This window comes from Triticum aestivum, chromosome 4A, assembly GCF_018294505.1.
Source record: "Triticum aestivum cultivar Chinese Spring chromosome 4A, IWGSC CS RefSeq v2.1, whole genome shotgun sequence".
Taxonomy (NCBI): domain Eukaryota; kingdom Viridiplantae; phylum Streptophyta; class Magnoliopsida; order Poales; family Poaceae; genus Triticum; species Triticum aestivum.
This window is the reverse complement of record NC_057803.1, coordinates 16,685,918-16,758,006: the sequence shown is the minus strand read 5'-3', so window position 1 is coordinate 16,758,006 and position 72,089 is coordinate 16,685,918. Positions and strand designations below refer to the sequence as shown.

Below are 72,089 nucleotides of genomic sequence, written 5' to 3'. Positions count from 1 at the left end.
CAGAGATAACCGCGATGTGTATGAGGTGAGAGAATTTTCCTCACTAGGTAGCAATCTACTTTGATTCTTTACCATCAAGCATCTCTTCATAATCAATTATGCTCAGTTTTTGACAGTCACACGACAACCCCTAGCAAGCCTTTCGTGGAAACATCGAGTATTGTTTAAGATTTGTTGTCCACGGGAAACTAATTAATGTATTTGGTGGATGTACAGGGCTACGTAGTGGTTGCAGTCTTGTATTAACAAGTGAACAATTTAGTGTTCATTGGCAACAAAAAGAAGTGAATAATACCATGCTATATTTAGTGTTGCTTCCTGGTCCTTGGTAGATGATGCATTCTTCTTCTGCATTGAAATTTGGAAATTGAATCTGCATAGTATTTGTCCGTATTTCTCCAAGATCTGAGCATACCATCTTAGGAACTTCTGAAACTTCCTGGTGGGACATAAGTTCAGGAGTGTAATTTATCTCAAGTGCGTACTGAACCTTAATAACAAGGGGATTCTGTTATTTCTTTCTCAATTTACTTGCATCTTCAGAAATCTGGTGTATAGAGCAGCATTGTTCAGTCTGCATGGTTATATTATTCTGAAGTTTCAAGGAACAAAAATGATGTATATTTGAAGACGTACGGGTTGGGAACAGAAGTAATGTGATTTCGTGGAACAACATTAAATAGGCAGGAGGACAATGGATATTTTTGGGTCAGTATTTTCCAATTAGATACATATTTCAACTTGCAATTAGGAGGTTCTGAACCTCTCTTTTCTTGATGGAGAGCATGCAATGAAAAAACCAGCACCACTGGTTTGTCACAGCCAGAGGTAAGTGCATGATTGTTTGGGTGATAGCCTTATAACTGTCACAGTTAATTGATGGTCTATATCCATGGTATGGCTGTGTAACGTTTATGATTTGTCTCATATTAGTCATTCACCATGTTCCTCTTACCATCGCCTTGACTGGAACGAAGGTGCTTACCATGGCTGAACATTTATTTAGCAATCTATTGCCGCTCGATATTGGCATGTTCCTTCCGCCACGGAGCATGATTTGCAAAGAATGGTGGAGTTGCTTGGTTGTTTCTATGAATTGGTGGAGGATGTAGAGGCTCATATTCATTCCGTGTCCAGGTCCATACCTTGCATCAAATTCCAGCCCTTACGGCCACTCGGAGCGCTTTTCACTGTACAAACAGCATGCAGAGAAGCTAATGGAGTCTTGTTCAGGTTATCACTGCTTTTGCTCCAGCAAGGTATCCTTCTCCCTCTTTATTGACCTTTACGTTTGCCTGATTAGTGAAACATGAGTCACGTGATTCCAGTTACGCATGTATAACATAGGCTTTTTTGTTGGCTCGTATTAACATGGGAACTGAGTAAATTTCTCCAAATGTATTGGTTCGTATTAACCTGGGAACTGAGTAAATTTCTCCAAATGTATTCTTTTGGTTGCTTTGGGTAAAATGCTTGGTATTTTGTATTTTGTGTTCATATTAACACTTCTGCAAGTCATCACATGCCTTTAATATTTTAGAAAGTACAACGAGTCTTGCGAAGGGTCCTCGAGGAAGCTCAATATATAGATGACTATTCTCAGTGGAGATGATACCAGAGATGTTATTCTGAAGTAAGCTCCTGCACACCATTCTTTTGTAGTTCCTTCAGAAGAAATGATTCCATTCTTGTACTCGATACTGAAGAGTGGTTGCTGCTCATTCGTCTTAATTTAATATAATACCAGCGTGTGATCCTTGGACAAAAATAAGGAAGGTGAGCTCCTAAAAAAAGAAGGAGAGAATAACCTTTCAAAGATATTACGTGGGCTGAAATAAGGAAGGAGAGTTCCTTTAAAAAATGAGATAATAATATGTTGCGAAGGAATTATAATACGAGGGCATGATGAATATACATAAATAAGGAAGGAGAGTTTGACAAGAAAGAAATGCCTTTAAGATTTGAAAATTAGGGGGTCCTTTAGGGTCAGAATTATCGTACAAAAATTGTATCAAAAGTATTGTATGTGTAACTAACTAGGCGAAGGAATTATAATTCGTTATTTCTAATGTACTGGAGATGGTCTAACAGAACCCTTTTAGCGAGATTTTTTCCATGACAACTTACAAACAATGCCTTTAAGATTTGAAAATTAGGGGGCCTTTTAAGATCAGAATCATACGTACAAAAATCTTATCAAAAGCATTGTACCTGTAGCATGCTTCTTAATGTAGAATTGGGAAAAGATTTCCTCGCTTGCAAGTGTTGCAACGCTCTACAATGCCTTTAAGATTTGAAAATTAGGGGGCCTTTTAAGATCAGAATCGTACGTACAAAAATCTTATCAAAAGCATTGTACCTGTAGCATGCTTCTTAATGTAGAATTGGGAAAAGATTTCCTCGCTTGCAAGCGTTGCAACGCTCTGTAGCGTATCTGGGGACGAAGCCACGTAAATCTCTCCTCACCCTAATTAATTTCTCTCCCCTCATGAATTCAAGGGTGGACCCACACTAACTAATCACCCCTCTAATTCAACTGTGGGGCCCACACTAACTAATTTCACCCACCTGAATTCGCGTGAATTAGGCTCGCCCGTTGCGCGCCTTCCTGCCGTTGCCGGGTGGCATCATTCGGATGTTGTTGGGCCTTTCGATGGATACACCATTATATTTCCCGTTGCAACGCACGGGCATATGTGCTAGTCTATATATATATATATATATATATATATATATATATATATATATATATATATATATATATATATATATATATATATATATAATAAAGCACGGATTGGGTCTTCGGGTTCATCGTCACAATGCGCTTTCTTCTCATCTCATAATACGCTTTTACAATTTGTATGGACAAAATCATAATATAAACAAGGTGGTACTAATCTTACATTGCACGATCGCTTAAAGAAATATCGTACGTTGACAGCCGCTGGCTTCTTCGCTCGATCCGTTTCCGGCACATCCTCGACTGGGCCTGTCTAGCCCCATGGGTGGGCCTACGCCCACGCACAAAAGACAGCCCATCAATCCTAACGCTGGTGCCGTGTGCTGCTCCTATACGGTGCAATCATCGTATTGGATTAGTACCAGATTAGGCTAGCTTATGTGCTGTATATATACTACTATGTGTGTGTTTTTAAAATAAAAATACCCTGGCCTCTTTATCAAGCGATGCACACAATCATATTTATTACATTATTCAACAGAGTCAAGAATGAATTCATTAATTAACACCAAGCCATCATCCTGACGAACTACGTCACTACACCTACTAGCTTGATGATGTGCCCTGATCATGCATGAATGCACATCATCTAATCCGGTAGTCTTATCAAGCCGCCCCACGGCAAGCCGAGATCACCAATCGGTCTAGCAGATCCACACCGTGCATCGGATGCGCACGCTCCAGATCCGCCGCCGCCATTTTCCGTCGTCCCAACTTCTGGAGAGATTCATGCATTGACCTTGCCATGTACAACTACCGTCGACGCCACCATGACGCCAGACATCGCCTCCACCCTGAGCGCATCAATCAACATATGTCCAACGTTGAGACCCCGCTGCGCCACACCGCCGAGATCCACCGTCGTTGATGCGGTAGATGCCACACCGCACCAACTCTGGCACCGGGAACCATCCGTGCTCACCGCGCGCACCCTCCATCTAATGCCCAAGACGGAGCCTCCAAGGAGGTGATGACACTATGGCGCCGCCGCCGCTCATTCATGGGGAACTAGGGAGTAGGGAGGATCGAAGTTGACCTCACCGTTGCCACCAGGAAAGGGAATAACGCCCAGAGTGCCATCGACGACGTGGCCGCCGCTGTCGGCCAGATACACGGATTGGGTCTCCGGGTTCACCGTCATAACCCGCGAATCCTGTTTCGTTTTATCCAGATGCCCGCTCCCTTTGTAGACGCGGCGGATCAGGAGAAGTGAAGGGCGCGCCCTTGCCGGCGGACGGCTACAGCTGCGGCGGAGCAGGAGAAGTGAAGGGAGCGCCCCTGCCGGCGGATGGCTACAGCCGCGGCGGAGTAGAAGGGGCGCCGGGGGGAGCGGTAGGAGATCCCACGCCGGAGTAGAAGGAGCATCAGGGGGCGCGGCAGGAAGCCCCACGACGGAGTAGAAGGAGTGGCAGGGGGCGCGCGGTAGGAGGTACCACGGAGGTGGTGCTTGGGGCTCCGACGAACGAAGGCGAGCAGTGATAGAGGAGAAGATCCGCTGCGATGCTCTGAAGGCCATCAGCCATGGCGGTTGTGGCTGTGCGCGCACGGGCTGCGCGCGGCACGTCGGTGTGAGAAATCGACAAGCCTTTTCCCACATCGTTCAATTGATTATCTAAGATCAGATAGAACGAGCCTTCCACAAAGACAGTGGCGCATCGAGAGGATGGTGGACAGTGGCGCATCGCCGGCGCGGATGAGGAGATTGGAGCAGAGAGGATGGAGATGGAGCCGTGCGGGGCTGGAGAAGGAGATTGGAGAAGAGAGGATGGTGGAAAGTGGCGCATCGCCGGCGCGGATGAGGAGATTTGAGAAGATAGGATAGAGCCGTGCGGGGCTAGAGAAGGAGATTGGAGAAAGAGGATGGAGCCGTGCGTGCGCTGGAACGGTCGGCGAAGAGAACGGAGTAGTGGGTGTACGGCTGGAACAGGCGGGCCAACTCGTGTGGGCGCTGGATGATGGAGTCATGGAGAAGAGAGGATGAGCCGTGATGGATGTGGATAAGGTCATGAGAGGAGAAAGATGGAGGCGGTGAGGCACGTACTCCTCAAAAGGATCTCTCTCGGGGTGGGGTGGGGATTGAATGCCTGTTGCAACTGCTCCTTTCTTTTTTTTTGAGGGATGTTGCAACTGCTCCTACGTGCATGCACTGGCTACATCAACTCGATCCATGAAAATATAGAAAGTATGGACGCGGATGCATCTAAGTGTACTCTTACATGTCAACTTTTTATCACGTTGCAAACAAGTTGCGTTTGACAAAAAATGCCCATGATGCACTATGCTCAGATATAACATTTAGTTTTCTCCCGTTGCAACGCACGGGTATTTGTGCTAGTAATAATAAAGCACGGATTGACTCCGTGGGTTCATCATCACAATACGCTTTCTTTCTGTAAATTTACGTTTTTAATTTAAATTTAAAACATATATACGCGAGGTGGTACTAATTCGGGAAACCACGGTGTGTGCATCAAACGATGCAAACAATGCTCGACCGTGCACTTCGGCCCAGTGAATCAGGCCCACATACCCGTACGCATTTGCCTCCTCAACTCGAACCCTCGCCTTTGCCCTTGCCGAGCCCTCGCCGCCGTCACACCTCAGCCCCCTCGCCGCCACGGCAGCACCTCAGCCCGCTCGCTGCCGCGTTCGCGCGTCAGCCCGCTGGACATCCCCGCCTCCGCGGTCGCACCTCTGCCCGCTCGCTGCCCCCATTGCAACCCAACGCCCCCCTCCAATGGATGCCGCCCGAACTACCTCATCCAATAGGACGCCGGCCGCGGCGTCACGAAGTTGCTGGCGTCGCCCAGTTCGCCGTGGGTGAAGGCGCCTCAGACGCAAGCGAAGCTGGAGCTTCCTCAACGTATGCCTCACCATGGGGCTCGCTGTGCTGTTGGCAGACAGCCGCGGCCCTGCTGGTGTGGTGCGAGACTTCCAGATCACCCGACGGCTGGGGTTGGAGGATGGCATTCCCACAACTCCTCATCGGGGGTGAGCGTGGCATGGAGCAGCAAGCCCATAGCTCCCTCAACCATCATGCTAATCTCTTCTTGTTATTCATCCTGAATCTATGGTGCACATACAGTACATGCTTATGTATTGTCTCAATGATTATCCTATTTTTTTAGGATTCAACTTGCGTTTTGTGCAATTTCATACACTCAATCAATAAATTCTCAGTTTTTTTGGCGGGATTTGTGTTTGTTCGGATGCTTAGGTGCAGCTGCATCAAGGGAATTGGCCGACGGCGTGCAATACATAGACAAAGTAAAAGTCAGTATGGAGCAAATACGAGTTCGGTTGCTCTTCTGTATGACTACTACATTTAAATTTGGATAGCTATTTCTCTAAATGTAGCCAGGGCACTGGATTCATTTGCTTTTCTTTTCTTTTTTCAGGACAATTTCACTTTGATTTTGTTGTTAGTGACTGATTGAGGCGTCACTCCCACCACGGTGGTGACGGCAACCTTGCCCCTCCAGCCGCTGTGGCCGTAGCGTACCGCTCCAACGCCATCTGACACAACCGTCTTGTGGTGGAGGAGGGCCACCTCGAACACATTGGGGAGGGGTGAGCATGGGCTTCGCCACATGTTCTGCCGAGTCATCGATGTCAGTTTCTAGGTTTGTGAGTGCACTGTCTGGTGCTTCTTTTTACGATGTCTGTCAACACAAGCACAGCGTGTTCCAAGTATGAACTAAGAGAGTGTGCTCCCATTGGGTTCTGCATGTGGACACTGTGGCCGGTGAGGCATAACTGGAAGTTTCTCTGATGGTCGACAACAAGGTACCCTACTGCTCTGAATTTTTACATGGTTAATGTGAGTTGAATCATCAAAGGTCTGCGCGTTGGTAATGGTTGAAAAATTCATTGCATTTGAGAAAACTGAATAGTCTATAGTTCTCTAATAATACATATTACAGAATGTACTTTTCTGTCCGATCGTAGGATCACTGCACAACAGGCTTTGGAGCAGGCTCTGATTCACGGAGAACTCCCCAGCAACCTCATCTTTTGTGGATATTAGATGGATATTGAATCCAGTAAGCCTCCAATTGATAAACAAAGTCAATTTTCTGTTGGTAGTTTGCATGACAGGGTTCTAGCTAATTTATGATTGTGCCTACAACAGACTACCTCTGCCTGAAGATTTGAGGTGTGACTCAAATTTCGTGCTGTTAGAAATCAACAATGGAGATTTCAGTTTTTTTTCATGTATATTCGTACGGATTTCAAGTTTAATGAATCATTAAATTTTATTCTATAATCAGATCTTGGCATGTTTTCAGATTTTTCAGAGAAGAAGTCTAGAGGCGTGGATGTATGTTTTTAGGTGGGAATCAAGTCTGCAGAATATACACTAATTTGAGGAATTCAGATGTTACCCATGGTCATACAGGGAAAGTGTGAAGCAATCTGGCCAATTTTCAGCATTTCTCATCCAAGAAGCCGTTACATTTATGATCTTTTCTATAGAAGAAGGAAGGATATATCTAAGGAGCTGTATGAATTTTGCCTGGACCAGGATTATGCAGACCGTAATCTCATTACAAAGTGGAAAAATGTTGCGTCAGTTTTGTATCATTTGAGCTAGGGGCCAAGACGGATGAGGTTGATTTGGCTTGATCATGCCAAAGAAATTTACTTCTTTTTTGGAAAATGAAAGAATGTTTTAGAAGTTCAGGGTTAAGTTACCAAATCTGAGCTTTATAGCAAAGCAGATGATCAAGAAAAGCAGAGTAGGATAATAAAGGTTCACATAGATGTAGTAATATGTTACTATCAGCTAGCTCAAGTATGTATGACTGTAGGAGCTCAGGAATACTCTTACTATGTCTTTGATTTTGTTAAAGACCCAATATATGATGAGGTGCTGCCTCTCCTGATGCCGAGCTATTTAGAATTTGGTATTTCACATTTTTTTTCTGGCCAGTAAATTTCACAAACATAACTGGAGGCCATCTGCTCCTGCGCAATGAAACTGTTTCAAAATTCATATTGTGTTTGACACCCTGAACCACTTTATTAGATAACAGATTATAACTTCCACTTATTTTTTATGCTGGACCATGATGAATCAACAATTTATTAGGTAAAAAAATTAATCCCTGGAGAAAATCAGAGTATTTATCGACTATATATGCTCTATGGATGTCGACAAATTTGATTGTAGGGGCTAGCAATGCTTCATTTCAAGCTACTGTAATAACTCTTGCTGGTTAGTTACCTCTGATCCTAGCAAGTGAAATTAGAACTAATACATGTATATGATTGTTGTTTGAGTCGCACAGATTGGCACATGTATGAATAAGTTTCAGTATTAGATTAGTGTACTGATCATGGCTATGTTGTGGAAGAGTTCTTGCACGCAGTGTTCGAAAGTAGCATACTTCCGTTCTCTGTAAATTGGTACTAGATAAAAAGGATGTTCCATTTTCTGTAAATTGATAGAAAATGGATGCAGGTGTGACCTTGGGGAAGAAAGAGTCGGACGACACATAAAAGACTGTGAGGACCAGGGATTCTTCTTTGCTGGTGGTAAGGTGGAGACCCTGCTTAGGGAACGTGTTGCGTACATCCTCGCTGCTTTTCTTCTTTCAGTTTTAGATACTTTCCAGCAGGTGTGTACCTATCTTGCTATGTACTGAATTCTTTGCAACTATGTACAAAATTCTTTGCAACTACCCAGAGCAGGTTTTTTGAAAAAAAAATGTGGTGTTTTCTCTGCAGCGAAGCACAAACGTCCCGCGGTGCAACACACATACTCTTTTGTTATTGGATATAATAAATGGTGCTTAATGATATTACGTTGTATCGCCTTTTTTTTGCCCGATGCAACGCACGGGCATTTGTGTAATAATAAAGCACGGATTGACTTCGGGGGTTCACCGTCACAATACGCTTCTTCCCGTGAATTTACGCTTTCAATTTTTTTCACCTAAATTATTTTCTACATCCGAGATGGTACTATTCATGTGAAAACCCACCATTGCCATCCTTAATAAGTCTGAAAAACGATTCATCTTGTAATCGCCAAAAAAACACGCATCATCCCCAACCCGCAATCACCGGCCCCAAGATGAACGCGCGCGCCGCCCTTTGCCTTCGCCCCCGCTGCCGCCCGCGTCGCCGCCCTTTGCGTCCGCCCCCACTGCCGTGCCGCCGCCCTTTGCCTCCGCCACCACCGCCGGTCCGCCGCCGCACTTTGCCTCTGCCACCATCGTCGTTCGTGCCACCGCACTTTGCTTCCGCCCCTAATGTTGTCCACGCCGCCGACCTTTGCCTCCGCTACCACCGTCGTTCGTGCCGCCGCACAATGCCTTCGTCGCTGCCCTTTGCCTCCGCCACCACCGCCGTCCCCGCCGCCGCCCCCATAGCCGTCCACGCCGCTCTCTGCTGTCGCCGGGGACGAATCAAACTCAGCCCACCAGTACCTGGCGCCGGGGGCTCATGATCCTGCGCCGTGAGCCTCTCCCCAGGATTCCTCGACCCACCCTGTCTCGATCCCAGAATGTGCTCTGATTCCGAGGAACCCAACGGGAAGGGAAGCCTGTGTGCGCTCGCTGAGACGGACAGATGTAGACTACACAGCTCGCCGGGGAAGAGCCAATGTTGTTGCACATCGTTGCCGGGTACGGCTGCGTGACGGGCGTGCACGTGCTGCTTGAGCTGGGCGCACATGCAGAGGAACCGGATGAGAAGGGAAGCTACTTGAGCTGGTGTAGGAGGTATTGGTGGTGCGCTCAAAGAAAATCGTTCTCCACCTGCTGGGCGCACATGTACTGGAAGCAGGTCGACTGATTCTTTAGAGCTAGGAGGAGGAGAGGTCATGGCAATAGGGTGATCATCAATTGCCATCCACTAAAGACGTCATTGTTGTTACTACCTCCGTCCATAATATAAAAATGTTTTTGGCACTATACTAATGTAAAAAAATGCTCTTATATTATAGGACGAAGGGAGTAGTTTGTACTAGCAAGAGCTGAAGCCCTTCGCCTCCAGGTCGGCCATCCTCAAGACCTTGGATGGCGAGATCAACCACATCGTCACAGGGGAGCCGCAAACATTCACCCGTGGTCGTATATGTTGCATAGGCGCCGCGCTACCACACCTGAAGATTTACGCAAATACATGCAGAAGGCTGATAAGTGACGCGCCACATCGTATAACCGAATTGCAAGAAGACGGAAGCGACAGTAGCAACACATGATATTAATTCATTAGGTATGTCTCTTTTTTTGCAGGGATTAGGTATGTCTTATTTATATCCTTTTTTTAGCATGACTAGAGCTAGCTTGAGAAGAGAAGTTGGTGCACGTTACTTAACTCCATTGTAAGGTAATTGCTTCATTTACTATTTGTTTTAGTTTATAAATATTCTTGGGATGAAATGTGAGGTTATCTTTTACAAATATACATGATTAGTAGATGTTATGGATGAGCCAAGTGTGAAAACTTGGTCACTCCTAAACATTAAAACCATGCATTACCACATGATTGGTTAAAGTAAAGAATTAACACTACAATAGTAGGGTGGATTAAAATTTTACAATTGGATTCTATTTTTGAGAGTAAATAATAATAATATAGGTATTTACATGTAGTCTGATGATGGACGTAACAACTACTGAAGAGGAGATTAAAAGATGGAAGATGAAAGGAAGAGATGATACTGCAGGCAATCTGTTTGGCAAAATTATGCAAATTTTCTTTCTGTAAAGATGTTTTTGATAATTGATTTCAGATTACAGAAGAATGTACCAGCAGTGCAGAACATATTTCCTTCAAATGTTAAAACTAGCAAAGCTGCAGGAGTCATTTGAGTTGGTCATCTTCATAAACCTTGTATTTTATCAACATCGAAAACATGTCAGAAACTTATGGACTCGCAATTCCTGAGTTGTTGTGTCGTATGGCGCGTTGTAAACATATATATTTGTCTGCTCTCTTATGTCATCTTTAGTTGTGCGGACCATATTTATGTGACATTGTTTGTAAAATCTGGATTGGAATAGTATCTTTATATTTATTTCTAGAAACATTAATCATTGTATTCTTTACCTTTTTCTGGAGAATAAATTAGCATATGTCATATTACTAATTTGTAAAGTGAACTATTGTAGGAAATATGGCTGCAGATCTGAAGCAAAACATGCAGTTTTGTTAGTGAGGTAATTGTTCCGTTATTTGGTATACGATTCGGTGATTTCATTAGTACTGCAATGAAACTGCTCATGATTGTTCGCCATACTGCCTCTTACATTGCCTATCTAGGCGAATGTCAAAAATTGCTTGAAAGTTGTACAATGTTGACACTTCTGTTTGCTTTGTCGGTATTCACTCACAAATGAAATGGTGTTGCAGGTGCGGGTAATCATGTAAATACAGAAAACGAGGATAACTAGATGAATGGCTGAATGAGTAAGATGGCAAAATATGAAACAATACCTGCTGCCAAATGAGTCATGTTCCACTGAGGAGGGTTTTTTGCAGCAAAGATCATTTTCATGATTAAGACTGAATGACATCTAAGAAATATGCTAATCTGTGCCTTTGCTCGCTAATCTGTCCAGGTAGTTTCTCTTTTCTGCCTTTTACATGGTCAAATTTGCGTGCCTAAGAATTCTCAAATTGCTACATTGGGCTTTTCATCATAAATTATAAATTTTGATTCTATTCAACCATACCGCGAAAAGAAGATATTCCCCTTTTATTTGGCATGAAAGGAAACTTGTGTGACTCTTTATCAAATTGTGACTGTAACTTTGTGGTTTGAAATTCAAGTTGTGTCTATTAACTTCAGTTAGATGCAAGTCATGTTTTTTTCGATAATAGGGATCACCGAGTATGAGATACATCAACACCATCCATTAGACTACTCAGCAAAGAGGCATCAGTGCATCAGGAGAAGCAGAATCCTACACCCCTAGACATCTAACCATATCTAAATTATGCCAAATAACTACCTACAGGAATGAGATTTTAGTCACGTGGCTCATTGAAAGATGTGCTTCCATTGGGCATGCTATTCTTGAAATTTTGCTACGCACTTTCAAAAATATATGTAGTACACCAAGAGTTTTTTTCTTGCTTTATCACATAAACGGTTTTATGAATGTTTATGTTAAAGTAAGAGTGTATTGCCGTGGAAGAGTAGCATAGGTGCATCATAAGAAATTGTATGACGTAAATTGCCTTCAAATAATGGTTTCTACGTAGCGAAGTATGGGGTGTTGTGCTTGCAAATGCACGTCAATTTTGTTTCCCGTTGCAACGCACGGGCATATGTCCTAGTAATCTCTCCCTAATAATAAAGCACGGATTGGGTCTCCGGGTTCACCATCACGGAACTTTTGCGAAAAAGCCCCTACAATTTTCTGTATTCAACCCGCAGTCTTCGGCATAAGTCAGCCCGAACCGGTATGGGAGAGAAAAGAATAAAAAATATCAGCCCAGCGACCCGCACACCCTGCCTCCTCGATCCCATCTCGAGCTCCAGTCCGCCGCCACCTCCCGCGTCGCCCTGCCTCACCGCGCGCCGCGCGCCGCCCGCCGCCGCCGCCTCCTCCTCCAGCCCGCCGCCACGTCCTGCCCCGCCCCGCCTCAACGTCGGCCACCCGCCCCCGACGCCCCCGCGGGCCGCACGCCCCCGACGCCGCCGTGGGCCACCTGCCCCCAACGCCGCCGCGCGCCGGCCGCCGCACTCGCTAAGGACCTAGAAGCCTGCCGCTCCGCTCAGCGCACCCACTTCGCTCGAGGTTGGGCGAGCGTGGAAGCAGAGTTCGGGACGGCCGGTCGGAATCCATCGACCGGTTCTCTCTTTCTCTCCTCTCCCTTGGATTCCTGGATGTGGTGGATCAATCTTGGCTTCGTGGTGGCGGCGGAAGGAGCGCCGTGAGAGCAGGTGGGCTTGCTCCTGGTAATAATAAAGCACGGATTGAGGCTCTGGGTTCACCGTCGCGTCCGTTTTACACAAAGGTTCCTGTAGTTTTTAGGTATTAAACCCGCAGTACTTTTTACGTGTGTAACAGTGAGCAATTGACGGAAATAAAATACCGATTCGACGGACGAGGCTCCTCTGACGTACTGCAGGGCGCAGTTGGGCCACTGACAGGTGGGCCCGAAAGCAAGTTGGCCCACCTGTCAGTGACCCAACTGCTCCCTGCAGTACGTCAGGGGAGCCGAGTCCCGATTCGACGCCCCTCACCCCCGAGCGACACGCCCTTCTTTTCGCAGCGACTCTTCCAAAAAAATCCCCTTTCATCTCCCCACCGCTGCCCGTCCCCATCTGCCGTCTCCCTCTTGCCCCTCGGCGACACCGGCCGGCGGCGGCGACGGACGGCATGGATCCAGAGTTGTGCCCCTGGTTATCCCCATCTCTCGCACCCGATGAAGGCCTCCCCACAGGCGCTACAACACGAACTCCCCCTCATGGCGGCGACGCCGCGGCAGTGCGGCGGCAGATTGGCGCAGGTACCGGTTCTAGGACGAGATGGGGCCGCCGACCTCGAACTTACAATCCTTGGCGGCGCCAGACCCATCCCCTAAGCGCCAAGCACTGAGAGGACGTGCTCTTATTCGGCGACAATATGGCTACGATAGCGGCGTGCACATCCAGGCATGCCATATCCTTTCTCTGCTTGGACCCCTCTGTTTGATTGACCAAGTAGGAAAACAATTGGCCACCAGAAATCATGCGGACACCAAACCTCCCCTGATTTCTGAAGGAGCAGCTTCAGCGATGTAAACTGGTGCTGATACTATTCCACACCCAAATCCAACAAAGAGCCTTCCATGAATCAAAACATAACCTGCAGCAGCTCACATAACCAGTAAACCAAGTGCGAACATCATGTCAGCAAGAAGAGTAGACTTTCATACGACCGTAGGCATGGCTTCAAGTAATGACATGCTAACAATGGTTTACTGAAGAAGAAACAAACTTAGTATCTATGGACGAACACCATCTGTTAATGACCAGTAGTCGGTTGTTTAGATTGAACGTGCAAGAATAGATTGTCTTTGACAGCAGGAAATTCGTCCCAAATATACAGAAGGGCTCATGATATGACACGTGGCAGTAGTTATGCATAAAAATTGTACTGTTATTTGACTTATTTCAGGAAAGTATCACAAGTTCCTAGGTGTGCAGCAATCGCAGAAGCAGTGGAGAACAAGATCCTTCATAGCTTCTTGGAGAAGGAGGTTTTTCTTTTTATTTCTGAACTCTTCTGCTATTTTCTTCATTCCGAATTTCAACTTCTCAAGGTTTCTTGTCTTTACAGGATTTCGGAGAGCATGTACAACCAGATGGCAAAGTCGATGTTATCATTCACTGACTGCCGCCTTCATAGGAAAATCAACGAGCATGTTGCTGCAGCTTAAAGCCTTAAATACTTCTGCTCCTAGCTAGCTATAAAATTAGAGCAGATACATGTATAGGTATAGTAGCATCTGTTGCTTTAAGTTAAAAGTCTAAAGTTATTTTAATCTTGCTTGCACATTATTAGAAGGTAGTTGGAAAAGGCATATGTCATTATTTTTAGGAGTTGAGAAACTACTTGTCTTCCTATCATGGCTGCAAGCTGAATGTAAGAAACTAGCAATAGATTGAAATTTGCGAGAGCAGATGCATTGTTTGGTGTATGGAGGCCGGGGCTATATTTTCGTTCTTTTCATATATGAATATTTTATTATTTATTTTTTTTTTGGGGGGGGGGGGGGGGGGGGGGAGGGAGAGGGGAGCTATTCATGGAGCGATTGAGCAACATCAGTCAGTTGTACTTACTTTAAGTTCTGACCCTGAGCATAACCTGCTAGAAACGAGCAAAAACTTTTGGTATGCAGGGCACGGTCTCTTCATTATCGGGTTATTTTTCAGTACATGAACTTGCTGCGCTGTCATGCAAAAGGATTTGCATTGATGCTAATCATGGTTTAATGGAACTGCAATCGAGAAGGACCATTGTGTATTGTGATCATAGTGGCTGGCTAGCTGGACAAGGTTGTTTCGTCGTCACTGGTTGACATCACCGATTTCCTTGTCAGGTCAATTGCCATGGTACATTTGGTGAGCATATGAGACCGAAAATACTGGGTTTGTGTTGAACTCTTCTTTTTTGTTGGGACAAGGGCCTTAGTTTGTTTGGAATCGGAGAAAACTATCTGATCAATGGTTGTTCTTGGGCATCACAGTTTAAGATATTACTTTTCTGGATTTTGAAAGGTTGCAGATAACACGATGGTGAGAGCTGATCTTTCCATCAGTTAGAAGTTGCATTGTTTTTTACCTCTTCCCCTGTCAGGTCAATTACCATGGTACATCTGGTGAGAATCTGGGTTCATGCTCGGGAATTAAACTTCTTACTGATTAATTCGCTCATGTTATTCACATGAAATAGCAGCAGTTTATGTATCCAATTTCATTTAAACTTTTAGGTAGGGGAAGGTTCAATACCAAGATTTATGATTTGGGACAAGTGAGTATGTTGTTCTGACTTCATGATGTGAGTGTTTTGCACAAATATTCCGTAAAACTCGAAAGTGATAGATGCACTGTACTCTCGAAATATATGAGCACTTTTGGCCCAAAATCACATAGCTGCACTAAATTATTGGCCATTTGGCCTCATGATTTCAATAGTAATTGTTCTACCATGAAATATTTTTTCCGCCAGCATTCCAACTGTACTCTGCAGTGTAGCTATATACTTCTGAATCATTTTGATATTAAGAGTTTCCTCCGGCCCATGCTGTATATTCAGTGTTGCAGTCGAGTGAGAAAACAATCCATGGTGTATATACCCCCTTTGCATGTTTGGGAGTTAGCAAGATGGCATTACTTAAATGGTTGATGTTGACATGGTGTGTGACCCTCATATATATTGTTGTTCCATGCCATAAACTAACAAAATAGCACTTCTATTTTCCTGCTCCCGGTCGATGCTAAATAAATTATTTTGGAAGTCTCACATATGCTAATTGATTCCAGACCTGCTAAGACTTTCATGTGATTTTGAAATTTAGTTCAAGGGACATACATTGGGATGGTGCATGCACCATCTGTAGATGAGACAGGGCTGGTACTCACTATCATCATAAATCCGCATAATTACAAGCATAGGGGCTTGTGGGGCGGCGTCCTAGAGTATGATGGTGAAGTGCATTGCCTTGGGATGATTACGTTATCATGAATAGGTGGACAAACTGACAACATCGATGACGCTGAGCTGGTGGTGGAAATGAGAAGTGAAACATCGAAAGGATCGCTAGGGGAGTGGAATGATTTATTTCTCCCGTTGCAACGCACGGGCATGTTTCCTAGTCTCTCCCTAATAATAAAGCACGGATTGGGTCTCCGGGTTCACCGTCGCGGCTTTTTTATAAAAAGGTCCCTGTGGTCTTTATGAATTAAACCCGCCATTCCTGTTTTATCTGAAAAAACGTTTCGTCTTTTTTCTAAAAAAAACACTGTTTAGCACGCCTAAGCCTCAGCCCGCCGCCGTCGCCCACGCAACGTTGCTCTCCGCTCGCTTCCTCCCCGCCGGTGACGACATGATGTCTTCCGAGCCCGAGAAAGCGCCGCCCGCCCCCGAAGCGGGCGTCCCCGCAGACACCGTCAGCAATAAGCAACGGAAGAGGGACGCCAGGAAGGCCGAGAAGGCGGCCAAGTACGCGCAGGCGCAGCAGAAGCCCGCCGCCAAGGACCCCTCGCCGGAGCATGAGAAGAAGAAGCAGCAGCCCGACGCCGAGGACGACCCCTCGGCGGCCAACTACGGCGACGTCCTCCCCGGGGAGATCCTCCCTACGGCAGTCCCCGATGAACCGTGGGCGGAGATCGGCCGCCTCGACAAGGCCGCCGCCGGCTGCTCCGTGCTGGTCCGCGCGACGCCCAGGCAGTCTACCGTGGGTCCAAGACCAAGAATGTGGCCTTCCTGGAGCGGCGGCAGGGGATGAGGAGCACCGTGGCCGTGCAAAACGTGCTCGCCGGCAGCGCCCAGATGGAGCCCTTCGCCTTGTCCCTCCCCAAGGAGTCGATCGTCGTCGTGGAGGGCGCCGTCGCCCTCCTCGGCAAGCCCCTCAGATACACCACAGTGCGAGAGGTTTCTTTCTGCCGTAGCTGATCTTTGTCTGTCTGTTATTTTCTGATCCCCGTTTGATGGCTGGCAGGTGGAGAACTGGAGATTCAGGTGAGGAAGCTCTACTGCATCACCAGGGCCGACCCGAGGCTACCGATCAGCGCGCAGGATGCCGGCTGGAGTGCGGAGGAGTTTGCAAAAGCTGAAGCAGTATGTCAACCGCCTGTACAATCTGCATTTGCTTGCCTCCTCTTTGAATGCATGAAGGAGGAGGACACAGTTTTGTTGTTGCTCCAATTCTCCGATGATGATGATATCTGGGTTCAGCTGATGGGATCTTGTTGTTTTGCAGAAGGGAGTGCCACTTCCCTGCGTTGGTCAGGACACGCTTAGACTATCGAGTTATTGAGCCGGGAACACCGGCAGGTCAAGCCGTTTTCCGTATACAACATCAAGTTGAAAACGTTGGTATTTGTTCTTGCTTTTAGGACTGCTGCTATCAGTGATATATTCATGAATTGAGTTTGCAGAACTAAACATACCATGTTATGTAGTAATATGTTGTGTAGCTTAGATAAAATATTCTACTTGGACACTGAATTAAATGTATCTGATCTGGTGACCCCTTTGAGTCGTTGGGCCAAAGCGTGGCATTGGCTGGGCTGCTGCGTGGGGATTTCAGTGATACTTTTGGGTGGTCGTTTAGGTGGAGTGTGCATGAGCAGGCACCATAGCAGCACTTAGTGCTGGACTGTCATTGCATTTGGTCGTAATGATGTGGATAGGCTCTTGCCTCTTCTTCTATAATATATGAATAATATGATACACATCCTTGTGCGTGTTCTAGAGAAAAAACTTTAGCCTCAGCCTGTAATTGTTTCGCACCCGCAAAAAAAGCCTTTATTCAGCACCGTGCTGGTCTTTTAAGTTGTTTCTAGACACTGATCGATCCAGTGATCTTAATGTTATGCCTGCAATCTGATTACACTAATGATTGGATTGAGTTTTAACTTTATCATTCGGTGTTGAATATGTATTTGTCAAGCCAATGCATATGCTTTTACAAAAGCTGTTTTATGAAGGCTGCACGGATTTATTTTTTATGCATTTCTGCAGCATTTGATGCTTTTTTTTGTGCTGGTTAGTAAATATTTACCATTGTTGGATACTACAGAAATTCAAAGAATATTTGTCCTCAAAAGATATTGGGATCCACACTCCAAAGCTGATTTCAGGGTCAAGTGAAGGTGGAGCAGCAGTATTCAAACTTGAATATAAGAATGGCAAGTGTGTTTGTTTAGCACAATCCCCTCAGCTGCACAAGCAGCTGGCTATCTGTGGTGGGTTCCGTCGTGTCTTAGAGGTTGGGGATGTGTTTAGAGCTGAAGATTCCAACACACATAGGCATCTGTGTGAGTTTGTTGGTTTGGACGCTGAAATGAAGATTATGAGGCACTACTTTGAGGTGAGCAGGTTTGGTAGAGTGCTCTTCATTTACAAACACTTTTTTTTGCGGAAATCTTCATTTACAAACACGACAATGGCTGAACTTGTTTCTTCAAACAGATTTGCGATATTGTGGATGGATTATTTGTAGAATTGTTCAGACACTTGAATGAAAATTGGAAGACGGAACTCGAGGCAATTAATAGGCAGTATCCATTTGAACCAGTGAAGGTAAAATATTTGTTGCTTCTTATTGCTTGGTGGTTCCAGTAATGTTACAATATCTGGGTTTTGTAGCTGAAATGGCGACTCACATTGTGTTTATTCCTGCAGTACCTAGAGGGTATCTTGAGGCTCAGTTACGAGGAAGGAATACAACTGTTGAAGGTACAAACATGTAGCTATTTCATTACCACCCTGATGTTTTTCTCTCATCATTTGAATTTTATACTGTTCTCGTGCAGTATAAAACTGCTATTTTAACTCTACTGTACACAGCCTGATGTATGACATCATAATAAGAAAAGAAAAAGAATTAAGCATTGGTGATTTATTTGCTTGGCAGGAAGTTGGAACAGAAATTGAGCCTATGGCTGACCTTAACAGTAATTGTACCTAATTTTGTGCGTACGTTGTCATGTTTGGGGGACATAGTGCAATCCATCGGACCCGTTGCAACGCACGGGCTCTTTTGCTAGTCTCTCCCTAATAATAAAGCATGGATTGGGTCTCCGGGTTCACCGTCGCGACGTTTTTGCAAGTCCCTGTCGTTTTTGATAATTGAACACGCGATCCTTTTTTATGTAGGATCTGAAACGTTCTGTTTTTGCAAAAAAAAAAAAAAAAACACCCTGCACCTATCTTATCCAGAAGCGCGAGGCTGGGCTCGTCGGCGACCGTCACGCCTCCCCTCCGGCCGGCTCTCTCAGCCTCTCCTCCGCCTCCGGCCCTCTCGGCCTCTCCTCCGCCTCCGGCCTCCTCGGCCCCCCTGTACCTCTCGGCCTCTCCTCCGCCTCCAAGCTCCTCGGCCCCCCTATTGGCGCCCAGCGCCCTCCACGCTGCTGTCGGCGCCTCCACTCTCCGTTCCTCTTCGTTGCGCGCACGGAGGGGAAGAAGCAGAGGTGGGTCGACGTTCTGCTGGGCCACCTCAAGTTCCCGCTCTTCGAGGCGCTGCTCGAGCAGAGCAGCAGCACGCGCCTCGGATGGCAGGGGCGGCCGCCATGGGGGAAGGACATGCTGCGGGCGCTGGCGGCTACCGCGCCCCGGAGGTGGTGGACACGCGGCGGCACTCCCTGGGCGCGCTCCTGCTCCATCCCCCGTCCGGTGCCGTCGCCGGTGATGCACATGCCGCAGTGCGCGCCGGTGAATGTGCCAGGGGCGCGGATGCGGCGACCGACGGTCGAGGCGTTCGCGAGTGAAGCGGATGAGGACGACTACGACGTGGAGATGATGTCGCCGCAGGAGATGGTGGCGCGCTCGCCGGCGTGGGAGCCGCCCATGACGACCTTCTGGGTGCTGGAGCCTGGAGGGCGCTGGACACACGCTCAAGGGGAGGGACCTCCGCCAGGTACGCAATGCCGTGTGGTGGAAGACCGGCCTGCTCGATTGATCCATTGCGTTTGCATTTGGTAGCTGCCTACAGCTATTGAATTTGTGTGTTTGAATTATTTTGTACATTACGCATGATCAGGTGGCTACACCTATGAAATTTGTGTTGTATTACTCACCATTACGGCATTACTCTTATTTATGAACTATCTATTTGAGCTCCCAGGAGACATTGAACTATTTGGTATGGATTAAGATAATTGTGCTTTTATGGATGTTTCTGTGTTAATTTACCCCAAGAGATATGACTTATCGATCCTTAGTATGCTTACATTCCGAAAGTATGTAGTTTAAACATCGAACGATGTAAACTTGGCATGTTTTGAGATATTGTGGTGTAGATTACTTTGCACTGCACCTATGGAGTTGGATTCTTTACTGGAGCTTGTTAACTACTGCAGCTTCGTTTGGTTAAGACTGATAGTTTTGCAGTTCCTCTTGGCGATGTGATTCTGCAAAGTATCCATTGTTTATCGTATTTGAGACACGCATAGGATGTGGAAATGGATCATTGGTGCACTATTATTCAGGTGTTATAAATTTTACTGCACTTGATGGTGATGTTCAGTATTCAGGGTCCGAGTTAAATATGCTCTGCGTGCTGCTTAGCTGAAGGTGTGTGCTCGAATTTTCATTGTGATGTTTACCTGGATAATTAAATTATTTTAGGAAGTTCATAGTTTAATCATAAAATTTAGAGTACCAAGGTACTAGACTATGTCAGAGATGCATAATCAGGCAGTGACTAATTTTGGTCTAAACCCAAGTTTAAATACTGTTCAGAATATAGTCGAACCCTATCTTTTATGTATGCCAGAGCGTCAGATCAATGGAGCTGTGATTCAGGATTTCCAAAAGAAATTGAGGGCTTAGCTGTTGAAATAATTCAAACAAACAGAAAATTATGCTTAATGGGGCTCCATGATCCCCCACTTCTTTCTATTATTAAGGAACATTTGTTACCTTTCCCAGCTGTATGAACTAGAGATTGGTCGCGAGCATATCTGAAATCTTGTCTTGATGGAAAACTGGCAATGATGTGTTGAGGATCTTCTTCATACTACTACTATACCGGAGTTGTCTGTCTATTCCATATCATATGGCCCAACCAATAGAGCATCTGAGCAACGGGAATCCACCCTGCTGTGGCGCGAGGTGATGTTCTTCTTAGTGGCGGCTTGATTCTTCCCAGGAATTTTTTTTCTAGCCTTGGCGCAGTGGTAAAGCTGCTGCCTTGTGACCATGAGGTCATGGGTTCAAGTCCTGGAAACAGCCTCTTACAGAAATGTAGGGAAAGGCTGCGTACTATAGACCCAAAGTGGTCGGACCCTTCCCTGGACCCTGCGCAAGCGGGAGCTACATGCACCAGGTTGCCCTTTTTTTTTTACCGTACCTCTTCATAACAAAATCTGACTGCCTAAGAATTCCCCAATTTGCTACAGTTTTTTGGTGGAAGATTGGAGTGAGCTTTTCTTCAGAAATTATACTTTGATCCTATCCAATCTTACTGTGATAGTAAGATATTCCCCTTTTATTTATAACATGATTACTCCTGCAGGCTGATGCTCGGTTCAGTTTGTTGTTTTGTTTCTGGGCAACATTTTCCGAATGGTGACACAGCGAGCTCCATTGATGTTGTTTCATTTGATTTTCTTAAGATATTAGTATTACACACAAGTCTGATGGATTCAAGAGAATGAAGAGTAAAGAATACTATACTATAAATACGTCAACTACAGAAGTACAGATAACCCTCCCAACTACAATATTGCACCTGACAGCCTCCTACTCGACGAGGCCAAGCTATCTGCAGGGGGCCATGCCCCTGGACGTTCCTAAGAGGTATGGACCTAAGGATGGCCTTGCTGCACTATATTGTAGTAATATAATCCATAATGCATGCAGTTTGTTTTCTCCCTTTCTCCCATGGACTCTGAATGGATGCCTAGCTACTTTGTTGGTGACAAAATATGATATCCACCGTCCTATGTATTGTCTGCTCATAAAGCAACCTTTCTTATATTCTTATTTCACATTGATAACATATTCCATTATGATTACTTCCGCTATTTGTCTGAGGTATAAGTTATTTGCAAAGGAGTCTGATTTATTCTCCAAAATTTTGTTGATCCACCCCAAGCTTCACCTACGTCATCTATCAACAGGCCTCCCCACACTACAATGTAGCACACTGCAGCAGTATCCTCCTCGATGCCGCCAAGCGATCTGCAGGGGAAACACCATGCCGATGGACGTTCCTAAGGGTGAGGTAAGGATCTAAGAATGACCTTACTTGCGTTGTATTGTAGCAATGCAATGCATAATGCGTGCAATTTTTTTCTTCCTTTCTCCTATCCACTCTGAATGCCTACTGCCCTACTCTCTTTCTGCCAAAGTATGATATCTTCTGTTCTTTGTATGGCCTGCTAATAAAGCATGCCTTATATTTGTGTTTAGTTCAGCTAGATGTAACTCATTGACATATGAGATTCCATTGGGCTTGATAATCTTGAATTTTGCTTGACAATTTAAAAATGTAGTATTACACTAAGAGTTTTTATGTGTTACAGAAAGTGTCCTATAAATGTAGTAGATGAACTGTATGAAGCAAATCGCCTTGGAATGATGATTGTCGAATGCTACCATTATGCTTGATAGTCATCTACCTAGACGGCCTTCAAGCATCAATAACTTAATCCTTTTAGGATTTGTACTTCTCTCTTCAGTACAAACATAACATTGTTTGGTGCTTCCCAATATTTGGACGTGAAAGCAGAGAAGCTTTACATTTGAAGAAATATTAGATTATCAATAAGAAAATATGGTCCAAGCCGGACTACTACTTCTAAATGTTTTGTCTTTCACCGAAGGGGATATCATACTTCTCCTAATCACGGTTGCCGTGTAACCCAATGATGGTAGGATGGTAAATAACTACATAATTTTTTGGTATGGCAAAAAAAATACATCTTACCCATTTGATGATTTGCATCTGCAGCTAAACAATAATGGAAGAAAAAAGAGTACATGCTTTACATAATGTACCTACAGCAACAATGGGTTGGCCCACCAAACATCATCAGAGGACTGAGAAGGAAAACGATGATTTCTTAATCAGGTTCTATTGGCCGTTGTAGCATTAGCATGATGAAGATTCTGGAACAGTGCACGACATGCCCAAACCCAAGTCTTCCCTTAGCCGGTGAAGCACCTGAGTCGCCGTCGAGCAATATCCTCTGAATACTATTTTCAGGTATGCAATCATATGAGCTGCACCAGGGAGCTTCATGCACGGCGGTACTACTTCCCACAAAACCTATTATAAATAGTGTGCTAGCTACCAGGACTGTGCAGATACATGGAAGAGCTTTGTGCAAAAAATTAGGAGAAAGATAAACATAAGAGACATTTCAGCAAGTTTACTCATGGAGGCAAAAAATAATTCTACTTATCATTGTAATACGAGTTGTAATAAACGAGAAAAGACGTGTGGTATTATTTATTTTCTCCCGTTGCAACGCACGGGCATTTGGCATGGATTGACTCCATGGGTTCACCGTCACAATACGCTTCTTCCCGTGATTCTACGCTTTCAGTTTGAATTTAAAACATATTTGAGGTGGTACTAATACTATACCAAAGACGTTCGGCTGAAGAAGTTATATTTTATTTTTGTTCGTCCGGCCCCGTGTACGATCTGTATTTTGGGAAACCAACGACAGTAACATGTAGGCACGCACAAACACCTGGCAAAAGCGTATTAAAGATAAACTCCAGGCAATACCTTTTATTTACAGAAACGGAAACACCTACAGACAATGCACTATTCGGATCCTGCCTTTTCAATTCACTCGATTCTTGTGATTTCGCATCTTAGGGCCGCTGCAACCAGGCGAGCGCGCCGGCAATCGTCTGCGAGACTGGTGTAACTCCTGGCGTGTGCAGCCACATCGATGCTGCACCTCGATCCATGGGACAAGTTCGTCGGATCAGAGAGGCGAGGTAGCTCTTCCGCGCTGACCAATTAGCCGCAGCGATCCCTCGTTCCTTCCTAATTCCCACAATCCCACATGCCCACGCACCCTGATGGCCTGATTTTTCCTACCTGTGATCTAATTCATTATCTATTGCCCATGTATGGTCGTTATGATATGAAGTTTCAGGAGAAGCCTAGCATCTTGCTTTCAGGACTCCTGAACATATGTTGACGAAGTTTCAGGAACGGCACATATGGAGAGCAGCAGCAAAAGTGCAAAACCAAACAAAGGATGCGGTAGGATGCAGTAGTATTTTTTTTTTTTCTTCTGAATTTGATTCAAGAAGGTCATAACTGGAAGATCCACCTTGAATTTGATAATGAAGTTTCAGGAACGGCACATGTAGGGTAGCAGCAACACCAAAGATGCGGCAGTATTATTTTTCTGAATTTGATTCAAGAAGGTCACAACTGGAAGTTGGGTAGATGGACATCTGACTGACTTCTGAAGGACTTATAAGGTATGGTTGAATCTTTTCCCACAAATTTGCGAATCACTCGCCGAAGAAAAAAATATTGATTGATAAACAATCAAATCTTGACAGTTCCCTACGTGTGCGTGTGTGTTGATCATCAAGGATCTGTACTTGATGTATCAAACTTGACGGGCCCATCATGGTGGAGACGGCACTATACGACACAATTCAGGACCGAGGGACCGACCAGCGGGGGAGCATGAGCTGCGTGTGCGTGTGTGTTGCACCTTCGTGCGTGCCCTACGTGTGTGCCCATCGTGCTTGCGTGCGTCCGAACTCCGTCTACTGCACTGTATGTGCATCAACTGATTGCAAATTCAGACATCATCTGTGGGGGACGACCATGACGAGATCAACTTCGAGTTCCTGGGGAACAAAGCGGGGCACACCAACGTCTGCGTGTTCACCGACGTGTTTGTCGGCACCGAGAAGCCTTTGGAATGAACACACATGAACCGAGAGATTGCTCGAGGAAGAAAGAAGGCAGTTGTTTTGCGCTACAAGACTTCACAGCTTTTCTGTTGTATTTCTCTACTATTTATCAGTTGTTATTTATTTAGACTTACAGAACAGGAAACTGGGCTTCGTGGCCCTTGACTCTGCGTTGTCGTGATGCACAACATTCATGCCATACCACGAGAAGACCGATGAGGCGTGAGACTCGCTCCAGGCAGCTAGACCCGCGAGCTAAACTTGCTAACAGAATGAGCGTTCGAGCGTAAACCGACGGAAAACCAATGTGCTAACTGAACTAATTGTAAACGTGATGGGGGCTTGGGATTTATTCAACAGTGTTTGCCCACGTCGTGACCAAAGAGATGCAGTTCGTGCTCTGCATGTGAGCGTGCACGGATGCACCGCTTCATCACGTTAGCAAGGCCGGGGCGTGATGACAGGGACAATTTTGATGGCGGCAGACCACGGCCGTGGTCGACATACTCGGCAGGATTCATATAATCGGCCCCGCTTCGGTGAGCGGTGCTGCTCCCTGCACTCAGGCAGCTCCACGTGGACGACACCTTGTGGCGTTGGTCTTCACCGTGGCCTATAGTACAACCTCCTCTCTGGCATGGTCTCGAATAGGCGCGCTCAGCCGGTTCCCTGCAAGCGCTTTCGGCCATGGCCTCAAGTTGTGGAGCTAGATCGTGAATGTGTCGGTCCTTCTCGCCGTTCGCCCATGATGATGCCCAATAGAAGTCAGGGAAGGAAAAGGTTTCTTTACATCCTTGTATATCATTTTGATGTGAGATGGGTTGTAAATACAGTCCTCTAAATAATTTTAACAGAGTTGTTATTTACACATCTGTTGGCAAGGGTGAGATGCAGGATGAGCGGTCTCAATGTGGGATTCCGTTTTAAAATTGAGGACGTGGACCGGTGGAGAGGGTACTTGAGCCATGTTTATTAGGGTATATGGGTGATCTATTTTTTGAGCCGTGTCATTGTTCGATGCAGTGTGCAAGCACACCAGTGTTGTCTGATTTCGTCAAGGAGTGAAGATGTACAACCCACTGCTGATGTGATTATGAAATCATGAATGAGATGCCAATGTCTATGCCCATCGGAATGTATGCTTGTCATGTTGTAGTGTTGTCCTATTTTTTCTCCCGTTGCAACGCACGGGCTCTTTTGCTAGTCTTTCCCTATTTAATAATAAAGTACGGATTGGGTCTCCGGGTTCACCGTCGCGGCGTTTTACACAAAGGCCCATCTGATTTTATGAATTGAACCCGCCGTCCCTTGTTAAGTAAATTTGAAAAAAAAACGCTTCGTTTTTTCATAAAACACCCTGTCGTTTGGACTATTCAACCCGCGGTCCGAGCTGATTTGTAAAGAAAAAAAGAACACGACACGGGCTCGCCTCCTCTGCCTCTCGCGAAGTCCCACTAAGTCATCGCCGCCGCCGCCACCACCCACGCCGGCCGCTTCCGGCGACCTCCGGCGCCGCGCAGCGCGCCCCCGAGCTCCCCACGGTCCGCGCATCCCTCCCCTCCGGCCAGATTCTCTGCTCCCGTCCTCTGCCGCTTGCTCGCAACGGGAGCCCCCGATTCGACCTCCCCTGCTGCGCCACCGCTCCCCAATGGCCGCGCCGCCCAAGATTCTCGCCGGGGCCCGGGGCCTCTCGCAGCCGCACCCTTCCCCTTCACGCGCCCCCATGCCATCGTTTCTATGGGTGCTCAAATCCATGGCTCTGGCGGCAAGCCGTAGGCCGGATGAGCCGGCGGCATACAGAGAAGGGGAAGGAGGTGGAGGTGGAGGTGGAGGTAGCGGCGGCGGCAGCGGCGGTGGAGGTGGATGGGGACAAATTCGACTACAACATAGAGGATTGCCGCCGCAGGTTCCAGGCCGTCTACCCTGGTGAATCGTTCAAGCACGACGCCTAGGGTTCCCCATCGCTATCCTTTGGTTCGCCTCTGGTGTCTACCACGACGTTCCAATCGCCAGAGTCGGAGCCCCGCCATCGTCCAATCCTCGACTTGGGGCCGTCTCTCATCAATTCCAGCCATTAGAGCACTGCACCAACAAAGGGAACCCAAGAGCAGCTCCTCGCGAAAATCCTCCATCGCATCGAATTTTTGAGTTCTTCCAGAACTTCGGTGAGATTGCTTCTGCACTGTTCGTCACAGGACGGTGAGTTCCTTCTCGCTGAAACATCTCGGTATATTATGTTTGGCATCAATTTTTTAGCCCCCTACCAATTGTTGTCAAAAGTAGGCCTGGCATTGTCAAAATAGCTTTTGAGGGATTTTTTTTAGAAACAAACTTCTGCGAGGCACAACCATAATCTGTGTGTTAGAAATAAGCTTTGTTCATGTATATTATTATGCCCAATTTAAAACTGAGTATGATCAGAATGGTTTCATTATGGTTATTGTGACTTGTGACTGAAGGACTATGCCATTGTTGCCCCGTAAAGATTTGTGCAGGTCCATACTTCCTTTTTCCAATGTGGTCGAGGTCTCTAGCAAGGATACCCTCCCTGGGGTGTTCCGCAACTTCGTGGACTGCGTCTGCTCACCCAACGCCAGTGGAGATCCGCTGCTGCAACACCTCAAGGAAGCGTCCTGCAACACAGCGCAACGGCCGCAGGATTGTCCTTCAGGAACTCGGCACCTGGACCTAGGCAGGGCAACGTCGTCTGTGCTATCCTTGTCTTCCTGGTGAGCCATACTTTCCTTTTCCGATCCGTCCGTTTGGAAACGGAAAAGCTTTATTACTTTGTTCGTTCACCTATCTGGAGGTCCTAGAAATTGGGGCATGTTGGATGAAGTATTAGCGGCTGGATTAACTGTGCTCAATACCACCAATGTTTTTCTTGAAAATGTGTTTTACATGCTTCTGTACAGTTAAATGATGTGCTTGCTTGTTACATAGTTTTTTTTAGCTACCTTTCTGGGTGTGATTTCCCTCAAATTCAGGGGCGATCGGCAATATCAATGGATGATACTTTGAAGGCTGTTGCATCTAGGTAATTTGGACCTAGAAGGACCAATTAGTATGCAGATGATGCCTTGTTAATGTACAAGCAGAAAAATACTCGAACACTCATGCTATGCTGTTCATTAATCTGTTTTTGCAAGTAAACTGGAGCTGGTTCTTTATAGTTGCAGATTTTTTAGCTTGCAAGATCACTAGAAGTTGAAACAAATTATATGTATGTGATGGATCAGCGAAAGTATATCAATCAAAGTAATGTTCAACTCCATGGACCAGAGAAAGTATATCAACTGGCAAAACAAATTAATCAAAGATAGGCGACCCTTGTATTTGTACAAATCTTTTGTGAGGCACTACTATAATCTGTGTGTTAGAAAAAAGCTTTGTTCATGGATATTATTATGTTCAATTTGAAACTGAGTATGATCATAAAGGTTTCATTATGGTTGTTGTGAGTTGACTTAAGGACGATGTCATTGATGTCGTAAAGATTTGTGCAGGTCCATGCTTCCTTTTTTTGAAGTCTGCGCGGTCGAGGTCTATGGCAAGGACGCCCTCCCTGGGGTATTCCGCAACTTCATGGACTGCATCTGCTCACCCGACGTCAGTGGAGATCCACTGCTGCGACGCGTCAAGGAAGCGTCCTGCACAGCGTAGCGGCCGCGGGGTCATCCTTCAGGAACTTGGCGTGCGACCTGCTCACCTAGACTTGGCGGGGCAGCGGCGTCTGTGCTATTCTCGTCATCCTGGTGAGCCATACTTTTCCCATCCATCTGTTTGGAAACGGAAAAGTTGTATTACTTCGTTCGTTCATCTATCTGGAGATCCTAGAAATTGAGGCATATTGGATACAGTATTAGCGGCTGGATTAATTGTGCTCAGCACCACCAATGTTTTTCTTGAAAATATGTTTACATGCTTATGTACAGTTAAATGATGTGCTTGCTTGTTACATAGTTGTTTTTAACTACCTTTCTGGGTGTTATCTAAGCATAAGTTTTCTCTCAAATTCAGGGGCGATCGGCAATATCAACGGATGATTCTTTGAAGGTTGTTGCATCCAGGTAATTTTGACCTAGCAGGACCAATTAGTATGCAGATGATGCTTGTTATTGCTATGTGCAGTACTATTGCCAAATAATTTAGCTATGTGCAATACTATTGCCAATCATCTGTTTAGATGCTTTTCACATCAAAGGGGTGATTTTATACTAATTTAGTAATTTTCATATGTGGTTGCGATGATGGATAACATAAAAAGACATGTAGTTCAAATCGCCATCAAGCACATCAGTCCTTTGAATGTTAAGCACATCAAATGTGTTAAGTTCCTGCATCAGCTCCAAGCAAGCCACTTCATGACAGGAGTCAGGAGGCTACAAGTCCTTAATAATAGAAAAAAAATACTAGAAACCTTATGTGTTCTATTTTTTTAGATCAGAATCCTAGACGATGGCAGTTTATAAAATATTTCCAGAACCTCTGTTCTTTATATATATATTTCTCAAACTAATTCTGCCATTGATTAGCAGTGACATTTCCAAGCCTTGTCTTCCATTCTCAGGTCGATGATACCTGAAATTCTTCGGAGTTCTTTTGAATCGAAAGATCAGGAAATAAGCTTGTGGTGACTTTCTGAGGTTTTCGCATTGGACCGTTTGGAACTTCGGATTGGCAGAGAGCTAGAGACCCCGGTGCTCTGAAGGATGTTGAATTTGAGAACAGAATTTATTGTTGTTAAATAATATTTGCTTCTTTCATATGGAAAAGTTAGCGTTGTTGGGAGCTCGATGTTGCAGTGGGCCTTGACAGTGGCTAGCTGGGAGTTGGCGAGGTAGATGTCGTCGTCGACAAGGGCCGTGACCTCATCTCCTTTGGCCCCAAGTCCGACTACCACCACAACCAGACATGCTCCTCCATAGGTAAGGAACTTTTTATACAGATTGCTTCAACACATTTGTGATGACACTGCAGAGCTTAATAAGTTAGTATATGCAAGTTCTGTACTTTGTGGTTGTATCAGCGTAATGAATTTGATGTTCCAGACTGTTGCATGTACCACTCAAACTCACTACATTGATCCTTTTTTGTTTTTCCCCATGGCTCTCGCTTTGTCCTTGCACATATAGTTCAAAGAGTAAAACAGGAACACTACGCCATCACTGAATACACAAGTATGATATCCATATCATTTCCGGTAAAAAGGGGTTGAGATATTTAGCTCCCTTACAATCAGTATGATTTTATATCTATATGTTAACAAATAATTTCAGGCTGAAAAATATCACTAGAACCAGCATGAAAATTTGACCTCTTGGAACATGAAAACAGTGGCTTACTTCAGCAGGCAAGCTTAAGAGATGGTTCACAATTAACATCTGAGTTCACAATTATGGCTCCTGATTTCCATCTCAGAGGTTGATAAATACATATGTTGTTATGTTGATTACATCTGCGTGTGCACTCAGTGGTCATGGTGAATTAAAAAATAACAGAAACAGAGGGCCCACTTTTAAAGTGCTCGCAATTATTTTTTAGTTTGATATGTCTCCACAATATGGTTGTGTGCATTTCTCGAACTATGATCTTAACTTATCTGAAAAATATTATTCGACATTTTAGGCCTTGGATTACTGTCAGCTACAAGATAAAGTTCGGAGAAAGGAGCTAAAACTTGACTCACCAGGTCTGCTCTATATTGTACCATACAGTTCATATTTTGGTAGTCTTGCTTCTTCGGAAATTTCTGAAATTCAAAGTTACCCTCAAAGTGGTAGAGAATGGACAGAACTAGAGCATGGGCTGTCAGCTTCTGTGTTGGTAGGGCAATTCTTAGGCCCACCAAGATACTGGTCCTGGACAAAGCCACTGCTTCGGTGGACAGTGCAACCGATAACCTGATCCAGAACACACTAGAACATCATTTCTCAGGGTCAATTGTCATCACGACTGTGCATCGAACATTAAAACAAAACATTGATCCCCATGTGGGTAGTGGGTACACAAACATTGTCCTTTTGATTTATTTTTCCAGTAGATGATTGTGGACCATGTTTTTTTTTACTCCATGCCCTTTTGCTGTACTACATAAGACAATAGAAAGCTGGTTCATACAAGAATGTATGAACATCTGGGTGCCTTCATCAACAAAGGAAAAAATAAACCAAAAAGTAGAGGTTGTGAAACTTCACTTATATAGAGAAGATAGTTTGAGAGTAGTACTCAATGAATTTCTACTTAAGATGAAGTTATAATTTAGGAAATCTACTTCCTAATACACCTAACCATTTCTAAGTTGTACAAATTCCAAAAAAATGTTAACTCCAGCTTCACTCTGGTTGCCCTTTTGCTAAGGCCACATAAGTTATATTGCTATACTGAAGTGTTGATATTAGTATATGTAGCAATAGCCTCTGCCAACATTCTGAAAATTGTAGCATCCTTTATACTAACATTAAATGTTTTGGATGGTTCTGTTTCTTGAGCGGCTGCTCCCGTCCACGGGCTCCTTGATCTCAGGATCTGCTCCTTCCCCACGTCTGCCCACGAGGACAAGGAAGCACAGCGGTGGCCACTATCACCGCCAGAAGGACCGTCCATTAAGGCAGGATGGTGTACAAGTTCCTCTTTTTTTCTAAGCTCAGGTTCCTCTTTCTTGCATGAGTTATTCTTAAGTAGGATTTACATTAGTTGGCACAATCTGATTAACTTGAATTTTTTTATGGTGGCCACTATAATTTTTGTGAGTTTTTGTTGTTCGCCAGTTGCAACGCACGGGCACTTTTACTAGTAATAATAATAATACGCAGCCTAGACTCGGCCGTCGTTAAAATTGCTGTCCCGCACGAGAAGCAGGGTTCCACCGCCGCCGCCGCGCCCCCACCCCTGCTCCTCGTTCGCCGAATCCAGACAAGAGATCTGCAGGATCCGCCGCATCTCTAAGCGCTGGGAGCTGCCGACGCCATGGCCGAGCGAACGGGAGAGCCGCCGTGCTGGACGAGAACAACCACCACGGATTCCTCGCCCAAGTCATGATCCAGTTGCATCTGCAATCTCACATCTCACATCTTGATGCCGTATTGGTTGCCGTCATCCTTCATAGTGCGCTATTTGCATAGCAGTATAATCGGGCTCGAAAGTCAACTCGTGGAGCAACGAGAAAGACTCACGAAGCGCGTACGTGGGCGACGCAGGCAGCGGTGGATGTCAACGAGTTTGTGCAAGAGAGACAATTGCAGATTGATTCGATCCTGGAGGCGACGGCTAGGGCACGCATGAGGCAGAGTTGGCGTTGCAGCAGGCAGCGGTGAGGCGTGACAGCAGTGGACGGTCAAGGTCCAGCCGCTGGCGAAGGCAGCAGAGCAGCAGCTTGGCGGCCGAAGGCGACTTCCTTGCGGACGACAGATCAATTGAATTATTGCGCTAGCTAGCAAGCTAAGCAGCTCGATGACTTCCTTGCGGACGTCGGATCGATTGAGGCTTGCGTGATGAGTGACGAGGCAGCTGGATTGGTTTCGAACTTTCAACTGATTGATTGAAGCACAACGTGGGTTAGCTACCTAAGCGGCTGGATGGGCTTCCTCGCAGATGGATCGACGGAGGCACTGCGTGATGACCCAAGGCACCGATGCATGCCGGCGCTGGCTCTGTTGTACTGTACAAGGCAGTCGCCACCACATCTGTCGTCTGTGGATCCGAGCAGCCGCTTGTCTCCTGCGGCGGCACGTGAGGACGCTGGAGCTGCCTCATCCGGTGCGGACCTGCTGCACCATTGTTAAAGCACTAAAACAACAAGTTTCCAGCGGGCGCCTGAACTGTCTTCTATGTTGATCATGTGATTTTACCTATCCTTCCTATCAAGAATTGCACGCACGTTACTGATCATAGTATAGATTTTTGGAAGCACTGTATTTCCTGCCTGCACATTATTTGAACAAAATTACATTGCATATATTCAAAGAAAGTACATGCATGCTACAATTGTTAGAGTAGAATAATTTCCAAACTTCAAATTATTATCAGATTATAATAATTTTGATTCCTTTGGTATCATTTATAAAGTGATTATATTTTCACGTCTGATCTGTGCTATTTTTTCTGGTGTTTACTGCATCCCGTGTACTGAGAACAGAGCTTCAAAAATCTCATGTGAGTGTTTTTTCTCGTAGGGAAGAGGACGATCTGCATATATTATTTTATACAATTTTTATGAGCATGATTCCAGCTTAATTTCTTTCATTGGCCATAGTCAATCCCGCTTCATTCACTAGAATGTAACATTCAATCATTTAATTTCAAAAATATAACTTATTTTTAATATTTGAAGACCAGATCATTGTGTGTGCCAGGCTTTTATCTCGTTGGTGATAAATGAAAAGAGAGTTGCATGTGCTCATATTGTTGCAACCATGGGTTATGCTATGCTTATTGTATAATACCGATAGACGATGGAGTTTGCATGCGCTCATATTATTGCACTCAAGGCTTGATGGAAGAAACAGAAGGACTTGATTTACGGGGCTTGTAAATTGGTTGCATTAACTTAAAAATGCCTAATGTATGTAAAGAGTACTATATCCTCCGGTCGCGGGTGAGAGTATTGATCAAAGTGCCCTATCCACATGGAAGGTTCCTATCCATTTTCTCAAAGAGTTTATTCATCCCATCATGCTTGCGTTGTGTCGTGGAATGAAAGGGGGTCTTGAGCAATTGGGTTAGGGAAGTGTGGTTTTTTTTTCACCCGATGCAACGCACGGGCGTTTGTGCTAGTATAAACATAAAATTTTTATGTATTGTTCTTGGCTCTTGAACATCCTAATACCTAATAGTATATGTATAAATATCTCCTAGAGCTAGCCCATTAATTATTATTAGGTAAATATACAAGCATAGCTTGGATTCTCCATTTAATTTGAACTCCAAAGCACGTCATATATGAATTTCTAGGCTACAAATCATGATCCATTTTACAAAATGAAGAAAATAAGCAAATCAGGATATTCAACATGAAGTTATCTACGTCTTTCATGCATGTTGTAATAAGAAACTGGTCATATCTGAATATAGACTAGTTCTTGCGAATAGAAATTTGTTAAAAGTCGCAAAAACAATATCTGCTCAACTTCGAAAATACTTGTACAGCAGCACCATTCTGGTGATACCTCAGCAACCATTAATCCAAACTGAGCAAATTGGGTTCGATTGGAATGCAATCCACAACAATTACAAAATTAATTTTTGTGTCATCTTTAAATGAAGCACAGATAGTGCAGTTTTCAACACACTAATCCTATCCAATGATTGGATTGTGAAAAACAATTCTGGGCATCGACTTCAATTAACAAACAATAAATTTAGGAACTAGGGACTACCAGAGAGGCTACCTTAGAGCTGTAGAACACGGATTTAAAAATCAACTGATAGATTCTGATCCAGTCTAAGCAGGCCTTGTCCGCTCTCGTCTCTTGGCTACTGCTGCGCATGAAGGTCGCGAGAGGCGAGACTAGACGGCGATCAGGTGATGGCAAGGGCGTTCGGCCTGAAGCGGAATTCGTTCCTCGATCGCCAACGCCGTGCGTGATACATTGCCCCTCTTCGAGCTGATCTGATCTGATCTGATCTAATCGATCAGCCATAGTGCATGCGTTTTTGTTTCCGAGAAATAATGCGTACATGCATGACTACCTAGCCCAGCAATCCACTTGGGCCATATGAAGCTGAACATGCAAAAGGCCTGAAGCCATGCTACGACCCAGTCCTAGTCGCTTCTTTTTTTGGGGAGAATCCCTGGGCTACTTGCATACTTGAGAGGGGGCCCCTCGATGTTGGGGGCCCGGGGCGGCCGCCCCCCCTGCCCCCCCTCAGGGCCGGCCCTGGCAGCTCTGACTGTTCCGAGGGAGGAAACGGGGACGAAGCATCAAGCATGGGCGCACCGCGAGTCAAAAGTACGTTCAAGTGATCCGCACCGCACGTAATACACGGTAAGGCGGGAGGCCGGGGCATGACGGACCTGACCGCCGCACCGCACCGCACCGCGCGCCATTTCTTTCGTTTCCTCGAGTGGATGACCGCACCAAACATGACACGCACGCACGAAAGCAATGTGCAAAACAATATTTTTACTCTGTCAGGTCAGGGTTCCATCCCCTTTCCAGTAGAATTATTGTACACCGTGAACCTGTGATAGCCGCCACTTTGCTGCTGCTGCCTCTCGCTTTCTCCTTCCTCCGGATACGTACGCAACGTAGGCGTAGGGTCTGCCAGCTTGTCCATTCCAGTGATCGATCGTCGATGCCACTTGCTGCTGCCATATATTGGTCTTGGTCACTCGCAACCCTCGGTCATCAGCGGCTCGGTACACGGCTGTGGATGGAGCGTACGTACGTGTAACTTATTTGACTTGAGGAGCGCCGAGAATTTTCTGCCCGGAAATGTGTGGAAACCGTCGTAAGGAGTTCCTTTCACAAAACTAGTAAGCGGCACGTGCAACGCACGTCTTAACAAATATAAATATTAATACCCACTGTGTTATTGGAGATTGTACATTTTCACTATAATTTTAAATATTTTGTTAATCTCAATAACAATCGGGCACACAATATTGCAGTACTATCTAAAATACATCACGCACACTTAAATATTAGAAATATCATAAAAATCATTTGTTTGAAACAAATGCTCCAATAAATATTTTCGCCCATTGTTTAGATCATACATAGTGTTGTGGAAATCTTACCGGTGCAAGGTTCCAATCATGAAAGAGCCATACCTTTACAATGATATCAAAAGAATGAACTTACAGCCCCATATACCATTACAATAACAAAAATTCAGCAGAAATCACCATTCAACTAATAAACAGCAATGCGCCCCACCTAACAAATGCTATTAGAAATCAGGGTAAGCAGCTACTATTTTAGCAAATTAATTAGAATCCATAGTTTCATACAGGTTACAGAGATAAACACGCATCCTAGAAAGACAGTCTCAACAGCATCGACATATTCTCACAACATGAATTCGTCACCACTCCTGACTCCTGAGCACAACAGGACCACACAAACCAGAAGCTTGCGAAGAGAATTGACAAATCAGTTTTTTAATCTCTAGGAACATACAGAACTTTCCCCACCAAGCAGCGGTGCACATAAAATTCGATACATAGTTCCAATGTGGACAAGCTTCGTAACATCTGGCACAACCCCTTGGCCTTGCTTTCATGATCGATTGATGAAAAGACCGTTGCACAAAATCACGTTCATGTTCAGTTCCTGATAATTCACTAATTTTTACTTCTTGGAGGCGATCGAGCACAAGTTTCTCAGTTTTACAGTGTGTTGGCTGATCACAAATGCAACTCGATGGGTATGGAGTCTGTGCCTGAAGTGAGCAGCATATCAACTTTGTAAGATTAACCGATACATTTCATGGCGAAAAAGAGATGAAATGATAAATTATCAGACTGCCTGAGTACTTCGACATGCATCAGCACAATTTACAAAAGAACACCGGGAAATAGTTTGAAGCTAGGATACTACATAAAATATGTTTGTTCTGTAAAAGAGATGCTGGTACGACAAACACTATTATAGAAGTCACATACATTCTTAAGCATGGTATAATGTTCAGCTCTACCTTTGGACTTCACTGTCAATGAAACCTCTTAATAAAGATATCGTAACTAATAAAATTTTCTCCAAGTACTTACTCTAATTGTGTCATCAAGATTGAGCCTGCCAGGCAATAAAGCGCCATATATCCTCACATACATTAGAAAATAGTACGTCACTTTGCTAAACTTGAAGGTGAAAGTATTAGCACTTACATGAGCCATATAATTTCCACGGTTAAAGTTTGAAGACAAGGTATTAGTATTAAACCAACACCTAGAGTAGAGCAACTGACAATCAAGTCTAGGTATGCCTGAAAGTGCAAGTGCGTATTGTTTTTATGTGACTAACCTGATAACTCAAGCATTATAAATAAGTGCTTTACAAAGATATAAACAAATTAAGGATAGTTTTAAATGTCAGCATTCTTACATATATCCAGTTTTAAAGGCTTTTTCCTTCCAACATAATGAAAGGTAATATGATTTCGAGTTGAACATGTATTTACCATTCTGAACAAACATTGGCAAGATGTTACCCCAAGGTGCCCAAATAATAAGTAAAGCATGACTAACAAACATGGTACGACGGCACTAACAAGTTGGGAAGTGCACACAAATTAAAATGATGTGCATGTGTGCAGTAAGGGAAAAAGAATTTAGCAGGTCACAATTTCTGAAAAATAAACAGCCCGGAAAAACCATTGAAAAATCATTCTTTTGCAGAGAAGAAAATACATGTTCATCCTAGTAATAATAAAGCACGGATTGTGTCTCCGGGTTCACCGTCGCGGCGTTCTTGCGAAAAAGTCCTTATATTTTTTGTTTATTGAACCCGCGGTTCATGTTTAAGCGAGTTCAAAAGAAATAACGATTCGCTCGTCAAAGCATACGCCATCGGAGTTGAGAGAATTTACAGAGCTTCTGCCACCGCCTGGTGAGAAAAACGATTCATGCCTGGTTGTCGAACGAGCCGCCAGCGTGATTTTTCCCTGACCCCTGCCAACCCTAGCTGCCGCACAAACGCCAATCGCCGCCGGCTGTCGATCGCTTCCCCGCGTCCCCTCGTGTGTCCTTCGCCTCCCTCTGCTCGAGGCCTCCCCATCTCGCGCTGCCAAGAGCGACTCCTGGTCTCAGCAGCCGCCCTCACCTCCCTCTCTCCCCAACCAGCCCCGCTCTCCTCTCGCATCACACAGGCGGCGGCTCAACATATGCTGCCGGGTGTGGCGTATGTGGCATCTGTGTTGTGCTTCCGCCGGCTGGTTGTGTGTGATGTGTGCGGCTGGATGTGCATCCGTGTTTATGTGTGTGGCCTTCTACAGGCAGAGGAAGTCGATGGTTGCAGGCAGAGGAAGCTGCTGGTTGCTGGCAGAGGAGGATTATGATAGTTCCCTTGCTCTTTGCCAGAAAAATTGATAGTTCTCTTGATTTGTTCTGGTCTGGATTAGTACAAAAGTGCACTGATATTTGTTTTGTGGTGCGGGAGTTTCAAGACAACAGGTTTAGCAGGGATCAATTGCAACCTTCGTTTATCTTCTGTTATGTGAACCAATTTGTGATGGCTTCTAAAAGCACATGGCTGGTACAGAGCAATTTCTACACCAGAGGTATGTAATGACTCGACCCCTCACAGTAGTTGTTTTTTTATGTTACTGTAGTTGTTACACCACTGGATGATCGATGAATTTAATCGATTTTCCTTTGTTTGCATTGTTTGTGTTCCTTTATTTTTTCTGAAAAATTGGTGCTACTTCCAATTACAGTTTGGATGATATGCACTGGAGTCTTTACACCAACTACGTTGTCTGTTTTATTATGTATTTTGCATTATGTTTCAGCCAATCAGCCATAAAAGCCCCTGTTTCAGTATATTTTTTCTGAAAAATTGTTGTCTAGCCAAGGATTGAAGCAAGAAATTTAATGTTGCTGACTACATATACCTAAACATGGTGGCTTGAACTTGGTTACAGTAATTCTTGGACATGATGCTGGAGTAACTCTTGAAGTTTATATTCTGCTCTTTCTTTAGTTATCAATTAGCATAATTGCATACACATGAATAGATATACTAATGCACCTAGCAAAATAGAATTAGGAGGTGTATTTAGTGGAGTGGATTAATTGGTTTTGACGTCAATGTAATATACTGTATCCGTCGACTTCGCAGCCGTCGTCTCCGTCGACTTCGCCGCAAGACAATCTGCCATCGCCTCCGCCGACTTTGACGTAAGATCATCAGCCGTCGCCTGGACGTACTTTGGCGCAGGTACTTTTGAAGCATCTGATGGGTCTCATCTGTATGTCAGTTCATCAGTTTACTGTAGGAAATATAGCTCTTGCCCACAGTAGACATTTTTTACATATATCTATATAATTCTGTCTTGATGTGTGATCATGTAGATGTTGTAGGTATGCTAGGTGAGTACTAAGTGCTTGCAAGAGTAGATGAATTAGTACAGATCTTTGATACATGTAGTTTTTTTGAGGCACAACTTTTACATGTCACTCACGTCCTAATTGAGAAGTAGTCTGTACTATTAATTTATTTGTAATGTGCTTCATGAAGTTTTTAGTAAGGGGAGGTGATATGCGCCAGGTATGTGGTCGAGGAAGTGAACACCAGTTTCAGCTATGTAGTGTTGTGTGATGAATGAGAATGTTTCATAGTTTATTATTAAGATAAATCTTGCTTACGTTTTTACTTCACATATATTGTTGCTTAACTCTTTTCCAAACTACATACTGTATGTGGATTTTTTTCCGGGGATAATGTATGTCGACTTCTGCGGACAAACTACATATATTCTGTATGAGCTCAAATAGGATGTCTACAGGAACCTGAAGGAAAGCGGCAACAAAAGCAAGATCCAAAGGCGCAGTCGTGCAAGGTCGAACCATCCATAAAGATCCTCTTCCTGCAGCTATGAAAACTGTGGCAAGACCTTTGTTAATGTGGCTGCCTTGAGGAAGCATGCTCATGTACATGGCGAGAGAGGCAATATGTTTTTTCAGGAGCCTGGCTATTTGAAGGTACCTCTAGCAAATATTCATACCTCACACCTTTACCAATGCATACACTAACCGGTGGTGAACTTTCGTGTTTATTAGCATTGACAAACTTTTCAGTAATTTCATGGTTTATTTTGACGGACCTTTCTCTATTGTGCATAGTTGATATTGATATATCCATCCATCCAATCCACGATGAGTGTTAATTGATTAATCCTGCACAACCAATAATTCAGTTAATTTGATCCTACTAGATATATACTCCATCCAATTCACTGTGAGAATTTTAAGAACCCATAGGCATCAAAGTCTTGGTCTTTTTTCCTGTCCATGTGTAGGCACAAACAGTGCTCCAGCTCGGTCGGATTAGATATAAGTTTGGTCTCTGCCCGAGCTCCAATTGCTGCTTGGATTTCCTTTTTTTTTTCCTCTCATGCAACCGCAGATACCATCTGACGCCTTTTCTTTTCGTGATTGAATGGTGCTAATAGATTTCATCATATGACTATTGTTTCTCGGTTAGGGGCCTGTTATATTTTTTTCAGCTTGATGATGCCGTGGTCGCCCCACCGATCAAATCCCCGCACACACGCAACAACTCAACTCTACGGTTTGTACACCACCACCGCTTGAGCAGCCTGGCGAACGATTTAGGTAATGTATCTGTATAATATAATCCTCCATTACCATGCACAAAGACTTCGATTTAATTTTAGATCAGTTTAGTTCAGTGTGGTGATGCTCAGCATAATAAGGTGTTGTGTTGTTATATTGAAATAAATGATTCAACAGAGGTGAATGATCTCTCTGACTGATGTTGCCAGTTGCATCACATACTTGCTAGCTTCCCAAATGCAGTAAGCAATGAGTACTTTCCAAATGTAGCAGTGAAGACACTCATTTTCAGAGCAGCTATACTCACATGTGCCCCAAACCATTTAATTGCTTTAATTCCTGAACAAATGTAGGTTGGTTCTCTTGCTTTTTACCATGGTAACTTTGTAAACATCAGAAGGCCTAAATTTGGCAGCACACTCACTCGCTCAACAATGAGCACTGGAGTCTAAAGCTTTGCTATTGGCTGAAGAACATCAAGGTCTTCATTACATGATTATTAGTTTCTTAAATATTTGTATAACATCAGAGTACTTTTTAGTTACAGATTTGGCAATACCCAGGACATTATTCTCCAGTCCAACTATTGGCTTTCAAGGTGGCAGTGTGAGACATTGTCGCTATCACAGGATCATGTGGCAACGTATTTGGTTTTTTGTTGAAATATGATGGAGATGGCTCTTTTGTAGTTAGATGTGACTGCCACTCTCATACCAAATACTTTGATGATGATACCTACTGGCGGGGAGGGGGGGGGGGGGTTGAAAATGCAGTTGTTGCAAACATGAGTGAAGATGACTGTACGTGGCATATGTATGATATAGTCAAAGAAAGTGATTGGCATGGCAAGTTTACGTGAGAAACAGTTAAAGAAATTGCATGGAAGATGTTTCAAGATTAAAGTAAATGTGTGAGAGAAGATTGATGAGCACCAATATTATATAGTGTATCATACTTTTATATATTTGGCATAAAGAAAATACTTTGTTCCTTTCTGATCTTATTTTGTTGACATACTATTTTCAACCTTTTGGGCCTAGCTTAAAAAACATAACATGTAGTGATGTCTTAAGCACGTGTTGTGTTGTTTTTACTACTAAGAGATCATTTCCTCCGTAATGGGCTCATACTCAAATAATTTGTATGTTTTTGAATTATTATGCCACATGATATTTTATTTTATTTCCCGTTGCAACGCACGGTCATTTTTGCTAGTATATATATATATAGGGTGATTACCCCTTCTGGAAACGGAAATCCATAGAGAAAGCGGCAAAGCCAACTGGAGACAAAGTGGTCAAGCTAACCCGCCCGAAGACCAAAGCCGTAAAACGGACGTCAAAGCGGAAAACGGCTGACCGGATTAATATGGAGCTTGATGATGATACTGATGACCCAGAAGTTGAGGTAGAACTTGACTCACTTGGCTCTCTTTTTATGCATCTTGTTAACAATGATCTTCCTCAGGAGGAGGCAAAAGCTAGTCAGGCTGATGACGTAGAGGTAATTACCCTTTCCTCCGGTTCAGACTCTATGCCAACATAAAAAACTCGCGAAGCAATCTAGAAAGTAAGCTTTTCTCATCCTCTTGCTCACTTGGATCCAACATTTATTTTGAAGACTCAACAGCATGAAGCTCGCCGACAACCCGGCACAGTGGCCAACAGGGTTGGCCACCTCTGCCGGTTTACCTGATACTCCGGTTCGGAAGCGCCGGTCTGAGGTCTCTCCTACTTCTGACCATTCTTACCCCAAGGCAGGTTATTTCAGACAACCTCTTAATCCGTCCGATTCAAATTATCAGGTGACACCTCCTTCCTCTTCTGGTGAATCGACAATAACTCAACTCCCCCCTTTGAAAACTGTGGCCGGGTGAGTTATGAAAAACCTTTCCTTTCAATGCGCCCTACATCTTTTGAATAGGATGTTAATCTTTTTTTATTCTGTTTGCAGGGCCAAAGCCAGACCCAGCAAGAAAGCTCGGGTCACCAATCCGCCAGAAGACCCTGTCGTCGAAGAAGAAGAACCAAGAGGTGAACCGGAGCAGACTGGTGAACCGGAAGGTCTTCATACTAAAACAACCTTTGATGATCCGCCCCTTGACGGCAAACACACCGATAAACCAACATATGCTGAACCTGCCGCCCCTGATACTGAACCGGCAGAACCACACCGGGCTAGTCCAATGAAAGACACTGAAATTCCATCATCATCCACCAAAAATCCTGAAGGTCAAGGTGATGACGTTATTATTACTGGAATGGGCCACAACTCTCCTGGTCATCCCGTCATTTTGGCTCAGCATAGTGCCAAAGAAGAGCAAATTGCTAGGGATAAAGGTAAATGGAGCAGCGACTTATCGAACTATGCTCATCTTAACGCTGATGAGCTTCATTCCAACTTCTTGAACGTCTGCACTCAAACCGGGATTATGAAGCCGGTTTGGTGAGTTTGATGAAAGAACAATATGAGGTAAATTCTTCTCCCTGGTACATTGATTTATAGCTGAAATATTATTCCAAGTAGCCCCCAAGAGCCGTTTTATGATTGTTAATCATAAACCGGGTCTTTGTAACACTTCAAGCATCCCATTATTGATCCTTGCAAAAGCATGTCCTCAATCATAGATAAGACGCATGTTTGAAAAAATTAGATAACTTTGTGCAGCATAGCCCCCAAAGGCCGGTTTAACTTGGCAAGTTAATCCGGTTTTTAATCCACACTGCCGGTTTAGAGCAAACGTACATTAGCCCCCAAGTGTCAAGGATATGCTTGCATTGTTCTGGAGACTTGTATAGAGTGTAGTATTTGAGAGAAAATAGGCATTAGCCCCCAAGTATGAAGTGGATAACTTGTTATATGCTTTATACTTAATGCATAAATATGTTGTTTTGTTGAATATACCTTCAATGTTGCAGGCTGAACTGAGAAGCAAAGATGCCCAAAACTCTGATTTGCAAGAAAATGTGAAGTCTCAACAAGCCGAAGCTGCAAAAGCCAAAGAGGAGCTGACCCAGGCCCTGGCCGGAATGGAAAAGCTGAAAGAATCCTTCAACCAAGATTGTGCTGAATGGGAAACCGAAAAAGCCGGTTTAACCAAAAGTGCTGTAGACGCCGAGGAAGCCCTGAAACCGGTGGTTGAAGAACTAGCCGGTTTGAAGCGCCAAATCAATGCTATGACCTCTGCTATCTTTGGTAAGTGTCTGCTTATGTATGTTGCGCCAGTCAATTATCTTAAAACTGACCAAAATGTTGATAAAATCTTTGGCAGGAACTCGGATCACTCATCTTGGTGCAGATATGCGGATGAAGCTCAAAGTGGCATATACATTGGTTGAGCAGCTATACTCTGGGTCTCAGCGAGCCATTCGTACGGCGGCTTATAACAAACCGGCGCCAACTTTGATTAAGGAGACCCTTGAGAAGCCGGACACGTTACCAGCGCGTATTGTCGAGTTGAAGAGAGCCGCTGCGAGAGCAGGAGCGTTAACCACCCTTATTCGAACCAAGGCCTGGATTCCGTACCTTGAAGCGGAGGATATCATTAAAGGATATCCAGGCGTTAAAGAAGACGGTACAAACTTTGACAATGATGATCTTCGGCGGTTGACCAAACAGATGCGGCCAGTGGCCAACAAATTGGCTAAGGACACCGATTTGTCCCATTTTCAACTGTTTTATGATGCAGAAGGGAAAAGACAGCCGACCGATATCCATGAAGTCGAAGAACTTGTGCCTCCGATTCGTAAGCACACTTACGCCCCTGATATTAACCCTTCTGATCTTATCCATGAGGAAGCAGTGTTCCAAGCTTTAATCGGAATCGATTGGTCAATGGCTGATTTCCAGCGGCTGGGGAGGGATGAAGAAGTGCCTACACCAACTGATCCGCAACCGTCAAACCGTCGTGATGAAGAGTCCCGATCCGGTCGCCGGTTTATATGGCTACTGTGAAAAACAATAGCACTGTTTGAGCCGCTTTGAAGCTTCATGTAATAGGATAGCTGAAACTTTGTTTATCTGCCATGCCATCGAGCAAACTTTGTTTATCTGCCATGCCATCGAGCATGTTTCATAACGCTTTGTGACAATCTGTGCCACCCTTCAGGATATATTTTATGCATAGCCTATGATGACTTGCCTTCCTGGGTCCAAAAAACTTAAAAGTGTCTAGCGGTTTACCGCTAGACATTTCATAATATCTAAGAAGTATATAGTACTTTAGCTGAATAACCAAGTGTTTGTACAAAAAATAATGTACAGAACATACCTCATTGATTGACCAAACATGTATACAGCAAAGGTGTTTAACACCAACCCGATACGTTTGATAATATTATCTTCATAATGCTGGTCTATATATCAAACCGGACCGGTATAACTACCGGATTTTCTTTATAATACTGGTGATTTAGTCAAACCAGACCGGGTCAATGACCATTGGTTTATAATTGATCATGTGCCAACAACTGATAGTTGGAAAGCAAGCCGGGTCAAGGACGCCGGTTTATAAAAAAATACTTATGATTTTCAACAAACAAAATTCAAATAGGAAAATATGCAAGGCTTTTTACGAGCTGTCAGGCTCCAAATCAAGGCTTTTCATGGGATGCCAGGCCTCTGAGTTAAACCATTTATCACAGCCTTTTAAGATGGACCTCCAATTAACCAATCATCGTTTTAACTGTGACAAGTTCAGGGTCTGTAAAAGATTGACTTGTCAAACGTTCGATGGGTCATACTAGGATTACCTGGATAGGAGTGACCTACTTGATGAAGGCAGGCTAACCCGGGGTTTTAGGTGAATACACCAGGCTTCCAAGCCGTGGCTTGATAGCCAATTACAAGGGTCCTTTCAAACTCTTTGTTGCTTTGCAAAAAAGAGCCCTCAAGTAACTTTGTGAGCGATGCTCAGTGTGTGCCTATGTTTGAGTCTGTACTATGTACAACACTCTCTTTGGCTCCACAAATTTTCCTTGTATGGCTTGAAATGCCTATCAAGAGGTGTAGCTGAGGTTCAAACATGACCAAGCCCCCTAGTGATTTTCTTTATCTCTATGCAGCTGCTAAATCCGGTTTAACAAAGACTCCGCTTTGTTAGTTATCGTGTAAAAGCACACACATGATATAAGAAAGAATAGATACCCCACTTATAACGGAGGCTCCGGTTTATTATATGATATATACACTGTCATAAATATGTACAGATGAAGAGCCTATGGCTTCAAGTATAATAAGGCCGAAGGAGAGCTATGTTCCATGGCCACTTTGTCTCCTCCTCCGTTTGACGTGAATCTTCATGCTCTCGAACATCAATGAGGTAGTAAGATCCGTTGTGCAGGTTTTTGCTGACCACAAAAGGTCCTTCCCAAGGGGGGAAACTTGTGCATATCAGTCTGATCCTGGATGAGCCGGAGCACCAAATCACCTTCTTGAAAGGTTCTAGTTTTAACTCGGCGGCTGTGATAACGTCGAAGATCTTGTTGTTAAATCGCCAAACATGCTGCTGCAAGATCACGCTCTTCATCCAACAGGTCCAAAGAATCTTGATGTGCCTTCTTATTATCAGCCTCAACATAAGCTGCAACACGGGGCGAATCGTGACGGGTGTCACTAGGTAGAACTGCCTCCGCTCCATACACCATGAAGAAAGGTGTGTAACCCGTAGACCTATTGGGTGTGGTGTTGATGCTCCATAACACAGAAGGTAACTCCCAACCCAACAACCCGGTGTCCGCTTTAAGGGAACCATAAGCCCTGGTTTGATACCCCTTAGAATCTCTTGATTTGCCCTTTCCGCTTGACCATTAGATTGGGGGTGAGCCACTAATGCTAGATCAAGCCGGATGTGCTCACGTTGACAGAATTTTTCCATCTCCCCTTTTGACAGATTAGTGCCATTATCTGTTATAATACTGTGTGGAAAACCAAACCGAATATCACCTTTTTGATGAATTGAACCGCCGTGGCTGCATCACACTTGCTGACTGGATCTGCCTCCACCCATTTAGTGAATTTATCAACTGCTACTAACAGGTGGGTCTTCTTGTCCTTAGAGCGCTTGAAGGGTCCAACCATATCAAGCCCCCAAGTTGCAAACGGCCACATAATTGGAATCATCCGCAACTCTTGAGCCGGAACGTGCGCACGGCGGGCAAATTTTTGACATCCATCACATCTCTTGACTAAATCCTCCGCATCAGCATGCACCGTCAACCAGTAAAAACCATGGCGGAAAGCCTTGGCAACCAACGACTTTGAACCGGCGTGGTGACCACAATCCCCTTCATGGATTTCTCGCAAAATTTTACGACCTTCTTGAGGAGAAACACATCGCTGAATTGCTCCTGAAACACTGTAACGATGTAACTCCCCGTTGAGTATGGTCATGGACTTGGAACGCCGGATTATCTGTCGAGCCAACGTTTCCTCATCTGGTAACTCGCCCCGGTTCATGTAATCTAGATATGGGATCGTCCAATCCGGTATGGCATGCAGAGCTGCCACCAACTGAGCCTCCGGATCAGGAATAGCCAAATCTTCTTCAGTTGGTATTTTGACTGACGGATTGTGCAACACATCAAGAAAGACATTGGGTGGAACCGGTTTACGTTGAGAACCAAGACGACTTAAAGCGTCCGCCGCTTCATTCTTCCGCCGTTTTATATGGTCCACCTGATAACCTTTAAAGTGACCAGCCACTGCGTCTACCTCTTGCCGATATGCAGCCATGAGTGGGTCTTTAGAATCCCAAGTGCCAGACACCTGCTGGGCCACTAGATCTGAATCGCCGAAGCACTTAACCCGGCTTAAATTCATCTCTTTAGCCATCCGAAGCCCGTAGAGTAAAGCCTCATATTCAGCTGCATTGTTAGTACAAGGGAACATTAAATGGAGGACATAACAAAATTTGTCACCTCGTGGGGAAGTTAATACGACTCCAGCCCCCGATCCCTCCAACTGTCTAGACCCATCAAAATGAATAGTCCAATATGTATTGTCCAGTTTCTCTTCAGGTTCCTGTAACTCCGTCCAATCGTTGATGAAATCCACGAGTGCCTGGGACTTGATCGCCATGCGGGGTATATATTTGAGCCCATGAGGTCCAAGCTCAATAGCCCACTTGGCAACCCGGCCAGTTGCCTCTTTTGTTTTGAATGATGTCGCCCAGAGGAGCTGAACTGACCATTGTGATGGGATGGCCCTGAAAATAGTGTTTAAGCTTTCGGCTTGCCATAAACACCCCATACACCAGTTTCTGCCAATGTGGATACCTCTGTTTTGACTCAATGAGCACCTCACTGATATAATAAACCGGTTGTTGAACCGGATACTCCTTGCCAGGCTACTTGCGCTCTACCACAATGGCTACGCTAACAGCCCAGACATTAGCAACCACATATAATAATAACTAGATCATGATTGGCGCGCGTTGCTGCGCCCGTATATTTTTACTATAAAATAATAGGCACATCCGCAAATATATGAAGGCATACAACATGAAGGTTGTGTTTGTATAAAGAGGCATATAGTGGTGAATTTTGTCTTATAGGCTGAATGTGAGAGTATTATGGTTAATTTGCTCACAATTTCGAGAGAATTTGTGAACAATATGGTTGCTTGAGAAATACTCCAACCGTCGGGTGCTATATACATCTATTTGAGTGACAAGTAATTTCGGACGGATGGAATATATGAAACCAAACCGTACATTATGTAGAGAATGTAACATTATTTTGGGTCGAATAGAGTGGGAAACAAACATCCACAACTGCCATAGTCACGCAACAATCATAATGACTCGTCCCATGCACAAATATACAGTATAGTAGATTTTATAAATAGTAAAGCCAGATAGAAGCAATTCAGTTATATTGTCTTTCCGTGTATAGATGCCAAGCAATCAGATTCACAATCGGTTCAAAGGTAGATCAATCAAAGAAATGTGAAAGCGAATGTACCAGAACAGTTGCACTACGATGATTCCTATGTTGGGCTTGGAGTTACAAATTGCAAGAGTGGATCCATGGCTAGAGAGCAGGGCATGCAAATTGTTAGGCTAGAATTTTCCCCAACGAACACACCTGAAGCCAAAAACCATTGTCCAAGAATTTCCACAATGAATTGATCACAATCCGACACTTTAATTCATATAGGACCTGCAAATACAAGAGACGAAGAAAACATCATTAGTTAGGAGTCAGAACAAAATAGAATCATGTTGGATAAAGGGCCGTATAGGGAAGAAAAATGAGCAAATTAGCCCAGAAGCATAGTCGGGGAGGCTAGCATAACCACGGAACAAATGTGTCATTCAACAATATCTCGGCGTTAAGTGTAATGTGCTAAATTACATAACCAATAAACAAATATTTATATGCCAAAATAATTGCTTCAATACATAGATACCCGGTCCTGATGCCAGATTATGCACTTTATCCTAATGGTTTATGGGCAGAAGAAATTAAATAAGGTTGAAGATTATCGTCATTTGGCTATGGCACTTTATTTCCAAATGATCTCGAATAGCAGATTGCATGATCAACATATATCGTTTTTCATAATTCATAGGCATATATATATTATGTCCATTCCCACTCAACTTAGACTAATGAATTTTTTATTTTTTTTGCTCGAACGATTTTAATGTGTTGATAGTAATAGTGTAGGGAAGAACAAAGCCAAGAAGAGTTATCTAGTCTTACAAAGTATCCGAGCCTTACCAAAGAAACCAATCTTCACCTAATTAGGTTAAAGAGTGTATCTGTATTGTCACCCTCCTGCAGTAATTATTTTCAGTAGTTCATCAAACAAAAATAGGACAACTAATCTAGAGGCATGAATATCTAATAGTGAAAAAATAATTATGATTTCTAAGAACTTTACAAAGTAAGCATTTCCCCACTGCAAAAGAGGGGTAGCATTGAAGCGATCTATTTTCAAAGGAAAATAATAGATTATATACTAATATGCTGAGAACACTACGAATCTATACATGTGGCTTGGGTTTTTAGATAAAAAATGCTTCCCATCATATTTTTAGATAATTTATGTTGATTATTCAATAGATTATATACTAATTAAAAAATTGTTGTCAAAGTGAAGCATAACAGACCTTGGGGGCATTTCTCTTCATCTTCCCTATCACAAATGTCCCTAAATAATGTTAGGAATACATCATTGCTACTGTGGTGGCATAAAGTCAGAATAGCCAAGTACCAACTGAAGACTCCCACTGTTGGTCAATGTGTTTGCAAAAATACTTTGCACACTGCATTGACTCTCTGCAAAAAGATAGATTAACTCATCTCGGTTATTCTCAGGCGAAAAGATAGGCACATGTAGTCTACAAACAAAATAACTGATTGCTGGATAGCAAGGATATTCCTAAATTCATGTGTAATCCCTTATAAAATAAGTTATGTGCCAGCATGCTGCAACCATCTTGTTCAATCAAGCATGCGAACATACGTAGTGGAGGAGTGGAGATACAGAGGGCATGAGCCACATCGTCTTTGTAATCTGATTGTTTTAGGGCTCCTCCTCAAGTGTTAATCAGAGCTTCAAATTAACTACTCACAGATTAAACAGATCTCAAGTTCAAATCATCCGAAAGAGCATGAGGGAACGAGGTGTGGGGAAGTTGTAGCGGAATACCTCTTGGTACCTACTGGAACAAAATCACTAAGAGCTGTCGAGCGGGATCCGTAGCCCTGGACCATTACTGGATCGGGAGCGGGGGCACAAGCGAGAAGATGGGGTGGGTCAGAAGGAGGTGGGAGGGAGGGTTACCTTGCAGGTGCCGTGTTGTGGTCAGGCGGTGGCGACGATTCCTGGCTACTACGTCGTTGCAGCCGCCACATTGCTTCCAAATCAATGGACAACCGGGAGAGGAACGAATGTACTCGTAGCAGCCAAGGATCTTCATCTTCAGAGGGCTGGGAGGGAGCTCGACCGCCACGGATACCTACCAAAGGAGGCGAGGCGGCGTGGGGAGGGCGTCGATTGAAGGGAGGAAAGGAGTGGCCTTTTCTTGAGACAGGAGGAAACGGGTAGCCGTTCGATGGTTGTTTAGCCTCGTGTTGTTAAAATGGGCTTCATGCGAGACTGAGGGCCCAATTAACCACAGGCCCCCAATTTTGCCGTGGGAGCAGCTGCCCATTCCAGTTGCGAGAAGTGCTGTGCTGGAGTCTGATCAGACGGTTGAAGACGTCCAAAACCGTAGATCTGATGGTCGTGGCGCTGATGGCCTAAGAAGGCTGGATTAGTGCGCGGTTTTAATGTTTCTAAATGGCTCTTTATCGATCGGCGCTGCAAGCACGGGCGGTTCAACTAGCTGCCTCTTCAGATCCTCGAACGCTTTATCCGCTGCCTCACTCCAGACAAAGTCATCTATTTTCTTGAGCATCTGATATAAAGGGATAGCCTTTTCTCCAAGGCGGCTGATAAACCGGCTCAAGGCTGTAATCCGGCCGGCCAGACGTTGAACATCGTTAATACACGCCGGTTTAGCCAAGGATGTAGTTGCTGCAATCTTTTCCAGATTAGCCTCAATGCCTCTGTTTGAAACCAGAAAACCTAAGAGCTTGCCTGCCGGGACACCAAAAACGCACTTCTCCGGATTGAGCATCATCTTGTAAACCCGGAGATTGTCAAAGGTTTCCCGTAGATCATCTATCAATGTCTCCTCCTTTCTGGATTTGACCACAATATCATCCACATACGCATGAACATTGCGCCCAATTTGTTTATGTAGGCAATTCTGAACACATCGCTGGTAAGTCGCCTTGGCACTCTTGAGTCCAAAGTGTTGGAAATATGCCCTAGAGGCAATAATAAAATGGTTATTATTATATTTCTTTTTTCATGATAATTGTCTATTGTTCATGCTATAATTGTGTTATCCAGAAATCGTAATACATGTGTGAATACATAGACCACAACACGTCCCTAGTGAGCCTCTAGTTGACTATCTCGTTGATCAAAAGATAGTCATGGTTTCCTGACTATGGACATTGGATGTCATTGATAACGGGATCACATCATTAGGAGAATGATGTGATGGACAAGACCCAATGCTAAGCATAGCTCAAAGATCGTGTAGTTCGTTTGCTGTAGCTTTTCTGAATGTCAAGTATCATTTCCTTAGACCATGAGATTGTGCAACTCCCGGGTACCGTAGGAGTGCCTTGGGTGTGCCAAACGTCACAACGTAACCGGGTGACTATAAAGGTACATTAAAGGTATCTCCGAAAGTATCTGTTGGCTTGGCACGAATTGAGACTGGGATTTATCACTCCGTATGATGGAGAGGTATCTCTGGGCCCACTCGGTAATGCATCATCATAATGAGCTCAATGTGACCAAGTGGTTGATCATGGGATCATGCATTACGGCACGAGTAAAGTGACTTGCCGGTAACGAGATTGAACGAGGTATTGGGATACCGACGATCGAGTCTCGGGCAAGTAACGTACCGATTGACAAAGGGAATTGTATACAAATTGATTGAATCCTTGACATCGTGGTTCATCCGATGAGATCATCGTGGAACATGTGGGAGCCAACATGGGTATCCAGATCCCGCTGTTGGTTATTGACCGGAGAGGCGTCTCGGTCATGTCTGCATATCTCCCGAACCCGTAGGGTCTACACACTTAAGGTTTAGTGACGCTAGGGTTGTAGAGATATTAGTATGCAGTAACCCAAAAATTGTTCGGAGTCCCGGATGAGATCCCGGACGTCACGAGGAGTTCCGGAATGGTCTAGAGGTAAAGATTTATATATATAGGAAGTCCAATTTTGGCCATCGGGAAGGTTTTGGGGGTCATCGATATTGTACCGGGACCACCGGAAGGGTCCCGGGGGTCCACCGGGTGGGGCCACCTATCTCGGAGGGCCCCATGGGCTGAGTTGGGAGGGGAACCAGCCCATAGTGGGCTGGTGCGCCCCCCCTTGGGCCTGCCCTGCGCCTAGGGTTGGGAAACCCTAGGGGTGGAGGCGCCCCCACTTGGCTTGGGGGGGAAGCCACCCTTGGCCACCGCCCCCTTGGAGATCCATCTCCCTAGGGCCGGACCCCCAAGGCCCCTATATAAAGAGGGGGGAGGGAGGGCAGCCGCACCCCTTGCTCTTGGAGCCTCCCTCTCCCTCCGTAACACCTCTCCTCCCGCTTGCACTTGGCGAAGCCCTGTCGGGATCCTGCTGCATCCACCACCACGCCGTCGTGCTGCTGGATCTTCATCAACCTCTCTTTCCCCCTTGCTGGATCAAGAAGGAGGAGACGTCTTCCTAACCATACGTGTGTTGAACGCGGAGGTGCCGTCCGTTCGGCACTAGGTCATCGGTGATTTGAATCACGTCGAGTACGACTCCATCAACCCCGTTGTCTTGAATGCTTCCGCGCGCGATCTACAAGGGTATGTAGATGCACTCCTCTCTCCCTCGTTGCTAGATGACTCCATAGATTGATCTTGGTGATGCGTAGAAAATTTTAAAATTCTGCTACGTTCCCCAACAGTGGCATCATGAGCTAGGTCTATGCGTAGTTACTATGCACGAGTAGAACACAAAGCAGTTGTGGGCGTCGATATTGTCAATTTGCTTGCCGTTACTAGTCTTATCTTGATACGGTGGCATCGTGGGATGAAGCGGCCCGGACCGACCTTACACGTACGCTTACGTGAGACTGGTTCCACCGACTGACATGCACTAGTTGCATAAGGTGGCTGGCGGGTGTCTGTCTCTCCCACTTTAGTCGGATCAGATTCGATGAACAGGGTCCTTATGAAGGGTAAATAGAAATTGGCAATTCACATTGTGGTTTTGGCGTAGGTAAGAAACGTTCTTGCTAGAAACCTATAGCAGCCACGTAAAAACTTGCAACAACAATTAGAGGACGTCTAACTTGTTTTTGCAGCAAGTGTTTTGTGATGTGATATGGCCAAAGGATGTGATGAATGATATATGTGATGTATGAGATGATCATGTTCTTGTAATAGGAATCACGACTTGCATGTCGATGAGTATGACAACCGGCAGGAGCCATAGGAGTTGTCTTTATTTATTTATGACCTGCGTGTCAACATAAACGTCATGTAATTACTTTACTTTATTGCTAAAGCATTAGCCATAGTAGTAGAAGTAATAGATGATGAGACAACTTCAAGAAGACACGATGATGGAGATCATGATGATGGAGATCATGGTGTCATGCCGGTGACAACGATGATCATGGAGCCCCGAAGATGGAGATCAAAAGGAGCAAATGTTATTGGCCATATCATGTCACTATTTGATTGCATGTGATGTTTATCATGTTTTACATCTTATTTGCTTAGAACGATGGTAGCTTAAATAAGATGATCCCTCGCAATAATTTCAAGAAAGTATTCCCCCTAACTGTGCACCATTGCAAAGGTTCGTTGTTTCGAAGCACCACGTGTTGATCAGGTGTGATAGATTCTAATGTTCGAATACAACGGGTGTAAGCCAGATTTACACACGCAATACACTTAGGTTGACTTGACGAGCCTAGCATGTACAGACATGGCCTCGGAACACGGAAGACTGAAAGGTCGAGCATGAGTCGTATAGAAGATATGATCAACATGAAGATGTTCACCGATGTTGACTAGTCCGTCTCACGTGATGATCGGACACGGCCTAGTTAACTCGGATCATGTTTCACTTAGATGACTGGAGGGATGTCTATCTGAGTGGGAGTTCATTGAGTAATTTGATTAGATGAACTTAATTATCATGAACTTAGTCTAAAATCTTTACAATATGTCTTGTAGATCAAATGGCCCACATTGTCCTCAACTTTAACGCGTTCCTAGAGAAAACCAAGCTGAAAGACGATGGCAGCAACTATACGGACTGGGTCCGGAACCTGAGGATCATCCTCATAGCTGCCAAGAAAGATTATGTCCTAGAAGCACCGCTAGGTGACGCACCTGTCCCACAGAACCTAGATTTTATGAATGCTTGGCAGTCACGTGCTGATGATTACTCCCTCGTTCAGTGCGGAATGCTTTACATCTTATAACCTGGGGCTCCAAAAGCATTTTGAGATACACGGAGCATACGAGATGTTCGAAGAGCTGAAAATGGTTTTTCAAGCTCATGCCCGGGTCGAGAGATATGAAGTCTCCGACAAGTTCTTCAGCTGTAAGATGGAGGAAAATAGTTCTGTTAGTGAGCACATACTCAGAATGTCTGGGTTGCATAACCGCTTGACTCAGCTGGGAGTTAATCTCCCGGATGATGCAGTCATTGACAGAATCCTTCAGTCGCTTCCACCGAGCTACAAGAGCTTTGTGATGAACTTCAATATGCAGGGGTTGGAAAAGACCATTCCTGAGGTGTATTCAATGCTGAAATCAGCAAAGGTGGAAATCAAAAAGGAACATCAAGTGTTGATGGTGAATAAAACCACTAAGTTCAAGAAAGGCAAGGGTAAGAAGAACTTCAAGAAGGACGGCAAGGGAGTTGCCGCGCCCGATAAGCAAGCTGCCGGGAAGAAGCCAAAGAATGGACCCAAGCCCGAGACTGAGTGTTTTTATTGCAAGGGAAGTGGTCACTGGAAGCGGAACTGCCCCAAATACTTAGCGGACAAGAAGGCCGGCAACACTAAAGGTATATGTGATATACATGTAATTGATGTGTACCTTACCAGTACTCATAGTAGCTCCTGGGTATTTGATACCGGTGCGGTTGCTCACATTTGTAACTCAAAGCAGGAGCTGCGGAATAAGCGGAGACTGGCGAAGGACGAGGTGACGATGCGCGTCGGGAATGGTTCCAAGGTCGATGTGATTGCCGTCGGCACGCTGCCTCTACATTTACCTACGGGATTAGTTCTAAACCTCAATAATTGTTATTTAGTGCCAGCTTTGAGCATGAACATTGTATCAGGATCTCGTTTAATTCGAGATGGCCACTCATTTAAATCCGAGAATAATGGTTGTTCTATTTATATGAGAGATATGTTTTAGGGTCATGCTCTGATGGTGAATGGTTTATTCTTAATGAATCTCGAGTGTAATGCTACACATATTCATAGTGTGAATACCAAAAGATGTAAGGTTGATAATGATAGTCCCACATACTTGTGGCACTACCGCCTTGGTCACATAGGTGTCAAACGCATGAAGAAGTTCCATGTAGATGGACTTTTAGAGTCTCCTGATTACGAATCATTTGACACGTGCGAACCATGCCTCATGGGTAAAATGACCAAGACTCCGTTCTCAGGAACAATGGAGTGAGCAACCAACTTATTGGAAATCATACATACTGATGTGTGCGGTCCAATGAGTGTTGAGGCTCGCGGTGGCTATCGTTATGTTCTCACCCTCAATGATGACTTGAGTAGATATGGGTATGTCTACTTAATGAAACACAAGTCCGAGGCCTTTGAAAAGTTCAAGGAATTTCAGAGTGAGGTTGAGAATCAACGTGACAAGAAAATCAAGTTCTTGCAATCAAATCGTGGGGGAGAATACTTGAGTCACGAATTTGGCACACACTTAAGAAAATGTGGAATAGTTTCACAACTCACGCCGCCTGGAACACCTCAGCATAATGGTGTGTCCGAATGTTGTAATCGCACTCTATGGGATATGGTGCGATCTATGATGTCTCTTACCGATTTACCGCTGTCATTTTGGGGCTATGCTTTAGAGACTGCCGCATTCACTTTAAATAGGGCTCCGTCGAAATCCGTTGAGACGACACCGTATGAATTATGGTTTGGGAAGAAACCTAAGCTGTCGTTTCTAAAAGTTTGGGGATGCGATGCTTATGTCAAGAAACTTCAACCTGAAAAGCTCGAACCCAAGTCGGAAAAATGCGTCTTCATAGGATACCCTAAAGAAACGGTTGGGTATACCTTCTACCTCAGATCCGTAGGCAAGATCTTTGTTGCCAAGAATGGATCCTTTCTAGAGAAAGAGTTTCTCTCGAAAGAAATAAGTGGGAGGAAAGTAGAACTTGATGAAGTATTACCTCTTGAACCGGTAAGTGGCGCAGCTCAAGAAAATGTTCCTGAGGTGCCTGCACCGACTAGAGAGGAAGTTAATGATGATGATCATGAAACTTCAGATCAAGTTGCTACTGAACTTCGTAGGTCCACGAGGACACGTTCTGCACTAGAGTGGTACGACAACCCTGTCTTGGAAATCATGTTGTTAGACAACGGTGAACCTTCGAAATATGAAGAAGCGATGGCGGGCCCAGATTCCGACAAATGGCTGGAAGCCATGAAATCCGAGATAGGATCCATGTATGAAAATGAAGTATGGACTTTGACTGACTTGCCCGATGATCGGCGAGCCATAGAAAATAAATGGATCTTTAAGAAGACAGACGCGGATGGCAATGTGACCATCTATAAAGCTCGGCTTGTCGCTAAGGGTTATCGACAAGTTCAAGGGGTTGACTACGATGAGACTTTCTCACCCGTAGCGAAGCTGAAGTCCGTCCGAATCATGTTAGCAATTGCCGCATTCTATGATTATGAGATATGGCAAATGGACGTCAAAACGGCATTCCTTAATGGTTTCCTTAAGGAAGAATTGTATATGATGCAGCCGGAAGGTTTTGTCGATCCTAAGAATGCTGACAAGGTGTGCAAGCTCCAACGCTCGATTTATGGGCTGGTGCAAGCATCTCGGAGTTGGAACATTCGTTTTAATGAGATGATCAAAGCGTTTGGGTTTACGCAGACTTATGGAGAAGCCTACATTTACAAGAAAGTGAGTGGGAGCTCTGTAGCATTTCCCATATTGTATGTGGATGACATAATGTTGATGGGAAATGATATAGAATTCTTGGAAAGTATAAAGGCCTACTTGAACAAGTGTTTTTCAATGAAGGACCTTGGAGAAGCTGCTTATATATTAGGCATCAAGATCTATAGAGATAAATTGAGACGCCTCATTGGTCTTTCACAGAGTGCGTACCTTGACAAGATATTGAAGAAGTTCAGAATGCATCAGTCAAAGAAGGGGTTCTTGCCTGTATTGCAAGGTACGAGACTGAGCACGGCTCAATGCCCGACCACGGCAGAAGATAGAGAAAAGATGAGTGTCGTCCCCTATGCCTCGGCCACAGGGTCTATCATGTATGCTATGCTGTGTACCAGACCTGATGTAAACCTTGTCGTAAGTTTGGTAGGAAGGTACCAAAGTAATCCCGGCATGGAACACTGGACAGCGGTCAAGAATATCCTGAAGTACCTGAAAAGGACTAAGGATATGTTTCTCGTGTATGGAGGTGACGAAGAGCTCGTTGTAAAGGGTTAAGTCGATGCTAGCTTCGACACAGATCTGGATGACTCTAAGTCACAAACCGGATACGTGTATATTTTGAATGGTGGGGCAGTAAGCTGGTGCAGTTGCAAGCAAAGCGTTGTGGCGGGATCTACATGTGAAGCGGAGTACATGGCAGCCTCGGGGGCAGCACAAGAAGCAGTCTGGGTGAAGGAGTTCATTACCGACCTAGGAGTCATACCCAATGCGTTGGGCCCGATGACTCTCTTCTATGACAACACTGGAGCTATTGCCCTTGCCAAGGAGCCCAGGTTTCACAGGAAGACCAGGCATATCAAGCGTCGCTTCAACTCCATTCGTGAAAGTGTTCAAAATGGAGACATAGAGATTTGTAAAGTACATACGGACCTGAATGTGGCAGATCCGTTGACTAAACCTCTCCCTAGAGCAAAACATGATCAACACCAGAACTGCATGGGTGTTGTAGGATCGAAAGTATGTCTAGAGGGGGGGGGGTGATTAGACTACTTGACCAAATAAAAACTTAACCTTTTCCCAATTTTAGTTCTTGGTAGATTTTAGCTATTTTAGGACAAGTCAAGCAATCATCACACAATTCAAGCAAGCATGCAAAGAGTATATTGGCAGCGGAAAGTAAAGCATGCAACTTGCAAGAATGTAAAGGGAAGGGTTTGGAGAATTCAAACGCAATTGGAGACACGGATGTTTTTCCCGTGGTTCGGATAGGTGGTGCTATCCTACATCCACGTTGATGGAGACTTCAACCCACGAAGGGTAACGGTTGCGCGAGTCCACACAGGGCTCCACCCAAGGGCAACGGTTGCGCGAGTCCACACAGGGCTCCACCCATGAAGGGTCCACAAAGAAGCAACCACCCACAAAGGGTCCACGAAGAAGCAACCTTGTCTATCCCACCATGGCCATCGCCCACGAAGGACTTGCCTCACTAGCGGTAGATCTTCACGAAGTAGGCGATCTCCTTGCCCTTACAAACTCCTTGGTTAAACTCCACAATCTTGTCGGAGGCTCCCAAGTGACACCTAGCCAATCTAGGAGACACCACTCTCCAAGAAGTAACAAATGGTGTGTAGGTAATGAACTCCTTGCTCTTGTGCTTCAAATGATAGTCTCCCCAACACTCAACTCTCTCTCATAGGATTTGGATTTGGTGGAAAGAAGATTTGAGTGGAAAGCAACTTGGGAAGGCTAGAGATCAAGATTCATATGGTAGGAATGGAATATCTTGGTCTCAACACATGAGTAGGTGGTTTTCTCTCAGAACATATGAGTTGGAATGGTGTGTGTGTTCTGATGGCTCTCTCACTGAATGAGAAGGAGGTGGAGGGGTATATATAGCCTCCACACAAAATCCAACCGTTACATAGTTTTCCAATCTTGGTGGGACCGAATCAATAAACTCGGTCGGACCGAAAATGTAAACCTAGTGACCGTTAGTGATTTCGGTGGGACCGACATGCAACTCGGTAGGACCGATTCAGTTAGGGTTTGGGCATAACGTAATCTCGGTGAGACCGAATTTGGTAACTAGCTAACCAGAGAGTTGGTCAGGCAAACTCGGTGGGACCGATTTGCTCTTTCGGTGAGACCGAGTGGAACTCGGTGAGACCGAAAAGTTACAAAGGGGAAACACTGAGTTTACATTGCAATCTCGGTGGGACCGATTCGCTCTTTCGGTGGGACCGAAAAGTTACAAAAGGGAAACAGAGAGTTTGCAACCCCATCTCGGTGAGACCGAGATCCCTATCGGTAGGACCGAATTGCTAGGGTTTGGCAGTGGCTAATGACAAGTGAAACTCGGTGGCGCCGGATAGGAAGAATCGGTAGGACCGAGTTTGGCTTAGGGTTTAGGTCATATGTGGAAGTGGGAAAGTAGCTGAGGATCCAAAACCACCTAGGGATAGTTGCACTTTCAGGTGTTCGATTCATCACAATGTAACTAGAATATTGACTCTAGTGCAAGTGGGAGACTGTTGGAAATATGCCCTAGATGCAATAATAAAATGGTTATTATCATATTTCTTTGTTCATGATAATTGTCTATTGTTCATGCTATAATTGTGTTATCCGGAAATCGTAATACATGTGTGAATACATAGACCACACCGTCCCTAGTGAGCCTCTAGTTGACTAGCTCGTTGATCAAAAGATAGTCATGGTTTCCTGACTATGGACATTGGATGTCATTGATAACAGGATCACATCATTAGGAGAATGATGTGATGGACAAGACCCAATCCTAAGCATAGCTCAAAGATCGTGTAGTTCGTTTGCTGTAGCTTTTCCGAATGTCAAGTATCATTTCCTTAGACCATGAGATTGTGCAACTCCCGGATATCGTAGGAGTGCCTTGGGTGTGCCAAACGTCACAGTGTAACTAGGTGACTATAAAGGTACATTACAGGTATCTCCAAAAGTATCTGTTGGGTTTGCATGAATTGAGACTGGGATTTGTCACTCCGTATGACGGAGAGGTATCTCTGGGCCCACTCGGTAATGCATCATCATAATGAGCTCAATGTGACCAAGTGGTTGATCACGGGATCATGCATTACAGCACGAGTAAAGTGACTTGTCGGTAACGAGATTGAACGAGGTATTGGGATACCGACGATCGAGTCTCGGGCAAGTAACGTACCGATTGACAAAGGGAATTGTATATGGATTGGTTGAATTCCCGACACGTGGTTCATCCGATGAGATCATCGTGGAGCATGTGGGAGCCAACATGGGTATCCAGACCCCGCTGTTGGTTATTGACCGGAGAGGCATCTCGGTCATGTCTGCATGTCTCCCGAACCCGTAGGGTCTACACAGTTAAGGTTCGGTGATGCTAGGGTTGTAGAGATATTAGTATGCAGTAACCCTAAAATTGTTCGGAGTCCCGGATGAGATCCCGGACGTCACGAGGAGTTCCGGAATGGTCCGGAGGTAAAGATTTATATATAGGAAGTCCAGTTTCGGCCATCGGGAAGGTTTCGGGGGTCATCGGTATTGTACCGGGACCACCGGAAGGGTCCTGGGGGTCCACCGGGTGGGGCCACCTATCCCGGAGGGCCCCATGGGCTGAGTTGGGAGGGGAACCAGCCCATAGTGGGCTGGTGCGCCCCCCTTGGGCCTGCCCTACGCCTAGGGTTGGGAAACCCTAGGGGTGGGGGCGCCCCCCACTTGGATTGGGGGGGAAGCCACCCTTGGCCGCCGCCCCCTTGGAGATCCATCTCCCTAGGGCCGGCGCCCCCCAAGGCCCCTATATAAAGAGGAGGGAGGGAGGGCAGCCGCACCCCTTGCTCTTGGATCCTCCCTCTCCCTCCATAACACCTCTCCTCCCGCTTGCGCTTGGCGAAGCCCTGCCGGGATCCTGCTGCATCCACCACCACGCCGTCGTGCTGCTGGATCTTCATCAACCTCTCCTTCCCCCTTGCTGGATCAAGAAGGAGGAGACGTCTTCCTAACCGTACGTGTGTTGAATGCGGAGGTGCCGTCTGTTCGGCACTAGGTCATCGGTGATTTGAATCACGTCGAGTACGACTCCATCAACCCCGTTCTCTTGAACGCTTCCGCGCGCGATCTACATGGGTATGTAGATGCACTCCTCTCTCCCTCGTTGCTAGATGACTCCATAGATTGATCTTGGTGATGCGTAGGAAATTTTAAAATTCTGCTACGTTCCCCAACACAAAGGGCATAGAAACATAGCAGAAGGCTCCAAAGAGAGTTATGAAGGCTGTTTTCTCCTGGTCCTTAACCGCCATTTTGATCTGATGATAACCAGAGTAAGCATCCATTAAACAAAAACGGTCACAACCTGCCGTAGCATCAATTATTTGATCAATGTGAGGGAGAGCAAAGGGGTCTGTAGGGCAAGCTTTGTTTAAATCCGTGTAGTCCACACACATGCGCCAAGTGCCGTTTTTCTTCAGAACTAGCACCGGATTGGCTAACCACTCTGGATGAAAAACTTCGACAATAAACCCAGCAGCCAACAGACGGGCTACATCTTCACCTATAGCCTTGCGTCTCTCTTCGTTGAAACGGCGGAGGAACTGCCGGACCGGTTTGAACTTAGGATCAATGTTGAGTGTGTGCTCAGGGAGTTCCCTCGGTACACCTGGCATGTCAGAAGGTTTCCATGCCAAGATGTCCCGATTCTCACGGATGAACTCGATGAGCGCGCTTTCCTGTTTGGGGTCCAGGTTAGCGCTGATGCTGAACTGTTTGGATGAATCGCCAGAAACAAAGTCAACCATTTTAACGTTTGTAGCCGATTTGAACTTCAACGCTGGATCATGTTCTGTGGTTGGCTTTTTTAAAGAGGTCATGTCTGCCAGATCAACTTGCTCCTTATAGAATTTTAATTCCTCCGTGGCACAAACCGACTCCGCATAAGCCGCATCGCCTTCTTCGCACTCCAAAGCAATCTTTCTACTTCCATGTACTGTGATAGTCCCTTTATGACCTGGCATTTTAAGTTGTAGATAAACATAACATGGCCTTGCCATAAACTTAGCATAAACCGGCCGCCCAAACAAGGCGTGGTACGGACTTTTGATCTTTACCACCTCAAATGTCAAAGTTTCTAACCTTGAATCGTAGTCATCTCCAAAAGCTACCTCCAAAGCTATCTTACCAACAGGATATGCAGACTTACCAAGCACCACACCATGAAAGACCGTATTTGATGGTTTAAGATCCTTATATGTCAACCCCATACGGCGGAACGTATCATAATACAAAATATTGATACTACTTCCCCCATCCATGAGCACTTTAGTGAACTTGTATCCCCCGACTTGAGGGGCTACCACCAAGGCCAAATGACCTGGATTATCAACCCGGGGCGGGTAATCATCTCTACTCCACAAAATAGGTTGCTCAGACCAGCGTAAATACTGAGGTACTGCCGGCTCAACAGAGTTGACTGCCCTTTTGTGAAGCTTCTGATCACGTTTGGACAAACTAGTAGTGAAGACATGATATTGCCCGCTGTTCAGCTGTTTGGGATTGCTCTGATAACCCGACTGCTGCTGCTGCTGACTCCCCTGATGGTTGTAGCCTCCCTGGTTGCCTTGGTGTCCTTCATTGACGTGTCTGGTTTGGTTGCCTGGAAACCCTGAACCGGAACCACCACCTCCGTAACCCGGCCCGTGGAAACCTCCTCCTGAACCGCCGGGTGGGCCGTTGTCATATTGGAACATATTGGAATTCTTGAAATCCCGCATGATATAATAATCTTTCCAGAGATGTGATGCCGGTTTCTCCTTTGATCCATGCTTTGGACAGGGCTGATTTAACAAACAGTCCAAATTGTTGCCTGGACCTCCACCCCTCTGGGGCTGCTTGCCTTTACAGCGCTGGCCATTCTCCCGCGCGTTGGTATTTGCAACAAAGTCCAAGCTACTGTCGACCTTGCGCTTACCAGCATTTCCATGGCCTGCCGGATTATGTTGTTGGCCTTTGGCATTGCCGTTCTTCTTACCTTTCTCCGGTTTGTCCTCCTCTGAATCCGGATCCTTGGTATTATCTGAATCAGCATATTTAACCAAAGCGGCCATGAGTGTTGACATGTCATTGCATTGACGTTTGAGCCTTCCCAACTTCTGTTTTAATGGTTTGAAACGGCAATTGCCCTCTAACGTTAACACCGCGGTGTCTGCATTGATACGATCTAATGAATGCAAAATCACCGAGACCCGTTTGACCCAATGGGTCATGGACTCCCCTTCCTCTTGGACACAAGCGGCCAGATCTACAATTGATATTGGCTGCTTACACGTATCCTTAAAGTTCTGGATAAACCGGTGCTTCAGTTTGGCCCATGATCCAACAGAGTTGGTCGGCAAGCTCTTCAACCAAGTGCGAGCTGTTCCTTCCAACATCATGGTGAAATATTTAGCACACACCGCCTCATCCACATCTAACATCTCCATTGCCATCTCATAGCTCTCCACCCACGCCTCTGGTTGCAAATCGGCGGTGTAATTTGGCACCTTACGAGGTCCCTTGAAATCCTTGGGCAGTCTCACATTACGCAAAGCGGGAGTCAAACACGGTACCCCTAAGGAACTGAACATCACCCCTAGCTCCACGGAGGCCATGGGGTGAACCAGAGTATGCTGCTGTGCCCCGTGTCGAGTTGTCAACTCAGCCTCTCGACGTGCGTGGCCATGGTCCACAACATCTTGCGCATTAGCACCTCCCCCGGCCGGGTTGTTCCCTCATGGCGAATTTCGGCGACGTGCACTACTGGACACGGCCGGTTCGTCCTCCATGTGTATGATATAACTCCGGCTTGGACGGGGAGTGGAATGAATCCTCTCACGGCTGTGTGAATATGCTTGCTGTTGATTTAGTGTTGTTTGAAGGAGATCCCTGGCCCGACGCGCTTCTACTGCAACTGGTGACTCGCTATCGGTTGGGAGAGCCGCCAGGCATGAAGCGGCGGCCACAATGTTGTCCAACGGGTTGGAATAATGCCCGGGCGGCGTTCATGGCACAACGTTTTTCTGGCGAGGCAGGTCCATCGTGCGTGGCTGAACCGGCGCTCCTGCTCCTGGCGCCCCCGCCCGGTTTAGCATGGGTTGGTTATCAGCTCCTGCACCTAGCGTGTTGAAAAGATTCTGCGGCTCATAAACCGACGGGAGACGTGATCGATACCTTCTTCTCATGACTTCCTCTAAAGCATTCTGATCCTGTCTAATCCGGTAGGCCTGTGCTTCCAACTCGGCCCGCTCCGAAGCCATCCTGGCGTTCTCTGCTGCCAGGTCTGCTTTAGCCTGGGCTATCTGATCTTTCACTTTTACAATCTCCACATTGTGCTGATCCCTGGCTGCTGCGTCCACCTCCGCGGACATCAATGTTGCCAGAGCATCGAACAAATCAGACAAGACTTGGGATGGAGGTGGCGCCGAGCTTCCTGCCCCTGCTGGTGTGGCCGTCGTTGAACCGGAGAGCATTGCTGCGGTGGTAGATGAATGAGGCGCCGATTGTGTGCCGGCCATGAAGATGGCAACCCGGTTTGGCAGACCGGGGGAATCCAGAATACTATTGCCCTCGGATCCTCCCTCAATCCGGCCGTCCTGCAACTGGTAAAGCGATTCAGTCTCTTCAGAAGACTCGTCATCAGAACAGACTACGGTTTCTCCATCGGACACCGGTCCATCCTCATACCCCGATCCATGGATGACACCTATGAAAACATGCCTTGCCTCGGGCTGAACCGGCGAAGAACTTGCACACCGAGCTGTTTCGATGATGTCGGTGCAGATGTCCGGCTCGGGGGCCGGTTCGCCGATCTTGCCGATGAAGACGTGAATCCCACCAAAGGGGACCCGGTACCCGTATTCGATTGAATCGGCCTCGGGACCCCATCCTGCATTGTCGATGTAGAGTTTGCCGCGACGACTCTTCGTCATCCGGCCCACAGCGTATCCCTTAAGTCCATCGAAGCTGCCCTTGAAGAACTCAAAACCATTATGCGATAGCCCCACGGTGGGCGCCAACTGTCATGGGTTTGTCACGGCAGATGTCCTCATGAAAGGACTTAGTCGTGGAGCCATTGCAACGGGTTAGCTTAAAGGGGTTAAACCGGACAAGGGGACACGGGAGTTTATACTAGTCCGGCCCCTTCGATGAAGGTAAAAGCCTATGTCTAGTTGTGATTGGTATTGCTAGGGTTTCGAAGGCCAGGGAGAGAATCCGCTTTGTCTGGCTCTCGAGTTGTTGTTGTCTGTCCCTAAACCGCTGCCGGGTCGTCCCTTTATATACATAGGTTGACGCCCGCCGGTTTACAGAGTCCCGAGCCGGATCATAAACGTATCCAGTTCGGTCTCTATCCTTCCTATCTTACAATACAAGTTACATGACTAAGCCGGTTTACATTTACAGGCTTTAACCCGCCTTTGGGCCCTCTGTAAAGTGCCATCATCTTTACATCTTCATGGGCTTCTAATCTTCAAAGAGTCAACCCGGCTACATAAGGCCGGTTTACCTCCAGTAATAATATCCCCAACAACTCCCGACAACGAGCTATTTCTGGCGCCGTTGCCGGGGAGTCTACGCAAAAAATCAACATACCAAGTACCCATCACAACCCTTATCTCCCGCATTACATTATTTGCCATTTGCTTTCGTTTTCCTCTCCCCCACCTCACCCTTGCCATTTTATTCGCCCTCTCTCTCTCTCTCTCTCTCTCTCTCTATCCTCCCTCTCTTTCTCTATTTGCCTCTTTTTGGCCGCTTGCTCTTTGTTTGCTTGTGTGTTGGATTGCTTGATTGGCACGATGGCTTAAGATAACACTAAATTGTGTGACTTTACCAATACCAACAACAATGATTTTATTAGCACTCCGATTGCTCCTCTTACCGATGCTGAATCTTGTGAAATTAATGCCGCTTTGCTAAATCTTGTCATGAAAGATCTGTCTTCTGGCCTTCCTAGTGAAGATGCCGCTACCCATCTAAATAGCTTCGTTGATTTGTGTGATATGCAAAAGAAGGAATATGTGGACAACGATATTGTTAAGTTGAAGCTATTTCCTTTTTCGCTTAGAGATCGTGCTAAAGCTTGGTTTTCGTCTTTGCCTAAAAATAGTATTGATTCTTGGAACAAGTGCAAAGATGCTTTTATCTCTAAGTATTTTCCTCCCGCTAAGATCATCTCCCTTAGAAACGATATTATGAATTTTAAGCAACTTGATCATGAACATATTGCACAATCTTGGGAGAGGATGAAACTAATGATACGTAATTGCCCTACTCATGCTTTGAATTTGTGGATGATTATACAGATTTTTTATGCCGGATTGAATTTTGCTTCTAGAAATCTTTTAGATTCGACCGCGGGAGGCACTTTTATGGAAATCACTTTAGGAGAAGCTACTAAACTCCTAGATAATATTATGGTTAATTATTCTCAATGGCATACTGAAAGATCTACTAATAAAAAGGTGCATGCGATAGAAGAAATTAATGTTTTGAGTGGAAAGATGGATGAACTTATGAAATTATTTGCTAGTAAGAGTGTTTCTTCTGATCCTAATGATATGACTTGTCTACTTTGATTGATAATAATAATGAATCTATGGATGTGAATTTTGTTGGTAGGAACAATTTTGGTAACAACGCGTATAGAGGAAACTTTAATCCTAGGCCTTATCCTAGTAATCCCTCTAATAATTATGGTAATTCCTACAACAATTCTTATGGAAATTATAATAAGATGCCCTCTGATTTTGAATCTAATATTAAAGAATTTATTACTTCGCAAAAGAATTTTAATGCTTTGATTGAAGAAAAATTGCTTAAGATTGATGAGTTGGCTAGGAACATTGATAGAATTTCTCTTGATGTTGATTCTTTGAAACTTAGATCTATTCCTCCTAAGCATGATATCAATGAGTCTCTCAAAGCCATGAGAATTTCCATTGATGAGTGCAAATAAAGAACCGCTAGGATGCGTGCTAACAAAGATGCCTTTATAAGAGCGTGTTCTTCTAGTTCCTATGAAAATAAAGATGAAGATCTAAAAGTTATTGATGTGTCCCCTATTAAATCTTTGTTTTGCAATATGAATCTTGATAATGATGGGACTAAATATGATCCACCTTTACCTAGAAGGCATTCCAAAAATTTGGAGTTTTTAGATCTTGATGCTAAATTTGATGAAAGTGGGATTGAAGAAATTAAAACCCTAGATGTTGCTAAACCCACTATTTTGGATTTCAAGGAATTTAATTATGAAAATTTCTCTTTGATTGATTGTATTTCCTTGTTGCAATCCGTGCTAAATTCTCCTCATGCTTATAGTCAAAATAAAGCGTTTACTAAACATATCGTTGATGCTTTGGTGCAATCTTATGAAGAAAAACTTGAGTTGGAAGTTTCTATCCCTAGAAAACTTTATGATGAGTGGGAACCAACTATTAAAATTAAGATTAAATATCATGAGTTCTATGCATTATTTGATTTGGGTGCTAGTGTTTCCACGATTCCAAAGACTTTGTGTGATTTGTTAGGTTACCGTGATTTTGATGATTGCTCTTTAAATTTGCACCTTGCGGATTCCACTATTAAGAAACCTATGGGAAGAATTAGTGAAGTTCTTATTGTCACAAATTGGAATTATGTGCCTGTAGATTTTATTGTTCTTGACATAGATTGCAATCCTTCATGTCCTATTATTCTTGGTAGACCTTTCCTTAGAACGATTGGTGCAATTATTGATATGAAGGAAGGAAATATTAGATTCCAATTTCCGTTAAGGAAAGGCACGGAACACTTCTAGAAAGAAAATTAAATTACCTTATGAATCTATTATGAGAGCCACTTATAGATTTCCTACCAAAGATGGCAATACCTAGATCTATCCTTGCTTTTTATGCTTAGCTAGGGGCGTTAAACGATAGCGCTTGTTGGGAGGCAACCCAATTTTATTATTATTCCTTGATTTTTGCTCCTGTTTAGTAATAAATAATTTATCTAGCCTCTGTTTTGGTTGTGTTTTTTGTGTTTAATTAGTGTTTGTGCCAAGTAGAACCGTTGGGAAGACTTGGGGAAAGTCTTGATATCTTGCTGTAAAAAACAGAAACTTTAGCGCTCACGAGAACTCCTGCCATTTTTATTTGGGAAGTGCTATTTAGTTAATTCTTTTTGCAGATGATTAATAGATAAATTCCTCATGTCCAGAAATTTATTTTAGAATTTTTGGGGTTCCAGATCTTGCGCTAGCTACAGATTACTACAGATTTTTCTGTTTTTGACAGATTCTGTTTTTCGTGTGTTGTTTGCTTATTTTGATGAATCTATGGCTAGTAAAATAGTTTATAAACCATAGAGAAGTTGGAATACAGTAGGTTTAACACCAATATAAATAAATAATGAGTTCATTACAGTACCTTGAAGTGGTCTTTTGTTTTCTTTCGTTAACGGAGCTCACGAGATTTTCTACTTTAAGTTTTGTGTTGTGAAGTTTTCAAGTTTTGGGTAAAGATTTGATGGATTATGGAACAAGGAGTGGAAAGGACCTAAGCTTGGGGATGCCCATGGCACCCCCAGGGTAATCTAAGGACACCTAAAAGCCAAAGCTTGGGGATGCCCCGAAAGGCATCCCCTCTTTCGTGTACTTCTATCGGTAACTTTACTTGGAGCTATATTTTTATTCACCACATGATATGTGTTTTGCTTGGAGCGTCTTGTATGATTTGAGTCTTTGCTTTTTAGTTTACCACAATCATCCTTGCAGTACACACCTTTTGAGAGAGCCATACATGATTTGGAATTTGTTAGAATACTCTATGTGCTTCGCTTATATCATTTGAGTTATATAGTTTTGCTCTAGTACTTCACTTAGATTATTTTGAGCGTCTTAAATAGCATGGTAATTTGCTTAAATAATCCTAATATGCACCCCAAGGTAATCTAAGGACACCTAAAAGCCAAAGCTTGGGGATGCTTGATACATCTCCAACGTATCTATAATTTTTGATTGCTCCATGCTATATTATCTACTGTTTTGGCCATTGTTGGGCTTTATTATCCAATTTTATATTATTTTTGGGACTAACCTATTAACCGAAGGCCCAGCCCAGAATTGCTATTTTTTGCCTATTTTAGGGTTTCGAAGAAAAGGAATATCAAACGGAGTCCAAACGGAATGAAACCTTCGGGAACGTGATTTTCTCACCGAACAAGACCCAGGAGACTTGGAATCTACGTCAAGCAACCAACAGGGAGGCCACGAGGTAGGGGGGCGCGCCTACCCCCCAGGCGCGCCCTCCACCCTCGTGGGCCCCCTGTTGCTCCACCGATGTACTTCTTCCTCCAATATATACCTACGTACCCCCGAACGATCAGATACGGAGCCAAAACCCTAATTCCACCGCCGTAACTTTCTGTATCCACGAGATCCCATCTTGGGGCCTGTTCCGGAGCTCTGCCGAAGGGGTCTTCCATCACGGAGGGCTTCTACATCAACACCATAGCCTCTTCGATGAAGTGTGAGTAGTTTACCTCAGACCTTCGGGTCCATAGTTATTAGCTAGTTGGCTTCTTCTCTCTTTTGGTATCTCAATACAAAGTTCCCCCCTCTCTTGTGGAGATCTATTCGATGTAATCTTCTTTTTGCGGTGTGTTTGTTGAGACCGATGAATTGTGGGTTTATGATCAAGATTATCTATGAACAATATTTGAATCTTCTCTGAATTCTTTTATGTATGATTGGTTATCTTTGCAAGTCTCTTCGAATTATCAGTTTGGTTTGGCCTACTAGATTGATCTTTCTTTCAATGGGAGAATTGCTTAGCTTTGGGTTCAATCTTGCGGTGTCCTTTCCCAGTGACAGTAGGGGCAGCAAGGCACGTATTGTATTGTTGCCATTGAGGATAACAAGATGTTTTTTTATCATATTGCATGAATTTATCCCTCTACATCATGTCATCTTGCTTAAGGCGTTTCTCTATTTTCATGAACTTAATACTCTAGATGCATGCTGGATAGCGGTCGATGAGTGTAGTAATAGTAGTAGATGCAGGCAGGAGTCGGTCTACTTGTCTCGGACATGATGCCTATATACATGATCATACCTAGATATTCTCATAACAATGCTCAATTCTGTCAATTGCTCAACAGTAACTCGTTCACCCACGGTAAAATACTTATGCTCTCGAGAGAAGCCACTAGTGAAACCTATGGCCCCCGGGTCTATATTCATCATATTAATCTTCCAATACTTATTTATTTCCTTTGCTTTTTTACTTTGCTTTTATTTTACTTTGCATCTTTATCACAAAAATATCAAAAATATTGTCTTATCATATCTATCAGATCTCACTCTCGTAAGTGACCGCGAACGGATTGACAACCCCTTATCGCGTTGGTTGCGAGGAGTTATTTGTTTTGTGCAGGTACTAGGGACTTCTCGCGTGGCCTCCTACTGGATTGATACCTTGGTTCGCAAAAACTAAGGGAAATACTTATGCTACTTTGCTGCATCATCCTTTCCTCTTCAAGGAAATCCAACGCAGTGCTCAAGAGGTAGCATGATGAACGGCGTGCTCCACTCGGAAAATGTGTTTCGTGTTTTTTGCCAATTTTACCAAAATATCTTTTTGTCTATGTTGTTTCTCACATATGTTCTGTAATATTAGCCAAGACATGCAAATTCACGTGCATGTTTACTAGTTCATTTAAGGGTATTTAAATAGTTTATAAAATATGGGTTTCAACAAGATAATTAACCAGGGATTATTGGCCACACTTTGAACATCTTAGTTTTCATGTTTGACAAATTTGAATTTTGACTTTAAATTAGGATTTGAATTGAGTTTCCCTCCACGCCATTGAGGCGGCAGCGAAGCCCTCTGCTCGCTTCCCTCTGCGTGCGCTCTGCTAGTGGTTGGGGCCGGCACACGATCACGCTGGGGGCTCCATATGAGTGCGGTTGCGCCGCGCGCGTCGCCACGATGTAGTTACATGTGGCACGATGGAGTTATGCGCTGCAAATTAAAACTGCCATCCGGGTGTGTCGATACTCTAGGTCATCTGGCTTCCCCATTAATTCCCGCGACCATTATAACCTTACTCTCTTCAACCGTTCGATCGTGCCCCACAACACAGCAAGCGCACCCACGACGACACATACAAAGACGATATCTAGCAGCGCTTCAATGGAGTTCGGCGTGTATAAAGTGGACACCCATGCATGGGAGATGGATCTCTCAATGGTGTACACCATCGCCCCGGCTGTGGTGGACGAGTACATTAACACTGTGGAGCAGTTGCTTGCTCAAGACAATTACAAATTGGTCGACATCAACCTCCAGCACACTGGCGGTCATCTCGGGATAGATCATAAGATTGTTGTTGCCCAGTTGTGCGTGCACTATAATGTCCTCATCTACCAATACTGCATGGCCACAAAGCCTTGTGACCATTTCGCCGGGTTTGTCAACAACAACGACTACAAGTTCGCTATGGTGGAAACCTCTGGCTATGTAAAAGCGCTCAAGGTTACGTGCTTGGTCTGCAAGAACCTTGCCGAAATCCCTGGCCACTACAAGGTCTAGAGCAGCACGAAGAAGGAATCCCTAGTTGAACTCGCCTCGACCCCTACTATGAAAAGATGAAGCAGGATGCCAAGAGAATACATCCCGTATCCTGGCATGGGGCCTGAATGCGGCAACTGGATGAAGCTCACCTCAAGTTCGCGGCCAAGAACGTGTACACATGGTACGAGATGCACTGGCGGATCGTTGACATGAGGGATTGCGTCCTTACCGTAATCGATGAGGCTGGATCGAGCCACCAATAGAGAAGTGATGGATAATTATGTCAGATGGCATTCATCATGCAACAGTTATAACCTTGGGTGACACAGAACTACACTGGTACAACGATGTCCTAAACAAACAGTTTAAAACCCCTTTCCGCGACGGCATTTGGAACCATCGCCAAGTGAGTGTGTGCGATAGGGTGTCCTTCCCACATGACCCAGAAATCGTCGGGGATAGGCCCTCCTGGGACCCAGGCCGGGGCCGTGTGCGATCGGGTGAGGCATCGAAACCCAATCATTTTCGTAGGTATGTACATCCCACACGGTGAATCCCAGAAATCATTTTCGTAGGTATGTACATCCCACACGGTGAATCCCAGAAATCATTTCCGTAGGTATGTACATCCCACACGGTGAATCCCAGAAATCATTTCCGTAGGTATGTACATCCCAC

The 72,089-nt window shown here is 44.8% G+C and overlaps 1 protein-coding gene, 4 long non-coding RNA genes and 1 pseudogene across 8 annotated transcripts; all 6 read left to right on the top strand.

Moving 5' to 3' along the window:
• The first annotated feature begins 5,271 nt into the window (after positions 1–5,271).
• On the top strand, positions 5,272–8,458 carry LOC123081593 (uncharacterized). Of its 3 annotated transcripts, none has more exons than XR_006438753.1 (4): positions 5,272–5,734; positions 5,961–6,053; positions 6,142–6,529; positions 6,692–8,458. It is a non-coding gene; the product is annotated as an uncharacterized lncRNA (long non-coding RNA). The 3 variants fall into 3 exon arrangements; XR_006438752.1 differs by having other exon boundaries at positions 5,272–6,053; positions 6,692–6,786; positions 6,876–8,458; XR_006438751.1 differs by having other exon boundaries at positions 5,272–6,053.
• A 5,205-nt stretch (positions 8,459–13,663) lies between these two features.
• LOC123081592 (uncharacterized) lies at positions 13,664–14,389 on the top strand. The gene is made up of 2 exons (XR_006438750.1): positions 13,664–13,948; positions 14,029–14,389. It is a non-coding gene; the product is annotated as an uncharacterized lncRNA (long non-coding RNA).
• A 1,908-nt stretch (positions 14,390–16,297) lies between these two features.
• LOC123083701 (aspartate--tRNA ligase 2, cytoplasmic-like) lies at positions 16,298–23,440 on the top strand (annotated as a pseudogene).
• A 3,146-nt stretch (positions 23,441–26,586) lies between these two features.
• On the top strand, positions 26,587–30,733 carry LOC123081589 (uncharacterized). Of its 2 annotated transcripts, XR_006438749.1 has the most exons (6): positions 26,587–27,018; positions 27,305–27,548; positions 28,326–28,574; positions 28,840–28,889; positions 29,390–29,747; positions 30,448–30,733. It is a non-coding gene; the product is annotated as an uncharacterized lncRNA (long non-coding RNA). The 2 variants fall into 2 exon arrangements; XR_006438748.1 differs by having other exon boundaries at positions 26,587–27,548.
• Positions 30,734–37,386: 6,653 nt separating this feature from the next.
• On the top strand, positions 37,387–41,459 carry LOC123084829 (uncharacterized). Its single transcript, XR_006439424.1, has 3 exons — positions 37,387–38,040; positions 38,601–38,699; positions 39,268–41,459. It is a non-coding gene; the product is annotated as an uncharacterized lncRNA (long non-coding RNA).
• Positions 41,460–43,159: 1,700 nt separating this feature from the next.
• Positions 43,160–71,429, top strand: LOC123083700 (uncharacterized). The gene is made up of 3 exons (XM_044505657.1): positions 43,160–43,252; positions 43,329–43,929; positions 70,901–71,429. The coding sequence occupies exons 1-3, from the start codon at positions 43,234–43,236 to the stop codon at positions 71,427–71,429; spliced, it is 1,149 nt and encodes a 382-aa protein (XP_044361592.1). The 5' UTR covers positions 43,160–43,233.
• The last annotated feature ends 660 nt before the right edge of the window (positions 71,430–72,089 follow it).

What these genes read in the sequence shown, in the direction of transcription:
- LOC123083700 (XM_044505657.1), top strand. An exon ending in CTGGGGAGGGATGAAGAAGT is followed by an intron (nt 43,930 to 70,900) that starts GCCTACACCAAC and finishes TCGATACTCTAG; the next exon opens with GTCATCTGGCTTCCCCATTA.